Source organism: Ranitomeya imitator, chromosome 2 (genome assembly GCF_032444005.1).
Source record: "Ranitomeya imitator isolate aRanImi1 chromosome 2, aRanImi1.pri, whole genome shotgun sequence".
Classification (NCBI taxonomy): domain Eukaryota; kingdom Metazoa; phylum Chordata; class Amphibia; order Anura; family Dendrobatidae; genus Ranitomeya; species Ranitomeya imitator.
Genome location: NC_091283.1, coordinates 384,620,727 through 384,692,815, shown reverse-complemented (window position 1 = coordinate 384,692,815; position 72,089 = coordinate 384,620,727). Strand labels below are relative to the sequence as shown.

Below are 72,089 nucleotides of genomic sequence, written 5' to 3'. Positions count from 1 at the left end.
CACTGCACAGTACCACTTCTCCTGTCCTGTATATATACACTGCACAGTACCACTCCTCCTGTCCTGTATATATACACTGCACAGTACCACTCCTCCTGTCCTGAATATATACACTGCAGAGTATCACTCCTCCTATCCTGTATATACACTGCACAGTACCACTCCCTCTGTCCTGTATATACAATGCACAGTACCACTCCTCATATCCTGTATATACACTGCACAGTACCACTCCCTCTGTCCTGTATATGAACTGCACAGTACCACTCCTCCTGTCCTTTATATACACACTGCACAGTACCACTCCTCCTGTCCTGTATATATACACTGCACAGTACCACTCCTCCTGTCCTTTATATACACACTGCACAGTACCACTCCTCCTGTCCTGTATATATACACTGCACAGTACCACTTCTCCTGTCCTGTATATATATACACTGCACAGTACCTCTCCTCCTGTCCTGTATATATACACTGCACAGTATCACTCCTCCTATCCTGTATATACACTGCACAGTACCACTCCCTCTGTCCTGTATATACACTGCACAGTACCACTACTCCTGTCCTGTGTACATATACACTGCACAGTACCACTTTTCCTGTCCTCTATACATACCCTGCACAGTACCACTCCTCCTGTCCTGTATATATACACTGCACAGTACCACTCCTCCTGTCCTGTATATATACACTGCACAGTACCACTCCTCCTGTCCTGAATATATATACTGCACAGTACCACTCCTCCTGCCCTGTAAATATATACACTGCACAGTACCACTTCTCCTGTCCTGTATATATACACTGCACAGTACCACTCCTCCTGTCCTGTATATATACACTGCACAGTACCACTCCTCCTGTCCTGAATATATACACTGCAGAGTATCACTCCTCCTATCCTGTATATACACTGCACAGTACCACTCCCTCTGTCCTGTATATACAATGCACAGTACCACTCCTCCTGTCCTGTATATATACACTGCACAGTACCGCTCCTCCTGTCCTGTATATATACATTGCACAGTACCACTGCTCCTGTCCTGTATATATACACTGCACAGTACCACTCCTCCTGTCCTGTATATATACACTGCACAGTACCACTCCTCCTGTCCTGTATATATACACTGCACAGTACCACTCCTCCTGTCCTGTATATATACCCTGCACAGTACCACTCCTCCTGTCCTGTATATATACACTGCACAGTACCACTCCTCCTGTCCTGTATTTATATACACTGAACAGTACCACTCCTCCTGTCCTGTATATATACACTGCACAGTATCACTTCTCCTGTCCTGTATATATACACTGCACAGTATCACTCCTCCTATCCTGTATATACACTGCACAGTACCACTCCCTCTGTCCTGTATATACACTGCACAGTACCACTCCCTCTGTCCTGTATATACACTGCACAGTACCACTCCTCCTGTCCTGTATATATACACTGCACAGTACCACTCCTCCTGTCCTGTATATATACACTGCACAGTATCACTCCTCCTATCCTGTATATACACTGCACAGTACCACTCCCTCTGTCCTGTATATACACTGCACAGTACCACTCCTCCTGTCCTGTATATATACACTGCACAGTACCACTCCTCCTGTCCTGTATATATACACTGCACAGTACCACTCTTCCAGTCCTGTATATATACACTGCACAGTACCACTCCTCCTGTCCTGTATATATACACTGCACAGTACCACTCCTCCTGTCCTGTATATATACACTGCACAGTACCACTCCTCCTGTCCTGTATATATACACTGCACAGTACCACTCCTCCTGTCCTGTATATATACACTGCACAGTACCACTCCTCCTGTCCTGTATTTATATACACTGAACAGTACCACTCCTCCTGTCCTGTATATATACACTGCACAGTATCACTTCTCCTGTCCTGTATATATACACTGCACAGTATCACTCCTCCTATCCTGTATATACACTGCACAGTACCACTCCCTCTGTCCTGTATTTACACTGCACAGTACCACTCCCTCTGTCCTGTATATACACTGCACAGTACCACTCCTCCTGTCCTGTATATATACACTGCACAGTACCACTCCTCCTGTCCTGTATATATACACTGCACAGTATCACTCCTCCTATCCTGTATATACACTGCACAGTACCACTCCCTCTGTCCTGTATATACACTGCACAGTACCACTCCTCCTGTCCTGTATATATACACTGCACAGTACCACTCCTCCTGTCCTGTATATATACACTGCACAGTACCACTCTTCCAGTCCTGTATATATACACTGCACAGTACCACTCCTCCTGTCCTGTATATATACACTGCACAGTACCACTCCTCCTGTCCTTTATATACACACTGCACAGTACCACTCCTCCTGTCCTGTATATATACACTGCACAGTACCACTCCTCCTGTCCTGTATATATACACTGCACAGTACCATTTCTCCTATCCTGTACACACTGCACAGTACCATTTCTCCTATCCTGTATACACTGCACAGTACCACTCCTCCTGTCCTGTATATATACACTGCACAGTACCGCTCCTCCTGTCCTGTATATATACACTGCACAGTACCACTGCTCCTGTCCTGTATATATACACTGCACAGTACCACTCCTCCTGTCCTATATATACACTGCACAGTACCACTGCTCCTGTCCTGTATATATACACTGCACAGTACACCTCCTCCTGTCCTGTATATATACCCTGCACAGTACCACTCCTCCTGTCCTGTATATATACACTGCACAGTACCACTCCTCCTGTCCTGTATTTATATACACTGAACAGTACCACTCCTCCTGTCCTGTATATATACACTGCACAGTATTACTTCTCCTGTCCTGTATATATACACTGCACAATACCACTCCTCCTGTCCTGTATATACACACTGCACATTATCACTCCTCCTATCCTGTATATACACTGCACAGTACCACTCCTCCTGTCCTGTATATACACTGCATAGTACCACTCCTCCTGTCCTGTGTATATATACACTGCACAGTACCACTCCTCCTGTCCTGTATATATACACTGCACAGTATCACTCCTCCTATCCTGTATATACACTGCACAGTACCACTCCCTCTGTCCTGTATATACACTGCACAGTACCACTCCTCCTGTCCTGTGTATGTATACACTGCACAGTACCACTCCTCCTGTCCTGTATATATACACTGCACAGTATCACTCCTCCTATCCTGTATATACACTGCACAGTACCACTCCCGCTGTCCTGTATATACACTGCATAGTACCACTCCTCCTGTCCTGTGTATATATACACTGCACAGTACCACTCCTCCTGTCCTGTATATATACACTGCACAGTATCACTCCTCCTATCCTGTATATACACTGCACAGTACCACTCCCTCTGTCCTGTATATACACTGCACAGTACCACTCCTCCTGTCCTGTATATATACACTGCACAGTACCACTCCTCCTGTCCTGTATATATACACTGCACAGTACCACTCTTCCAGTCCTGTATATATACACTGCACAGTACCACTCCTCCTGTCCTGTATATATACACTGCACAGTACCACTCCTCCTGTCCTGTATATATACACTGCACAGTACCATTTCTCCTATCCTGTATACACTGCACAGTACCATTTCTCCTATCCTGCATACACTGCACAGTACCACTCCTCCTGTCCTGTATATATACACTGCACAGTACCACTCCTCCTGTCCTGTATATATACACTGCACAGTACCATTTCTCCTATCCTGTACACACTGCACAGTACCACTCCTCCTGTCCTGTATATATACACTGCACAGTACCACTCCTCCTGTCCTGTATATATACACTGCACAGTACCACTCCTCCTGTCCTGTATATATACACTGCACAGTACCACTGCTCCTGTCCTGTATATATACACTGCACAGTACCACTCCTCCTGTCCTGTATATATACACTGCACAGTACCACTCCTCCTGTCCTGTATATATACACTGCACAGTACCACTCCTCCTGTCCTGTATATATACACTGCACAGTACCACTCCTCCTGTCCTGTATTTATATACACTGAACAGTACCACTCCTCCTGCCCTGTATATATACACTGCACAGTATCACTTCTCCTGTCCTGTATATATACACTGCACAGTACCACTCCTCCTGTCCTGTATATACACACTGCACAGTATCACTCCTCCTATCCTGTATATACACTGCACAGTACCACTCCTCCTGTCCTGTATATACACTGCATAGTACCACTCCTCCTGTCCTGTGTATATATACACTGCACAGTACCACTCCTCCTGTCCTGTATATATACACTGCACAGTATCACTCCTCCTATCCTGTATATACACTGCACAGTACCACTCCCTCTGTCCTGTATATACACTGCACAGTACCACTCCTCCTGTCCTGTGTATGTATACACTGCACAGTACCACTCCTCCTGTCCTGTATATATACACTGCACAGTATCACTCCTCCTATGCTGTATATACACTGCACAGTCACTCCCGCTGTCCTGTATATACACTGCATAGTACCACTCCTCCTGTCCTGTGTATATATACACTGCACAGTACCACTCCTCCTGTCCTGTATATATACACTGCACAGTATCACTCCTCCTATCCTGTATATACACTGCACAGTACCACTCCCTCTGTCCTGTATATACACTGCACAGTACCACTCCTCCTGTCCTGTATATATACACTGCACAGTACCACTCCTCCTGTCCTGTATATATACACTGCACAGTACCACTCTTCCAGTCCTGTATATATACACTGCACAGTACCACTCCTCCTGTCCTGTATATATACACTGCACAGTACCACTCCTCCTGTCCTGTATATATACACTGCACAGTACCACTCCTCCTGTCCTGTATATATACACTGCACAGTACCACTCCTCCTGTCCTGTATATATACACTGCACAGTACCACTCCTCCTGTCCTGTATATATACACTGCACAGTACCACTCCTCCTGTCCTGTATATATACACTGCACAGTACCATTTCTCCTATCCTGTACACACTGCACAGTACCACTCCTCCTGTCCTGTATATATACACTGCACAGTACCACTCCTCCTGTCCTGTATATATACACTGCACAGTACCACTCCTCCTGTCCTGTATATATACACTGCACAGTACCACTCCTCCTGTCCTGTATATATACACTGCACAGTACCACTCCTCCTGTCCTGTATATATACACTGCACAGTACCACTCCTCCTGTCCTGTATTTATATACACTGAACAGTACCACTCCTCCTGCCCTGTATATATACACTGCACAGTATCACTTCTCCTGTCCTGTATATATACACTGCACAGTACCACTCCTCCTGTCCTGTATATACACACTGCACAGTATCACTCCTCCTATCCTGTATATACACTGCACAGTACCACTCCTCCTGTCCTGTATATACACTGCATAGTACCACTCCTCCTGTCCTGTGTATATATACACTGCACAGTACCACTCCTCCTGTCCTGTATATATACACTGCACAGTATCACTCCTCCTATCCTGTATATACACTGCACAGTACCACTCCTCCTGTCCTGTATATATACACTGCACAGTATCACTCCTCCTATCCTGTATATACACTGCACAGTACCACTCCTCCTGTCCTGTGTATGTATACACTGCACAGTACCACTCCTCCTGTCCTGTATATATACATTGCACAGTATCACTCCTCCTATCCTGTATATACACTGCACAGTCACTCCCGCTGTCCTGTATATACACTGCATAGTACCACTCCTCCTGTCCTGTGTATATATACACTGCACAGTACCACTCCTCCTGTCCTGTATATATACACTGCACAGTATCACTCCTCCTATCCTGTATATACACTGCACAGTACCACTCCCTCTGTCCTGTATATACACTGCACAGTACCACTCCTCCTGTCCTGTATATATACACTGCACAGTACCACTCCTCCTGTCCTGTATATATACACTGCACAGTACCACTCTTCCAGTCCTGTATATATACACTGCACAGTACCACTCCTCCTGTCCTGTATATATACACTTCACAGTACCACTCCTCCTGTCCTGTATATATACACTGCACAGTACCACTCCTCCTGTCCTGTATATATACACTGCACAGTACCACTCCTCCTGTCCTGTATATACTGTAGTGTGGCTAAAGGTCGTATAGTCGACAGAAGGTATGTGTTGCAGAGATGGCTTGCCTCAGTGATGTAACCTGGAGTGTTTTCTTTAATGTGCATAAGCACTAAGGGATCATTTAGTACACTTGTGTCCAGGTTACGGGTAGCTGTGAGACATGGGAGGGCCTGGCTACCCATATATTTTACCCCTGGGTAGGGGCATCACCATACCTCTATATGTGTTTTAACCCCTTTAAGTCGCGGCCCTTTTTCATTTTTGCGTTTTCGTTTTTCACTTCCCTCCTTCCCTGAGCCATAACTTTTTTATTTTTCCGTCAATATGGTCATGTGAGGGCTTATTTTTTGCGGGACAAGTTGTACTTTTGAACGTCACCATTGGTTTTACCATGTCTTTTTCTAGAAAACGGGAAAAAAATTCCAAGTGCGGTGAAATTGCAAAAAAAGTGCAATCCCACACTTGTTTTTTGTTTGGCTTTTTTGCTAGGTTCACCAAATGCTAAAACTGACCTGCCATTATGATTCTCTAGGTCATTACGAGTTCATAGACACCTAACATGTCTAATTTATTTTTTATCCAAGTGGTGAAAAAAATTTCCAAACTTTGCTTAAAAAAAAAAAAGTGCCATTTTCCGATACCCGTAGCGTCTCCATTTTTCGTGATCTTGGGTCGGGTGAGGGCTTATGTTTTGCGTGCCGAGCTGATGTTTTTAATGATACCATTTTTGCGCAGATACGTTCTTTTGATCGCCCGTTATTGCATTTTAATGCAATGTCGCGGCGACCAAAAAAAGTAACTCTGGCGTTTCGGATTTTTTTCTCGCTACGCTATTTAGCGATCAGGTTAATGCTTTTTTTTAATTGATAGATCGGGCGATTCTGAACGCGGCGATACCAAATATGTGTATGTTTGATTTTTTTTTATTGTTTTATTTAGGATAGGGTGAAAGGGGGGTGATTTAAACTTTTATATTTTTTATATTTTTTTCATATTTTTAAAAACATTTTTTTTTTACTTGTGCCATGCTTCAATAGCCTCCATGGGAGGCTAGAAGCTGGCATAGCCTGATCGGCTCTGCTATATAGCAGCGATCATCAGATCGCTGCTATGTAGCTGAAATGCAGGTGTGCTGTGAGCGCTGACCACAGGGGGGCGCTCACAGCAGGCCTGCATCAGTAACCATAGAGGTCTCGAGGACCTCTATGGTTACCTTCCTGATGCATCGCCGACCCCCGATCATGTGACAGGGGTCAGCGATGACGTCATTTCCGGCCGCCCGGCCGGATGCGGTAGTTAAATGCCGCTGTCTGTGTTTGACAGCGGCATTTAACAGGTTAATAGCGGCGGGTGAATAGCGATTTCACCCGCCGCTATTGCGCGCACATCTCAGCTGTATAAAACAGCTGACATGTCGCGACTTTGATGCGGGCTCACCGCCGGAGCCCACATCAAAGGGGGATTCACGGCATGCGCAGTACATGTACGGCGCATGTCATGAACCTTCGGTGATGTCACTACCACATAACTAATCATGTGATGGGTTCCTGGGTGTGGTTAAAGCTATATAATGTAGGCTAATGCTTAAGCCTCCAATGTGTATTGAGGCCCCAAAACTGAGCCTGAAGTACTGGACTTTTTGTATTTTCTTTTGCCTGAGCTAAAGGCTATTTGTTTTTGGCTTTGGAATGTGGATTTATGGAGCAAAAACCCTTTTAACCTTTAAAGGAACGTGCCTCCTGATTGCCACCTGCTGCACCTGAGCGAGTACAACCTCTACAACTGGTTTTAGACGTGCAGGCAGCGTTCCCAGCAGAGAAGTGAGACTGTTACTGCATGTCCTGGGTCAAGTCTGTAGTAAGTCAGCAAGCATTGCCAGAAAAAATGGAGGACCTGCTGAAACACTTGGTCCAGTTGCAGTCACAGTAGCAAGAGACCAATAGGCTGTTGTTGCAGCAGATACAACAGAGCCAGCAGGAGCAACAGCAGTAGATACAGCTTCTGGCAACTGCCATCCAGGCATCCAAGAAAAAAAATAATAAAAGAAGGGAAAATCAAAAAGTTGTGAAACATATATACTCCCTTAAAAAAACGATTTATTTTAGAAATAGTCTAAAAAACCACTTCCCAGTGAGTACAAAAAAAAAAAAGGAATACAATATCGAATCCAATAGTGCACCTCACCTCACAAATACCCTACACTGACCTGCTATCCCTTCCTAAACAGTGGAGGTTGGCACCCTGATAGATGTTTTGGCGCCCCCACTCCGCGACGGCTGACACCTGCTATCCCTATTAATAAAACTGGTCAGCTAAAGGAGGGAAAACAATGAGCAATCAAAAGGGATGAAGGAAGGTATAAGGCAAAGAAAAAACAAAGGTGCACTACAGATAGATATATGTATAACGTCATCCCTCAATGATGTCCCATATTGTACAGCGAAGAACTGAGACAAAAAACATATAAAGCCGGTGATATGCTCACAGCGTCTCAGTACCACAGTCCATCCGTATATACACACAGGACACGGTTCTATGCATGTACAGTGGGTCAATAGTGGGAGGACAGATATACACCTATCAAAAAAGACCCGGTTCAGTCTAAATTGACATAATGCACAATGGTAACCCCTTGATAGAACTATCGGTGTATTCTCAGAGTATAAAGCAATACACTTCAACTCAGTAGACCCTATAGCATAATACTATATCGGTGAAGGAGATCAAAAAAGAATATGATAGGCTACACATTGGATGCAACATATACCATATACTGTGCTTACGCAACCGATAGTGGGTATCCATATAAATGCATAGTCAAAAACGACACAAAGAATAGATAATGTCTGCAGCAATACGTGAAGGGGGTATTGACCCAACATTTGTCACTTAGCTGTCCATCAAAACGCCCCACTGTACATGCATAGAACCGTGTCCTGTGTGTATATACGGATGGACTGTGGTACTGAGACGCTGTGAGCATATCACCGGCTTTATATGTTTTTTGTCTCAGTTCTTCGCTGTACAATATGGGACATCATTGAGGGATGACGTTATACATATATCTATCTGTAGTGCACCTTTGTTTTTTCTTTGCCTTATACCTTCCTTCATCCCTTTTGATTGCTCATTGTTTTCCCTCCTTTAGCTGACCAGTTTTATTAATAGGGATAGCAGGTGTCAGCCGTCGCGGAGTGGGGGCGCCAAAACATCTATCAGGGTGCCAACCTCCACTGTTTAGGAAGGGATAGCAGGTCAGTGTAGGGTATTTGTGAGGTGAGGTGCACTATTGGATTCGATATTGTATTCCTTTTTTTTTGTACTCACTGGGAAGTGGTTTTTTAGACTATTTCTAAAATAAATCGTTTTTTTAAGGGAGTATATATGTTTCACAACTGCCATCCAGGGCAGGACGAGCGCCCCAACCCCAGGTCTGGCTGATGACGCCCACGTCCGGAAGGCGGTAAGATGCACATTGCAGAAAATGACCCCTAGGGATGATGTTGAGGCCTTCCTGATGGTGTTTGAGAGGGTTGCTGAAAGGGAAAAACTCCTGCCAGAGCAGTGGGCAGAGGTACTGGCGCCATACCTGATAGGGGAACCCCAGAAGGCATATTATGACTTGACCTGAGTATCATAAACTGAAATCTGAGATTCTCGCACGTTTAGGGGTGACACTGCCAGGGCACAGCGAGTTCACTGCTGGGCCTATCACCAGGGCAAACCGCCTCGCTCCCCAATGTTCGACCTGTTGCACCTGGTCCAGAAATGGCTGCAGTCAGAGTCCTCTACGCCTGCACAGATGGTAGAAAGAGTGGTGATGAATCAGTTTGTGCATTCCCTGCCGAGGCCCATACACACTAGGGTTGCTCAGGGTGATCCCCAGAATGAACTGGTCGAGAGATACCAGGGGATGGAAGGCTCCTTGGGGAGGCAGCCCATGCCGTACTGGGCATCCCAGAAGGGGGCTGAGTCCCAAAAACGGGTGGGGCGTCCAAGTTCAAAAGGGGCTGGGAAGGTGGTGCCCAAGTTCCCTACGGGTGATATTATTTGCTGGAGGTGCCACAGGCCAGGACATATAGCTGCCCGCTGTCCCATGACCACCGAACAGGTGGACTGCAGCATGTGATGTGTTATGTTTGCTAATGACAGGTGTTATGAAGGCAATCCAGAAACACAGTGTGCTTAGCGATCAGAGCGTACACAGTGATCTGACAAATACCCAAAAATACAAGAACGAGCTCTGAGACGTGGAAACTCTGTAGACTGCACACCTGATCCTATCCTAAACACAACTAAAAGCGGCTGTGGATTGCGCCTAACAACTACCTAGGCAACTCGGCACAGCCTAAGAAACTAGCTAGCCTGAAGATAGAAAAATAGGCCTGACTTGCCCCAGAGAAATTCCCCAAAGGAAAAGGCAGCCCCCCACATATAATGACTGTGAGTAAGATGAAAAGACAAAACGTAGGGATGAAATAGATTCAGCAAAGTGGGACCCGATATTCTAGGACAGAGCGAGGACAGTAAAGCGAACTTTGCAGTCTACAAAAAACCCTAAAGCAAAACCACGCAAAGGGGGCAAAAAAAAACCCACCGTGCCGAACTAACGGCACGGCGGTACACCCTTTGCGTCTCAGAGCTTCCAGCAAAACAAAAGACAAGCTGGACAGGAAAAAAGCAACAAAAAAGCAAAAAGCACTTAGCTATTCAGAGCAGCAGGTCACAGGAACAATCAGGAGGAGCTCAGATCCAACACTGAAACATTGACAAGGAGCAAGGATAGCAGCATCAGGCGGAGTTAAGTAATGAAGCAGTTAACGAGCTCACCAGAACACCTGAGGGAGGAAGCTCAGAAGCTGCAGTACCACTTGTGACCACAGGAGTGAATTCAGCCACAGAATTCACAACAGTACCCCCCCCTTGAGGAGGGGTCACCGAACCCTCACCAGAGCCCCCAGGCCGACCAGGATGAGCCGCATGAAAGGCACGAACAAGATCGGAAGCATGAACATCAGAGGCAAAAACCCAGGAATTATCTTCCTGAGCATAACCCTTCCATTTAACCAGATACTGGAGTTTCCGTCTAGAAACACGAGAATCCAAAATCTTCTCCACAATATACTCCAATTCCCCCTCCACCAAAACCGGGGCAGGAGGCTCAACAGATGGAACCATAGGTGCCACGTATCTCCGCAACAACGACCTATGGAATACATTATGCATGGAAAAGGAGTCTGGGAGGGTCAAACGAAAAGACACAGGATTGAGAACCTCAGAAATCCTATACGGACCAATAAAACGAGGTTTAAATTTAGGAGAGGAAACCTTCATAGGAATATGACGAGAAGATAACCAAACCAGATCCCCAACACGAAGTCGGGGACCCACACGGCGTCTGCGATTAGCGAAAAGTTGAGCTTTTTCCTGGGACAAGATCAAATTGTCCACTACCTGAGTCCAGATCTGCTGCAACCTATCCACCACAGAATCCACACCAGGACAGTCCGAAGACTCAACCTGTCCTGAAGAGAAACGAGGATGGAACCCAGAATTGCAAAAAAAATGGAGAAACCAAGGTAGCCGAGCTGGCCCGATTATTAAGGGCGAACTCAGCCAACGGCAAAAAGGACACCCAATCATCCTGGTCTGCAGAAACAAAACATCTCAGATATGTTTCCAAGGTCTGATTGGTTCGTTCGGTCTGGCCATTAGTCTGAGGATGGAAAGCCGAGGAAAAGGATAGGTCAATGCCCATCCTACCACAAAAGGCTCGCCAAAACCTTGAAACAAACTGGGAACCTCTGTCAGAAACAATATTCTCAGGAATGCCATGCAACCGAACCACATGCTGAAAGAACAAAGGTACCAAATCAGAGGAGGAAGGCAATTTAGCCAAGGGCACCAGATGGACCATTTTAGAAAAGCGATCACAGACCACCCAAATGACTGACATCTTTTGAGAAACGGGAAGGTCAGAAATGAAATCCATCGAAATATGTGTCCAAGGCCTCTTTGGGACCGGCAAGGGCAAAAGCAACCCACTGGCACGAGAACAGCAGGGCTTAGCCCTAGCACAAATCCCACAGGACTGCACAAAAGTACGTACATCCCGTGACAGAGATGGCCACCAGAAGGATCTAGCCACTAACTCTCTGGTACCAAAGATTCCAGGATGACCAGCCAACACCGAACAATGAAGTTCAGAGATAAGTTTTAGTCCACCTATCAGGGACGAACAGTTTCTCTGCTGGACAACGATCAGGTTTATTCGCCTGAAATTTTTGCAGCACCCGCCGCAAATCAGGGGAGATGGCAGACACAATGACTCCTTCCTTGAGGATACCCGCTGGCTCAGATAAACCCGGAGAGTCGGGCACAAAACTCCTAGACAGAGCATCCGCCTTCACATTTTTAGAGCCCGGAAGGTACGAAATCACAAAGTCGAAGCGGGCAAAAAATAACGACCAACGGGCCTGTCTAGGATTCAAGCGCTTGGCAGACTCGAGATAAGTCAAGTTCTTATGATCAGTCAATACCACCACGCGATGCTTAGCTCCTTCAAGCCAATGACGCCACTCCTCGAATGCCCACTTCATGGCCAGCAACTCTCGATTGCCCACATCATAATTACGCTCAGCGGGCGAAAACTTCCTGGAAAAGAAAGCACATGGTTTCATCACTGAGCAATCAGAACCTCTCTGTGACAAAACCGCCCCTGCTCCAATCTCAGAAGCATCAACCTCGACCTGGAACGGAAGAGAAACATCTGGCTGACACAACACAGGGGCAGAACAAAAACGACGCTTCAACTCCTGAAAAGCTTCCACAGCAGCAGAAGACCAATTAACCAAATCAGCACCCTTCTTGGTCAAATCAGTCAATGGTTTGGCAATGCTAGAAAAATTACAGATGAAGCGACGATAAAAATTAGCAAAGCCCAGGAACTTTTGCAGACTTTTCAGAGATGTCGGCTGAATCCAATCCTGGATGGCTTGGACCTTAACTGGATCCATCTCGATAGTAGAAGGGGTAAAGATGAACCCCAAAAATGAAACTTTCTGCACACCGAAGAGACACTTTGATCCCTTCACAAACAAAGAGTTAGCACGCAGGACCTGAAAAACCATTCTGACCTGCTTCACATGAGACTCCCAATCATCTGAGAAGATCAAAATGTCATCCAAGTAAACAATCAGGAATTTATCCAGATACTCACGGAAGATGTCATGCATAAAAGACTGAAACACAGATGGAGCATTGGCAAGTCCGAACGGCATCACTAGATACTCAAAATGACCCTCGGCGTATTGAATGCAGTTTTCCATTCATCTCCTTGCCTGATTCTCACCAGATTATACGCACCACGAAGATCTATCTTAGTGAACCAACTAACCCCCTTAATCCGAGCAAACAAGTCAGATAACAATGGCAAGGGATACTGAAATTTAACAGTGATCTTATTAAGAAGGCGGTAATCAATACACGGTCTCAGCGAACCATCCTTCTTGGCTACAAAGAAGAACCCTGCTCCCAGTGGTGATGACGATGGGCGAATATGTCCCTTCTCCAGGGATTCCTTCACATAACTGCGCATAGCGGCGTGTTCGGGCACGGATAAATTAAATAATCGACCTTTAGGGAATTTACTACCAGGAATCAAATTGATAGCACAATCACAATCCCTATGCGGAGGTAGAGCATCGGACTTGGGCTCTTCAAATACATCCTGATAATCAGACAAGAACTCTGGGACCTCAGAAGGGGTGGATGACGAAATCGACAAAAATGGAACATCACCATGTACCCCCTGACAACCCCAGCTGGATACCGACATGGAATTCCAATCCAATACTGGATTATGGGTTTGTAGCCATGGCAACCCCAACACGACCACATCATGCAGATTATGCAACACCAGAAAGCGAATAACTTCCTGATGTGCAGGAGCCATGCACATGGTCAGCTGGGCCCAGTATTGAGGTTTATTCTTGGCCAAAGGTGTAGCATCAATTCCTCTCAATGGAATAGGACACCGCAAAGGCTCCAAGAAAAACCCACAACGTTTAGCATAATCCAAATCCATCAGATTCAGGGCAGCGCCCGAATCCACAAACGCCATGACAGAAAACGACGACAAAGAGCATATCAAGGTAATGGACAGAAGGAATTTGGACTGTACAGTACCAATGACGGCAGACCTAGCGGACCGCTTAGTGCGCTTAGGACAATCAGAAATAGCATGAGTGGAATCACCACAGTAGAAACACAGACCATTCAGACGTCTGTATTCCTGCCGTTCAACTCTAGTCATAGTCCTATCGCACTGCATAGGCTCAGGTTTAACCTCAGGCAGTACCGCCAAATGGTGCACAGATTTACGCTTGCGCAAGCGTCGATCGATCTGAATGGCCAAAGACAAAGACTCATTCAAACCAGCAGGCATAGGAAATCCCACCATGACATCCTTAAGAGCCTCAGAGAGACCCTTTCTGAACAAAGCTGCCAGCGCAGATTCATTCCACTGAGTGAGTACTGACCATTTCCTAAATTTCTGACAATATACTTCTATCTCATCCTGACCCTGACACAAAGCCAGCAAATTTTTCTCAGCCTGATCCACTGAATTAGGCTCATCGTACAGCAATCCGAGCGCCAGGAAAAACGCATCGACACTACTCAATGCAGGGTCTCCTGGCGCAAGAGAAAATGCCCAGTCTTGAGGGTCGCCGCGCAAAAAAGAAATAATAATCAAAACCTGTTGAATAGGATTACCAGAAGAATGAGGTTTCAAGGCCAGAAATAGCTTACAATTATTTTTGAAACTTAGAAACTTAGTTCTATCTCCAAAAAACAAATCAGGAATAGGAATTCTTGGTTCTAACATAGATTTCTGATCAATAGTATCTTGAATTTTTTGTACATTTATAACGAGATTATCCATTGAAGAGCACAGACCCTGAATATCCATGTCCACACCTGTGTCCAGAATCACCCAAATGTCTAGGGGAAAAAAAAAAGTGAACACAGAGCAGAAGAAAAAAAAAAAAAAATGATGTCAGAACTTTTTCTTTCCCTCTATTGAGAATCATTAGTTAGGCTCCTTGTACTGTTATGTTTGCTAATGACAGGTGTTATGAAGGCAATCCAGAAACACAGTGTGCTTAGCGATCAGAGCGCACACAGTGATCTGACAAATACCCAAAAATACAAGAACGAGCTCTGAGACGTGGAAACTCTGTAGACTGCACACCTGATCCTATCCTAAACACAACTAAAAGCGGCTGTGGATTGCGCCTAACAACTACCTAGGCAACTCGGCACAGCCTAAGAAACTAGCTAGCCTGAAGATAGAAAAATAGGCCTGACTTGCCCCAGAGAAATTCCCCAAAGGAAAAGGCAGCCCCCCACATATAATGACTGTGAGTAAGATGAAAAGACAAAACGTAGGGATGAAATAGATTCAGCAAAGTGGGGCCCGATATTCTAGGACAGAGCGAGGACAGTAAAGCGAACTTTGCAGTCTACAAAAAACCCTAAAGCAAAACCACGCAAAGGGGGCAAAAAAAAACCCACCGTGCCGAACTAACGGCACGGCGGTACACCCTTTGCGTCTCAGAGCTTCCAGCAAAACAAAAGACAAGCTGGACAGGAAAAAAGCAACAAAAAAGCAAAAAGCACTTAGCTATTCAGAGCAGCAGGTCACAGGAACAATCAGGAGGAGCTCAGATCCAACACTGAAACATTGACAAGGAGCAAGGATAGCAGCATCAGGCGGAGTTAAGTAATGAAGCAGTTAACGAGCTCACCAGAACACCTGAGGGAGGAAGCTCAGAAGCTGCAGTACCACTTGTGACCACAGGAGTGAATTCAGCCACAGAATTCACAACAGGGATGCCGTAGTTCATACTATGCATATCCGGTCTGCAGTGTGAACTCTCTGCCCAACGAGGGGCCTGAAGCGTGTCTTGTGAAGGTGAATGGTCGAGCAGTAACGGCGCTGCTACTCTGGGAGCTTAGTGACCCTGGTGAGGGCCATTTTTCCTCTTAACCTACTCCCAGGGAGGAAGGTCGATGTTCGATGCATACGTGGTGATGCAAAGGACTACTCTATGGCAAGAGTGGACATTGAAACGGCGCATGGAACTGAGTCCCATGAAGTCGGCGTCGTTCAGGACTTATTGCACCCTATAATTATAGGCCAGGATTTCTGTTTGTTTTGGGATATGTGGGGAAAGGGTTCTGAGGTCGCTAGCAAGAGTGTTGTGAATTCCGCTCTTGGGCTCCCTCCGGTGGTTGTAAGTGGCACTTTTGTGAGTTCTGCTCTTGGGCTCCCTCCGGTGGTTTTAAGTGGTATGGCTGCTCCTTGGATTTAGCAGTCTGCAGCTGCTTCCACTGATTGTCTTTCTGCTCGGCTATTTATGCCTGGCTCCTCCCTTCAGTTAGTGCCACTTGGCAATGGTTCCTGGTTGGATTCACATCTCTCTTGGATTTCCCTGATATCCTGACCAGTTCAGCAAAGTTAAGTCCTTGCTTGCTCTTTTCTGTCCACAGGTTGTGGACTTATTCGTTCTGTACTTTCTATGTTTTGTCCAGCTTGTCAGTATGGATAAATTCAGTTAGGCTGGAAGCTCTGGGAAGCAGATTTACCCTCCACACCTTTAGTCAGGTGTGGAGATTTTTGCAAACTCTGTGTGGATTTTTGTAGTTTTTAATACCGACCGCACAGTATTCTATCCTGTCATATCTATCTAGCTAGACTGGCCTCCTGTGCCACATCCTGGTTTCATTCTGTGTATGTCTTTTCCCTCTCCACTCACAGTCATTACTTGTGGGGGGCTATCTATCCTTTGGGGATTTTCTCTGAGGCAAGATAGTTTTCCTGTTTCTATCTTTAGGGGTAGTTAGTTTTCAGGCTGTGACGAGGTGCCTAGGGAGTGACAGGAGCATCCCACGGCTACTTCTAGTGTTGTGTTGAGTTTAGGGACTGCGGTCAGTACAGGTACCACCTCCTTCAGAGATCGTCCCATGTTGCTCCTAAACCACCAGATCATAACACAAGAGTAGGGAACCAATGAACCCTAATAAGATATCGCCACGCACAGGGGCAGACGGATTTCCTTTTTGTGTCCTTATAGGGGATGAGGAGGAAGTGTCTCCTGTATCTGACATTCCGGAGTTAGGGGTGGCCGGTGATAATTTTGGGAATGCCCAACATAGGGATCCAACTCTGAGGGAAGCATTTAACAATGTCACTTGATATGTTTGCTAATGACAGGTGTTATGAAGGCAATCCAGAAACACAGTGTGCTTAGCGATCAGAGCGCACACAGTGATCTGACAAATACCCAAAAATACAAGAACGAGCTCTGAGACGTGGAAACTCTGTAGACTGCACACCTGATCCTATCCTAAACACAACTAAAAGCGGCTGTGGATTGCGCCTAACAACTACCTAGGCAACTCGGCACAGCCTAAGAAACTAGCTAGCCTGAAGATAGAAAAATAGGCCTGACTTGCCCCAGAGAAATTCCCCAAAGGAAAAGGCAGCCCCCCACATATAATGACTGTGAGTAAGATGAAAAGACAAAACGAAGGGATGAAATAGATTCAGCAAAGTGGGGCCCGATATTCTAGGACAGAGCGAGGACAGTAAAGCGAACTTTGCAGTCTACAAAAAACCCTAAAGCAAAACCACGCAAAGGGGGCAAAAAAAAACCACCGTGCCGAACTAATGGCACGGCGGTACACCCTTTGCGTCTCAGAGCTTCCAGCAAAACAAAAGACAAGCTGGACAGAAAAAAAAACAACAAAAAAAACAAAAAGCACTTAGCTATACAGAGCAGCAGGTCACAGGAACAATCAGGAGAAGCTCAGATCCAACACTGAAACATTGACAAGGAGCAAGGATAGCAGCATCAGGCGGAGTTAAGTAATGAAGCAGTTAACGAGCTCACCAGAACACCTGAGGGAGGAAGCTCAGAAGCTGCAGTACCACTTGTGACCACAGGAGTGAATTCAGCCACAGAATTCACAACAGTACCCCCCCCTTGAGGAGGGGTCACCGAACCCTCACCAGAGCCCCCAGGCCGACCAGGATGAGCCGCATGAAAGGCACGAACAAGATCGGAAGCATGAACATCAGAGGCAAAAACCCAGGAATTATCTTCCTGAGCATAACCCTTCCATTTAACCAGATACTGGAGTTTCCGTCTAGAAACACGAGAATCCAAAATCTTCTCCACAATATACTCCAATTCCCCCTCCACCAAAACCGGGGCAGGAGGCTCAACAGATGGAACCATAGGTGCCACGTATCTCCGCAACAACGACCTATGGAATACATTATGTATGGAAAAGGAGTCTGGGAGGGTCAAACGAAAAGACACAGGATTGAGAACCTCAGAAATCCTATACGGACCAATAAAACGAGGTTTAAATTTAGGAGAGGAAACCTTCATAGGAATATGACGAGAAGATAACCAAACCAGATCCCCAACACGAAGCCGGGGACCCACACGGCGCCCGCGATTAGCGAAAAGTTGAGCTCTCTCCTGGGACAAGATCAAATTGTCCACTACCTGAGTCCAGATCTGCTGCAACCTATCCACCACAGAATCCACACCAGGACAGTCCGAAGACTCAACCTGTCCTGAAGAGAAACGAGGATGGAACCCAGAATTGCAAAAAAAATGGAGAAACCAAGGTAGCCGAGCTGGCCCGATTATTAAGGGCGAACTCAGCCAACGGCAAAAAGGACACCCAATCATCCTGGTCTGCAGAAACAAAACATCTCAGATATGTTTCCAAGGTCTGATTGGTTCGTTCGGTCTGGCCATTAGTCTGAGGATGGAAAGCCGAGGAAAAGGATAGGTCAATGCCCATCCTACCACAAAAGGCTCGCCAAAACCTTGAAACAAACTGGGAACCTCTGTCAGAAACAATATTCTCAGGAATGCCATGCAACCGAACCACATGCTGAAAGAACAAAGGTACCAAATCAGAGGAGGAAGGCAATTTAGCCAAGGGCACCAGATGGACCATTTTAGAAAAGCGATCACAGACCACCCAAATGACTGACATCTTTTGAGAAACGGGAAGGTCAGAAATGAAATCCATCGAAATATGTGTCCAAGGCCTCTTTGGGACCGGCAAGGGCAAAAGCAACCCACTGGCACGAGAACAGCAGGGCTTAGCCCTAGCACAAATCCCACAGGACTGCACAAAAGTACGTACATCCCGTGACAGAGATGGCCACCAGAAGGATCTAGCCACTAACTCTCTGGTACCAAAGATTCCAGGATGACCAGCCAACACCGAACAATGAAGTTCAGAGATAAGTTTATTAGTCCACCTATCAGGGACGAACAGTTTCTCTGCTGGACAACGATCAGGTTTATTCGCCTGAAATTTTTGCAGCACCCGCCGCAAATCAGGGGAGATGGCAGACACAATGACTCCTTCCTTGAGGATACCCGCTGGCTCAGATAAACCCGGAGAGTCGGGCACAAAACTCCTAGACAGAGCATCCGCCTTCACATTTTTAGAGCCCGGAAGGTACGAAATCACAAAGTCGAAGCGGGCAAAAAATAACGACCAACGGGCCTGTCTAGGATTCAAGCGCTTGGCAGACTCGAGATAAGTCAAGTTCTTATGATCAGTCAATACCACCACGCGATGCTTAGCTCCTTCAAGCCAATGACGCCACTCCTCGAATGCCCACTTCATGGCCAGCAACTCTCGATTGCCCACATCATAATTACGCTCAGCAGGCGAAAACTTCCTGGAAAAGAAAGCACATGGTTTCATCACTGAGCAATCAGAACCTCTCTGTGACAAAACTGCCCCTGCTCCAATCTCAGAAGCATCAACCTCGACCTGGAACGGAAGAGAAACATCTGGCTGACACAACACAGGGGCAGAACAAAAACGACGCTTCAACTCCTGAAAAGCTTCCACAGCAGCAGAAGACCAATTAACCAAATCAGCACCCTTCTTGGTCAAATCGGTCAATGGTTTGGCAATGCTAGAAAAATTACAGATGAAGCGACGATAAAAAATTAGCAAAGCCCAGGAACTTTTGCAGACTTTTCAGAGATGTCGGCTGAATCCAATCCTGGATGGCTTGGACCTTAACTGGATCCATCTCGATAGTAGAAGGGGTAAAGATGAACCCCAAAAATGAAACTTTCTGCACACCGAAGAGACACTTTGATCCCTTCACAAACAAAGAGTTAGCACGCAGGACCTGAAAAACCATTCTGACCTGCTTCACATGAGACTCCCAATCATCTGAGAAGATCAAAATGTCATCCAAGTAAACAATCAGGAATTTATCCAGATACTCACGGAAGATGTCATGCATAAAAGACTTAAACACAGATGGAGCATTGGCAAGTCCGAACGGCATCACTAGATACTCAAAATGACCCTCGGGCGTATTGAATGCAGTTTTCCATTCATCTCCTTGCCTGATTCTCACCAGATTATACGCACCACGAAGATCTATCTTAGTGAACCAACTAGCCCCCTTAATCCGAGCAAACAAGTCAGATAACAATGGCAAGGGATACTGAAATTTAACAGTGATCTTATTAAGAAGGCGGTAATCAATACACGGTCTCAGCGAACCATCCTTCTTGGCTACAAAGAAGAACCCTGCTCCCAGTGGTGATGACGATGGGCGAATATGTCCCTTCTCCAGGGATTCCTTCACATAACTGCGCATAGCGGCGTGTTCGGGCACGGATAAATTAAATAATCGACCTTTAGGGAATTTACTACCAGGAATCAAATTGATAGCACAATCACAATCCCTATGCGGAGGTAGAGCATCGGACTTGGGCTCTTCAAATACATCCTGATAATCAGACAAGAACTCTGGGACCTCAGAAGGGGTGGATGACGAAATCGACAAAAATGGAACATCACCATGTACCCCCTGACAACCCCAGCTGGATACCGACATGGAATTCCAATCCAATACTGGATTATGGGTTTGTAGCCATGGCAACCCCAACACGACCACATCATGCAGATTATGCAACACCAGAAAGCGAATAACTTCCTGATGTGCAGGAGCCATGCACATGGTCAGCTGGGCCCAGTATTGAGGTTTATTCTTGGCCAAAGGTGTAGCATCAATTCCTCTCAATGGAATAGGACACCGCAAAGGCTCCAAGAAAAACCCACAACGTTTAGCATAATCCAAATCCATCAGATTCAGGGCAGCGCCCGAATCCACAAACGCCATGACAGAAAACGACGACAAAGAGCATATCAAGGTAATGGACAGAAGGAATTTGGACTGTACAGTACCAATGACGGCAGACCTAGCGGACCGCTTAGTGCGCTTAGGACAATCAGAAATAGCATGAGTGGAATCACCACAGTAGAAACACAGACCATTCAGACGTCTGTATTCCTGCCGTTCAACTCTAGTCATAGTCCTATCGCACTGCATAGGCTCAGGTTTAACCTCAGGCAGTACCGCCAAATGGTGCACAGATTTACGCTCGGGCAAGCGTCGACCGATCTGAATGGCCAAAGACAAAGACTCATTCAAACCAGCAGGCATAGGAAATCCCACCATGACATCCTTAAGAGCCTCAGAGAGACCCTTTCTGAACAAAGCTGCCAGCGCAGATTCATTCCACTGAGTGAGTACTGACCATTTCCTAAATTTCTGACAATATACTTCTATATCATCCTGACCCTGGCACAAAGCCAGCAAATTTTTCTCAGCCTGATCCACTGAATTAGGCTCATCGTACAGCAATCCGAGCGCCAGGAAAAACGCATCAACACTACTCAATGCAGGGTCTCCTGGCGCAAGAGAAAATGCCCAGTCTTGAGGGTCGCCGCGCAAAAAAGAAATAATAATCAAAACCTGTTGAATAGGATTACCAGAAGAATGAGGTTTCAAGGCCAGAAATAGCTTACAATTATTTTTGAAACTTAGAAACTTAGTTCTATCTCCAAAAAACAAATCAGGAATAGGAATTCTTGGTTCTAACATAGATTTCTGATCAATAGTATCTTGAATTTTTTGTACATTTATAACGAGATTATCCATTGAAGAGCACAGACCCTGAATATCCATGTCCACACCTGTGTCCAGAATCACCCAAATGTCTAGGGGAAAAAAAAAAATGAACACAGAGCAGAAAAAAAAAAAAATGATGTCAGAACTTTTTCTTTCCCTCTATTGAGAATCATTAGTTTGGCTCCTTGTACTGTTATGTTTGCTAATGACAGGTGTTATGAAGGCAATCCAGAAACACAGTGTGCTTAGCGATCAGAGCGCACACAGTGATCTGACAAATACCCAAAAATACAAGAACGAGCTCTGAGACGTGGAAACTCTGTAGACTGCACACTTGATCCTATCCTAAACACAACTAAAAGCGGCTGTGGATTGCGCCTAACAACTACCTAGGCAACTCGGCACAGCCTAAGAAACTAGCTAGCCTGAAGATAGAAAAATAGGCCTGACTTGCCCCAGAGAAATTCCCCAAAGGAAAAGGCAGCCCCCCACATATAATGACTGTGAGTAAGATGAAAAGACAAAACGAAGGGATGAAATAGATTCAGCAAAGTGGGGCCCGATATTCTAGGACAGAGCGAGGACAGTAAAGCGAACTTTGCAGTCTACAAAAAACCCTAAAGCAAAACCACGCAAAGGGGGCAAAAAAAAACCCACCGTGCCGAACTAACGGCACGGCGGTACACCCTTTGCGTCTCAGAGCTTCCAGCAAAACAAAAGACAAGCTGGACAGAAAAAAAAACAACAAAAAAAAACAAAAAGCACTTAGCTATACAGAGCAGCAGGTCACAGGAACAATCAGGAGAAGCTCAGATCCAACACTGAAACATTGACAAGGAGCAAGGATAGCAGCATCAGGCGGAGTTAAGTAATGAAGCAGTTAACGAGCTCACCAGAACACCTGAGGGAGGAAGCTCAGAAGCTGCAGTACCACTTGTGACCACAGGAGTGAATTCAGCCACAGAATTCACAACAGTCACTGTCATTAATGGGGTTGCACAGGAGCTGGGGGGCAGACACAAGATTTCCCTATTTTATGATGAGTGGGGAGTTGTTGTACCGGGTCACGAAAATAAGGGAGGAGTTGGTAGAGCAGTTGATAGTGCCGGGTCCCTATAGACGGAAGGTGTTGGACATGGCCCATTCACACATCTTGGGGGGGACACCTTGGGGTGGAAAAAAACACAGGAACGGGTTGTGCAGAGGTTCTATTGGCCTGGGTGTCACCGGGAAATAGTGAACTAATGCAGGTACTGCCCTACATGTCAGTTAACTGCCCCCACTCATTTACGGAGCCACCTTATGCCATTACCCATTATTGAGGTGCCATTCAAGAGAATTGTCATGGACTTGGTCTGTCCTTTAGTTAAATCAGCCGGGGCCATCAGTATATATTAGTCATCCTAGACTATGCCACACGCTATCCTAAGGCAATTCCCCTGAGAAATTATTTCTCAAAGAATATAGCCCTCAATTTGGTCCATGTGTTTTCCCGAACAGGATTGCCAAAGGAGATCCTGACTGACCAGGGGACACCTTTTATGAGCAAAGTGATGAGGGAGTTGTGCATAGTCCTTAACCCCTTTCTGACATCAGACGTACTATCCCGTCGAGGTGGGGTGGGCCCCTATGACCACCGACGGGATAGTATGTCCAGCGCGATCGGCGGCGCTCACGGGGGGAGCGCGGCCGATCGCGGCCAGGTGTCAGCTGCCTATTGCAGCTGACATCCGGCACTATGTGCCAGGAGTGGTCACGGACCGCCCCCGGCACATTAACCCCTGGCACACCGCAATCAAACATGATCACGATGTGCCGGCGGTGCAGGGAAGCATCGCGCAGGGAGGGGGCTCCCTGCGGGCTTCCCTGAGCCCCCCGCAGCAACGCGATGTGATCGCGTTGCTGCGAGGGTCTTACATCCCTCCCTGCCTGCTCCCGACCCGGATCCAAGATGGCCGCGGATCCGGGTCCTGCAGGGAGGGAGGTGGCTTCACAGAGCCTGCTCAGAGCAGGCACTGTGAAGCCTGCAGCACTGTAAGTCAGATCAGTGATCTGACAGAGTGCTATGCAAACTGTCAGATCATTGATCTGTGATGTCCCCCCCTGGGACAAAGTAAAAAAGTTAAAAAAAAAATTCCAAATGTGTAAACAAAAAAAAAAAAAAAATATTCCTAAATAATGAAAAAAAAAAAAAAGTATTATTCCCATAAATACATTTCTTTATCTAAATAAAAAAAAAAACAATAAAAGTACATATACTTAGTATCGCCGCGTCCGTAATGGCCCGACCTATAAAACTGGCCCACTAGTTAACCCCTTCAGTAAACACCGTAAGAAAAAAAAAAAAAACGAGGCAAAAAACAACGCTTTATTATCATACCGCCGAACAAAAAGTGGAATAACACGCGATCAAAAAGACAGATATAAATAACCATGGTACCGCTGAAAACGTCATCTTGTCCCGCAAATAACGAGCCGCCATCCAGCATCATCAGCAAAACAATAAAATAGTTATAGTCCTGAGAATAAAGCGATGCAAAAATAATTATTTTTTCTATAAAATAGTTTTTATCGTATAAAAGCGCCAAAACATAAAAAAATGATATAAATGAGGTGTCGCTGTAATCGTACTGACCCGAAGAATAAAACTGCTTCATCCATTTTACCAAACGCGGAACGGTATAAACGCCTCCCCCAAAAGAAATTCATGAATAGCTGGTTTTTGATCATTCTGCCTCACAAAAATCGGAATAAAAAGCGAGCAAAAAATGTCACGTGCCCGAAAATGTTACCAATAAAAACGTCAACTCGTCCCGCAAAAAACAAGACCTCACATGACTCTGTGGACCAACATATGGAAAAATTATAGCTCTCAAAATGTGGTAACGCAAAAAATATTTTTTGCAATAAAAAGTGTCTTTCAGTGTGTGACGGCTGCCAATCATAAAAATCCGCTAAAACCCCCACTATAAAAGTAAATCAAATCCCCCTTCATCACCCCATTAGTTAGGGAAAAATTAAAAAAATGTATTTATTTCCATTTTCCCATTAGGGCTAGGGCTAGGGTTAGGGTTAGGGCTAGGATTAGGGCTAGAGTTAGGGCTAGGGTTAGGGTTTGGGTTAGGGCTACAGTTTGGGTTGGGGCTAAAGTTAGGGTTAGGGTTGGGGCTAAAGTTACAGTTAGGGTTTAGATTACATTTACAGTTGGGAATAGGGTTGGGATTAGGGTTAGGGGTGTGTCAGGGTTAGAGGTGTGGTTAGGGTTACTGTTGGGATTAGGGTTAGGGGTGTGTTTGGATTAGGGTTTCAGTTATAATTGGGGGGTTTCCACTGTTTAGGCACATCAGGGGCTCTCCAAACGCGACATGGCGTCCGATCTCAATTCCAGCCAATTCTGCGTTGAAAAAGTAAAACAGTGCTTCTTCCCTTCAGAGCTCTCCCGTGTGCCCAAACAGGGGTTTACCCCAACATATGGGGTATCAGCGTACTCAGGACAAATAGGACAACAACTTTTGGGGTCCAATTTCTCCTGTTACCCTTGGGAAAATACAAAACTGGGGGCTAAAAAATAATTTTTGTGGGAAAAAAAAGATTTTTTATTTTCACGGCTCTGCGTTATAAACTGTAGTGAAACACTTGGGGGTTCAAAGTTCTCACAACACATCTAGATAAGTTCCCTGGGGGGTCTAGTTTCCAATATGGGGTCACTTGTGGGGGGTTTCTACTGTTTAGGTACATTAGGGGTTCTGCAAACGCAATGTGACGCCTGCAGACCATTCCATCTAAGTCTGCATTCCAAATGGCACTCCTTTCCTTCCGAGCCCTCCCATGCGCCCAAACGGTGGTTCCCCCCAACATATGGGGTATCAGCGTACTCAGGACAAATTGGACAACAACTTTTGGGGTCGAATTTCTCCTCTTACCCTCGGGAAAATACAAAACTGGGGGCTAAAAAATAATTTTTTGGGGAAAGATTTTTTTTTAATTTTCACGGCTCTGCGTTACAAACTGTAGTAAAACACTTGGGGGTTCAAAGCTCTCACAACACATCTAGATGAGTTCCTTAGGGGGTCTAGTTTCCAAAATGGTGTCACTTGTGGGGGGTTTCTACTGTTTAGGTACATTAGGGGCTCTGCAAATGCAATGTGACACCTGCAGACCATTCCATCTCAGTCTGCATTCCAAATGGAGCTCCTTCCCTTCCGAGCCCTCCCATGCACCCAAACAGTGGTTCCCCCCACCACATATGGGGTATCATTGCATTCAGGACAAATTGAACAACAAATTTTGGGGTCCCATTTCTCCTGTTACCCTCCGGAAAATACAAAACTGGGGGCTAAAAAAATAATTTTTGTGGGAAAAAATTTTTGTTTTATTTTTACGGCTCTGCATTATAAACTTCTGTGAAGCACTTGGTGGGTCAAAGTGCTCACCACACCTCTAGATAAGTTCCTTAGGTGGTCTACTTTCCAAAATGGTGTCACTTGTGGTGGGTTTCAATGTTTAGGCACATCAGTGGCTCTCCAAACGCAACATGGCGTACCATCTCAATTCCTGTCAATTTTGCATTGAAAAGTCAAACGGTGCTCCTTCCCTTCCGAGCTCTCCCATCCGCCCAAACAGTGGTTTACCCCCACATATGGGGTATCAGCGTACTCAGGACAAATTGTACAACAACTTTTGGGGTCCAATTTCTTCTCTTACCCTTGGGAAAATAAAAAATTGGGGACGAAAAGATAATTTTTGTGAAAAAATATGATTTTTTATTTTTATGGTTCTACATTATAAACTTCTGTGAAGCACTTGGTGGGTTAAAGTGCTCACCACACTTCTAGATAAGTTCCTTAGGGGGTCTACTTTCCAAAATGGTGTCACTTGTGGGGGGTTTCAATGTTTAGGCACATCAGGGGCTCTCCAAACGAAACATGGCGTCCCATCTCAATTCCAGTCAATTTTGCATTGAAAAGTCAAATGGCGCTCCTTCGCTTCCGAACTCTGCCATGCGCCCAAACAGTGGTTTACCCTCACATGTGGGGTATTGGCGTACTCAGGACAAATTGTACAACAATGTTTGGGGTCCATTTTCTCCTGTTACCCTTGGTAAAATAAAACAAATTGGAGCTGAATTAAATTTTTTGTGAAAAAAAGTTAAATGTTCATTTTTATTTAAACATTCAAAAAATTCCTGTGAAGCACCAGAAGGGTTAATAAACTTCTTGAATATGGTTTTGAGCACTATGAGGGGTGCAGTTTTTAGAATGGTGTCACACTTGGGTATTTTCTATCATATAGACCCCTCAAAATGACTTCAAATGAGATGTGGTCCCTAAAAAAAAAATGGTGTTGTAGAAATGAGAAATTGCTGGTCAATTTTTCACCCTTATAACTCCCTAACAAAAAAAAATTTTGGTTCCAAAATTGTGCTGATGTAAAGTAGACATGTGGGAAATGTTACTTATTAAGTATTTTGTGTGACATATCTCTGTGATTTAATTGCATAAAAATTCAAAGTTGGAAAATTGCAAAATTTTCATAATTTTCGCCAAATTTCCATTTTTTTCACAAATAAATGCAGGTACTATCAAAGAATTTTTACCATTGTCATGAAGTACAATATGTCACGAGAAAACAATGTCAGAATCACTGGGATCCGTTGAAGCGTTCCAGAGTTATAACCTCATAAAGGGACAGTGGTCAGAATTGTAAAAATTGGCCTGTTCATTAACGTGCAAACCACCCTTGGGGGTAAAGGGGTTAAAATCTCCCAGTTGAGGACTTCGGTGTACCATCCTCAGTCAGATGGCCTTGTTGAGAGATTTAACAAGACACTGAAGAGCATGCTGAGAAAAGCCATAGAGAAAGGCGGTAGAGACTGGGACTGTCTCTTACCATATCTGATGTTTTCCATTCCTGAAGTTCCCCAGGCTTCAACGGGTTTCTCACCATTTGAGCTTCTGTATGGCCGACATCCGCGAGGTCTCCTGGATATAGCCAAGGAAACCTGGGAAGCCGAAGTCATGCCACACAGAAGAGTCATTGAGCATGTGGCCCTGATGCAGCAGAGGATTGCAAAGGTGATGCCTATTGTGAAAGAACACCTCCACCAGGTACAAGAAGCTCAGGCCGGGGTCTACAACCGGTCTGCAAGAGCTAGGCAGTTCAATCCGGGAGACCGAGTTCTTGTGTTAGTTCAGACGGTGGAGAGCAAGTTCTTGGCCAAATGGCAAGGGCCATATGAGGTGGTGGAGAAACTTGGTGAGGTAAACTAAAGGATTCACCAACCAGGAAGACTGAAACCAATCCAACTTTACCATATCAAACTCATCAAGCCATGGCAAGATAGAGAGCCAGCGGTAACTCTGTGCTTGCTGGGCAAACCAGAAGGTGAGGTTGGAAGGGTTATTATTGCAGAGACGCTATCCAAGGCCCAGAAACAACAGTGGTGGGAGTTACTCCTGAAGAACAGGGACCTGTTTTCAGAGTTGCCGGGGTGCACAAAGATCATAGAGCAGGAGGTCCTGACAGAGCCACATGTGCAGGTGAACGTGAAGCCTGAGGCCCGTTGAGAAGTAATCTCCAAGGAGGTGGAGTATCACGATTCACACCGTGCTGCCAACAATATGTCACGGATCGGGGTTACCTTTGGCCAGCACATGGCTATCACATGTGCAAGTGGGCTTATCTTAGTTATCCCTCCACTGGTACACTGTGATGAAAACACAAACAAGGCTATTGACCTATCAATTTACCGCAGGGGCTTATTTTAGTTATCCCACTGCTGCTACAGTATCACAAACTGCAGGGATTTACTTATATCCCGCTTTTCCAGTTCTGCATTGGAACTTGCAGCTCTTCGGCACCCCCCTTACCCTCAGGTCAGTCAGGGAACTACACCTAGGATAATTGGTCGCCGGATGGCTAGCAGGTGTGGACTGGCTAGCAGGTACGCTGCAGCGAGGGAATTATAAATGCTCAGGCTGCAGCCAGACAATAGCTTATATAACCCCGTTCCGTCCCTGCCAGCTCACCTGCCTAGCCCAGAACACACTTCGCTGCAATCCAGCTCAGATTTTTCACAGAGGGGTTGAAGTCAACCCAAATTAGTAGTGTAATTACTTCAGGTACGTGAAAAATCGCACAGAGCATGGAGAAGACGAAACTAGTAAATTTTATATTTTCCTCCGAAAAGGTAGGCAGTGTTTACAAAAGGTCTATTAAGATTTTACAATACGAGTCCAAGTCTGTACAGCATTTATAAAATAAACAGGGATTAAATAAAGATAAAACTCACACTTTGCTTAAGTCATTTCAGGCTAACCAGGCTGGTAGGCGAAGCCAAATGTCCCAATTCATGAGACAAGACCTGCTGTAACAGCTCCTCAGGCAAGACTGAAGGCTGGGATGAGTGCAGTAACTTATACCTGCAGGCTTGTGACCTCACTAAAGGGGCTGAGTTAGGGTGGTTTCACACTTGCGCTTTTGTCTGCAGCGTTTTTTGCACAAAAAAAGCATGCGTTTTTTCCCCCTATATTTAACATTGAAAACGCATGCGTTTTTTGTTGTACGCGTTTGGCCGCGTTTTGAAACGCATGTGTTTTTTTGCTGCATGCGTTCTTTTTCAGAAATGCAACTTGTATTTTTGAGAGGCTTTTTTTGACACATAAAAACGCATGCGTTTTTTTATGTGAAAAAATACATTGGAGTCAATGGAAACGCATGCGTTTTTAAGCACATGCGTTTGTTTGCTTTAAAAACGCATGCGTTTTTATTAAAAAAAACAGAAAACACACTGATATGCCACCCCCCACCATAAAGGTGATAAAGGGATCCTAACCCTAAAGGGATCCTAACCCTAACCCTAATCCTAACCCTAATGGGATCCTAACCCTAACCCTAAAGGGATCCTAACCCTAACCCTACCCCTAACCCTAATCCCTTTAGGGTTAGGATCCTTTTAGGCTTAGGGGTAGGGTTAGGGTTAGGATCCCTTTAGGGTTAGGGTTATGATCCCTATATTCCATCATAAATCCCCAGATCTACGTCCTTCTACAGAACCTAATTGTATGATACAATATTGTTCTGCTCCAGGAAGACATCCAGGCCTCTCTTGAACCCCTCGACTGAGTTCGCCATCACCACCTCCTAAGGCAAGCAATTCCAGATTCTCACTGCCCTAACAGTAAAGAATCCTCTTCTATGTTGGTGGAAAAACCTTCTCTCCTCCAGACGCAAAGAATGCCCCCTTGTGCCCGTCACCTTCCTTGGTATAAACAGATCCTCAGCGAGATATTTGTATTGTCCCCTTATATACTTATACATGGTTATTAGATCGCCCTTCAGTCGTCTTTTTTCTAGACTAAATAATCCTAATTTCGCTAATCTTGCTGGAAAAGCATGTTAAAAGCCGCGGTCAGAATTTAACAGTAGCATTTAATGGGTTAAAAGCTGTATGAGGATCACGATTTCTCCCGCAGCTGTTAGCTTCACATGTCAGCTGCTCAAAATAGCTGACATGTGCCGGAAAAGGTGCAGACTCCCAGCCGGAGCCCACACCAAACAGGGGTAGGTGTCCAATGACAGATAAATCCGTCATTGGTACTTAAAGGGCTAAATTAGGCTATTGGGCCATGTGCTTTTTACTGCTCTTACATAAAGTAACAAATTGGAATATTATGTTAAGATGTATTAATTAAAATGTACTTTGTTCGTGGAACAGCCCCTTTAAAGGGCCACTGTCACCCCCCTCCAGCCGTTATAAACTGAAAGAGCCAACTTGTGCAGCAGTAATGCTGCATTCTAACAAGGTGGCTCTTTTAGTTTTGTATTCATGTATTACTAAAATAAAGCGTTTTGAAACTTTTCAAAAATACCTGTCTTTGTCCATGGAGGCGGGTCTGAAGCCTCCTCTGTGAAGCGCCCAACTGCCGTCACTCATCTCTTCTGGGGCGATGGTCGCCGCCCCCTGCGGCCCCCAAAAAAGGTCTTTCGCCCCTAATAATTTGTCAGGAAAGGCCATTACTGACTAGGGAGAAACCAATTGCATATTAGAGGATACTGACATCACAGCCACAGTCACTAGTGGAGAGCAATGGGAAGTTTTCATCAAACTAATTATCTGACACTGCAACGGATATTGCGACGTTTCAATACTCTGGTATTACTTGGCCAGATCCTGCATCATCTGTGTCAGGTTTGCCACTTGGTCATAGAGCATGTGAACACATTCCATACACTGTAATGTGATGCTAGTCACTACTCAAGGACAAGCCCTTAGGCTGGGTAGTCAAGAGGTTCAAGGTCAAAAGTCAGGGGGGTACAACAGACAGAGGGGTGAAACAAAGGCATAGTCATGTCACAGTCCAGAGTACTGGATCAGAATTCCAAGAAGGTAGCGGATTATGAAAAATGGGCAAGGTAAACGCAAGGTCAGAAGCAAATCGAAGGTCGAGTAACAAAGATCAGAATACAAGACTAGGAGCCCAGAGCACACACACATGTTGAGCAAAGCTACAATTGGCATTAATTTAAGGAACAGAGCTGACTAAATAGCCAGATAATTATTCATAACAGGGGGCACATGGATGAAGCTTTGGCACGCCATGGACCGATTGGATGGCTAAATTGTCACTCAAGACACTGACAGTCATAACGCTCTGTCCTAGATTGGATGGCAGAACTCTCATTGACTGCATCCAGACACACTTGCAGGCAGAATCATGACAGTACCTCCTCTTTTAGAGGGCCACCAGACCCCCCCAGATTTCCCAGTAAACCTACGATGGAAGGCTCTGACCAGATCAAATGAGCCTGAACCCAAGATCCCTCCTCGGATCCATATCTCCTCCAATCAACGAGATATTGGAGTTTCTGACCCTCCGAGAATCCACGATCCTCTGCACCTCATACTCCAAACCTCCATTGACATAAAGTAGCGGAGGCGAAGAAGCGGCAGACAACACTGATGGGAAAAACTCCTTCAACAGGGACACTGATAGACAGAATCATGACAAATATATTATCAAACTGTTCCTTAGAAGTTATGACCCTTATTATCTAACAGGAGAAAATCAAATTGCACAAGTAACATTTCAATGGCGACGAAGAAACGGCTTGTACATAGTTTTCTTTTTTTGTGGTGACATACTGATATCTAACATGGACAACAATAAAACAAGACAGAAGAAGAATTGAAGCCTTTGAATTGTGGTGCTGGAGAAGGATGTTATGGATTTTTTATATAAATCCCGCAACACTTTTTCCATTTTTATATTCACTTGCCGAAGCTAACAAGTTTTCGCTGCAGATTTCAGGACTGCTCAACATATATATGGAACTGGTAATGGTGAGAATATTTTTTAAAGTTTTGCACTTTAATAACCTTCAGTTAGTCGTGTCAAAATATTTACCCTATTGCGTTGGGTTCATGGGAACTCAGTTTTCATACTGAAAAATAACCAAAAAATTAAGAGTTTTTACTTTATTTAGGAACTTAAGGTACAGCATCTTAGCTAAACGAAAAATATAACAGCTTTAGTAATCAACAAAATGTACACAGATACTTATAGAGTATGAAAAAAGTAAGTATTTATTTGGCACAAGAATCACATATCTTCTTATGGTGCTCATTGCACATAAATTTCTTGCAATTATCACATCTGATTTTTTTTTTTTTCGGTCACTAGATTTCACATACAATTGACATCGACTTACTTCCAGAAAAGAAGGCTCGGTATCATCATTGAGTCGTATTTTCAGGAAACATGGTCATTTCTAAATGAATGCTTTCATACTTTTATGAGCTCCTACAAATTACTTTAAAAAAATAGATTCAGAAATTCATTTGGAGTAATTTTAGTCTTATTACTCATGTTATAAATAAATAATATAAGCATTTATAGCTGATATATTGAAGAGATAAGAAAATATGACCATTGGTCATCTCTTATCGTTTTGTACAACGTTTTAAGTTTCTCACAGTTTCACATTTGTATCAATGCCACCCTGGGCTTTATTGCAAAAGTCTATTATTTCGAGCTTCTTCTTATCACCGTCAGGGTGCAGTTGGGCCCAGATTGCTCTGTAAACTGTGGCCTCTGTTCACATGGGATGCATTAGTCAGCACTGGTTAAGCCCGCCATATGGCGTCATTAATAGGCTTTGAGCCATATGCTCTGCATTCCTGTGTGAACATGCCACATACAGATTATTTGTTTGCACAGGTGCACCAAGCGGCCAATCCCTGATTGTAGGCTGGCTGCCGTATCGGTATTATTGCACCTGTGTATTTGCCATCGTAATTTGGGTCCGCTGCACCTTGGATAGTGCATTTGTTTGGAGGCTAGATAGATGAAAGCATCTTTGGCTGTTTACTGGGTTTTTTTTTACTTCCATACTTGCAGAAATATGACCAAAACAAATTTGATTGGGGTCCAATGGACTCCACGCAACTAAAGGTTACCGTAAATAGTACACAGAAATATTCAATATTTTATAGAAATTAGGATTGTACTTACTTTATAGAACAAATGGTCATTGGTAATTATATACATTTTCTATTAATTATTTAGTGTTTTAAGTTGCTTTCCCTTCCTCTTGTAGAAAACTGACATCACTTGATAATAACTTGTAATTTTTCTGTTACATGGTAACAATGTAATGATTTAAAACAAAATAGGCTTCTCTCCTGTGTGAGTTATTTCATGTATAACAAGATCGAATTTCTGGGTAAAACATTACCCACATTCTGAATATGAAAATGGCTTCTCTCCTTAGTGAGTTTTTTTTTCAAACTCTTTTTATTAGTTTAAAACAGTACACATCAAACCAGTAACAGGTGATAGAATCCATGTCAAGTTGTCTTTTCCATTCTGTTCAATATGACATTATCAAAACAATAAACTTATCCAAACTCTACCTATTCTGTAATCCCTCCAGTTAATCCCCCACTTTTCTTTGTGCATACATAAAAATCTAGAGTCTATGGAATCGGGGTATGTCCATCAATACATTTAAGGAGATACCAATTGGGCTCTCAGTCTATCTTTGATAGCTGGTGATAAGGTAGGAATAAGAAAAGACCAAGTCTTGAGAAACTTCCCCATTAGTCTCTCTCTGTTGGTAAATGTTTCCAACCAATCCATTTTGAATAGGAACATTATTTTTGTCTGTATTAGTGATTGGGATGGTATATTAGGGTTCAACCAATGGTGTAATATGTTCTTCCTAACGATTGCTGAGATTCCCCCAACATATTGAAGATTGCCCATTGCGGTGTAAGTGGGAATGTAATATGACAGGTAGTCTCTAGTTCTACATATATCTAGTGATCAGCCAGTGTGCTCGTTACTCAAGATTTCGGAGCATGCTCGGGTGATCTCCGAGTATTTTGGGCATGCTCAGAGATTTAGTTTGTGTTGCCGCAGCTGCATGATTTGCCTGAACACATGTGGAGATTCCCTAACAAACAGGCAATCCCCACATGTATTCATGCTGTCTAGCAACAGCAAATCATTGTAACATCCCTGCTGGAATAACTGCATGGCTTCCCATCTCCCCTCTTAGTCACCACTCTGGGCCATGCTGTGAGTTCTGTGTTCTGCCGGCTCCATGCTCTGGGCCTCATGTCCTTTCTTGCTGCATGCTTCCTGGCTGTAGGCTTAGGGCGGCCCGGCACTTCCTGTTTCTTGTACAGACTGTGTGCACCTTCCTAAGGTGTCCCCAGTCAATTGACAAAAAGCATTAGGTACTTAAGGCATCTCCACCCCTAGGGGGATGCCTGAGCAATGTACTTTCTCAGTTATTGTTTTGCTGCTGACTTGCCAGGTCCTGTCTTGCTGTGCCTCTCGTTTCAGCCACCCAGGGGGGCTTTGTACCCTTGGCTGCACCTGTGTCCAGTGTCTCTTGTTTCAGCCACCTGGGGGACTTTATACCCTGGTCTGATTCCTTGTTTCTGTGCCTTGTCCCGTACCTGACCCTGTCTGAACTAAGTCCTATAACTGTGTCCATATGTATCCCTGTCTGTAGCCTTTTCTATCCAGCTGCGTTTCCTTGTGTTGACTCCTTCTGCTCTTTGCTCCGTAATCTGTGGCTCTGCTCTGTGCTCCGCAACCTGTGGCTCTGCTCTTTGCTCCGCAACCTGCAGCTCTGCTCTCTGCTGCGCCTCCTGCGGTTCTACTCTGCTCCGCCTCCTGTGGTTCTGCACTGCTCCGCCTACTGCGGTTCTGCTTTGCTCTGCCTCCTTTGGTTTTGCTTTGCTCCACCTACTGTGGTTCTGCTCTGCTCTGCCTCCTGCGGTTCTGCTCTGTTCTGCCTCCCACGGTTCTGCTTCTTTAGTCTGTACTGGTTCCTGCCTGCTTCCTTATCCTACTCACTAGATGGTGGCCCTATTCTAACGCATCAGGTATTCTAGAATATGTATTTATGTATGTATATAGCAGCCACATAATAATAATCTTTATTTTTATAGAGCGCTAACATATTCCACAGCGCTTTACAGTTTTTTGCACACATTATCATCACTGTCCCCGATGGGGCTCACAATCTAGAAACAATTATAAGATCAAATTGATACTCGAACAGAATTATTGTCCAAATCGCGCCAAGATATAAAAAAGTCTTCTGTTGTTACAGGATCAAACCAACATGAAGACAATGCCGCCACATCATTTATACCAGACACACGAGATCAAGATGTTTCAGTAGATTTACAAGCAGATGAATTACAACAGAAAAAATTCTATGACAGAGCAGCACGCATTAATCTGAAAATACACGATCAGTTAATGAAAACTGTAAAAGACATTCCAAACTTCAATGACAAGATGGATGCCTTTTATAATGCAGACATTTTTTAATCAAACACAGATAAATTCAATCTTAATTATGAACAAAAAATAAGATATTCAAATGAGATATTAAATGAGGATGAATTGATTCATAGTACAAAAGAAGACAGACTTAGGCAATTAAATTTGTTCTTTACAGGCGAATCCACTCCCACAGCTGATGTTCTGGAACAGTTGCGAACCAATATTAATGATGAGTGATGACCCATTTGCATTTTTGGTAAAATTTGAGCAGGCCTATAGAATGTTGATGGATCTTAGGCCTCATCAGGAACCAGCATCCATGATCAGATTTTTTGTAAAAAAGTTCAAATATTTAGATTTGGCTAGTTCTCAGCCATTATTGCAAGAAGCAACAGTTCTTATCGACAGAGTAAGGAGATCCATGAAACAAAATCAGGTCGAGGCTAAAATAGCTGTAGTTCATGAGAAAGAAGACGTTCAGCTGAAACCTAGAGCCACAGTAACATCCAAAAACAGAGATTTTGTCCACAGTAGATCCTTCGGCTCCATTTGCTTTGCAAGTACACACATCAGAGACATCTGTGTCTGCTGTAATGCTACATTTGCAAGGAGAAGAGTGGAGAATTTTGGGCTATTTTTCTAAGCTTCTCTCACCTGTTGAAAGAGGGTTTGAGACATGTGCAAGACACCTGGCAGGTGTTTACTTTGCAGTCAAAGCAACTGAATGTATTGTTGGGTTCAACAAAATCACTTTGCAACTCCTCATTCTACACTAAAACTTATCTTTGAAAATAATATCCCAGGTGTGTCACATCAGAGATTTGCTCATTGGTTGTTGTCATTGTCTCCCAAACAAATTGAGGTAGATTATAAGGCCAAATATGTTCTTCCTCAATTGATACAATATGAAAGAGAAACTCATGATTGTTTACAGTCTTTTCAGGATCCTAGTCCATCGCTTTTCAGAAGGAAGGCAGAGGGAACAGATGAACCAATTTTAGTAGATGGTTCCAGATTCTATTCTGATGGGCACTACTATTCAGGATATGCCATTTTTTTATCCCAAAAGAGGACAGGTTGTAAAACACAAATTACCAAGTCATTTTGCAGCTCAAAGGGCAGAGCTAGAAGCGGTAAAATATGGTACTACAGCTGAACGAAGCTGATGATCTGTGTCCCATTGTAATCTACAGTGATAGCTCCTATGTTGTTAGATCACTGACAGAATATTTGCCAGTTTGGGAAAAAAAGAGGCTATGTAGATTCTTCTAAGACTCTTGTACATAATGACACACTGAAAACAATTTTTGAAATAGCATAAAAAACCCCTAAAGGTGTTGCTATTGTCATAGTCCCTACCCATAAAAAATCTGATGATGAATTATCTGTTGCAAATGCCACCGCAGATAGGTTAGCCAAAGAGGCAGCCCTGACAGGAGAAGAAGTGTTTCAACCTGAAACTTTTGAGATTTTAGCAGTTCAAAGAACAGACATGCATATCCTTTCTTTTGCGGAAGGACAAGAAAAAGACACATCTCTTTTTGCTCTCTGGGTTGATCCAAAACCTCCCTTTGTTTGTGAAAAGGGGGTTTTGTGTCATGACTTAAACGGGGAGCTGCGTCCTGTTGTACCAAATCATCTACAGGTTGAGTTCACAAAATATAATCATGAAAGTTTCGGTCATTTGGGCCAACAGAAATTGTTAGGCTTTCTCTGAGATAAATTTTACTGGGAAAACATGGAAGAGACAGTACAAAATATTGTTCAATCATGTCTCATTTGTGCCCAAATTAATCCAAGACCAAAAGGACAGAAACCGCCACTACTCCGACCGCACCTGCAGATGGTCCATGGTCTACTCTACAAATCGACTACATTGGTCCATTACCATCAGGCAAAAATGGTCTCATGTATGCATTGGTTGTAGTAGATGTTTTTCTAAATTGGTTGAAACTTTACCTGACAGGAAAGATTACGCTTTGTCTACAGCTAGAGCATTAGTTAATCATGTCTTTTGTACTTGGGGATCCCAAGAATGATCACCTCTGATAGAGGAAGTCACTTTACAGGAAAAATCATGCAAGCAGTTTGTACTATTCTAGGGGTACAACAACAGTTCCATGTACCTTACCATCCACAGTCTGCTGGTAATGTGGAAAGGATGAATAGAACAATAAGATCCAAAATTGCCAAGATGTTATTGGACAAAGGCAATACTTGGGTTGATGCTGCACCTTTTGTACTGTTGAGTGTGAGAGGAACAACTTCTTCCACAACCCAGTATACTCCTTTTGGACTTATGACAGGAAGAAAAATGCCATTGATTTTTCCACATGAACCATTTTTGTCCACACCGCAAAACGATGCTGTTGCAAGATCCAAATGGTTGCAATTGTTGCAGGAAAACTTGAAAACGATTCTTCCACGTGCTGCATCAAGAATGCAGAGAATGGAGCCACCATATGAATCCAAATTCAAGAAAGGGGCTCTAGTGATGATTAAAACTTTCAGGAAGAATGGACCTTGGGAAAGTAACTGGGAAGGTCCATTTGAGATCATTGAAACCATGGGACAAGTCATGATTCTTGTGCAACGAGCATCTAATGTGGTTAAAAATACCCGCAGACAACAAAGAGTGTGGGTACATGTCGATCAATGCAAATTGTATGTTGCAAAATAATGATACTGCATTTCTTTTAGGAAGAAATGGATTCCAATAAGAGCTAGAATATGAAACACCATGTCCTTGATAGAAGGGATTCAACACCACTCCTTCAGGGGAAGAAGACATTTCCCAGGCAAAGTTTCTATCTGATGGGAATCACATTTCTGCTACTTTGTACTATTTCAACTCTGATCTACGCAGGAGATATTTTACATTGTGGAACAAATACTAGTGAAGTGAATGAACCTTTCAAAACAACTCTACATTCACGAAAACCAAGAGGATCAAGTCTACAAAGCCTAAGGCTAGGTTCACATTGCGTTAGGGCAATCCGTTAAGCGCATAGCGCTAGCGGATTGCGCTAACGCAATGTCTTTAGAGGGCTCGCGTTAGCCGATCCCGCTAGCGCAGATCCCTGATCTGTGCTAGCGAGGAACGGACCTCAGATGCACCTCGGACGCTGCTTGCAGCGTCCGAGGTCCGTCACAAAATAACGGCACATCGCTAGCGCGTGCCGAAAATGGCATGCGCTAGTGATGCGCTACAGATAAAAATCACATTGCCGTCAATGGGTGCGCTAACGGACCCGTTGCATGGCGTGAATTGCGACAATTTTGCCATGCAACGGAGTCCGTTATCGTTACCCCATTAACGCAATGTGAACCTAGCCTAATAGATGAAGACATACCGGACGATTCAGTAGATATTACCGGAAACATTTGCATGGGTTATGGTGCAAAATGCTGTATTGAGTTACACTTCATACATGACACTGACATAATATTACATGCTACCACAGGACCTAAGACTGGGTTTATACAGTTACAAGGAGATTATGTACACAATAATAAGACAGGCACATGGGAATGTAATCCTACAGATGTGTTATACTGGAATATGGAGATAAGAGGTGAAGAAAAAGCTGTGTGGTCAGGTGATATTACAAATGATATGATCACAAAAGAGAAAGTTGGAACATCCATAACAGATATTTGGTTAGGGATACAACTTTTTGGAAAAATGTTGGATCCTTCCTTACTTTATATTACAGAAGGAGATGAAGATTGGATAAAAACATGGAACTTCCAGATAACTAGAGAACCAGTTCAAGCACAAGTATCTGTAATTTTTACAGTAACAAATACTATAGCTCCAGAAGTAAGGGTCACCCCACAAGCAGTACATAGTCAGGAAAATATGTCTCCTTTGTTATTAAAATGCAACACAAGGTTAGAGTTACCTTCAGAATCTCTGTTAACATGGACCAACAATAGATTATTTTGGGGTAGTTTTTCAAATGGTCCAACAAATGTTATACACAGAGGTCAATTATGTGAGAAGGTTGAAAAAGAATTTTATTTTTTCAGTAGATAATCCATCTCCTAAGGATTCTGAACTTTACCAATGTTGTGTTTTAACGAAAAATAATTACAAATAATGTAAAGATGTAAATGTATGGTCAGCAGTAGATAATGCATGCACACAGACAAGATTTCAACCGGCTACTCCTTTCCAAATTAACCAATTCCAGTCTAAACCTCTATTACGAGATGGAATGTTTATGACTATGATATGGACTTTTAACATATCTAATTGGAAAATCTCTTCTAGATATCACCAGTGTCAATCACATCTTATTAACATGGAAATGGGAATAGAACAATGGTTTGAGAAAAGAACCTCAGCACAAGTTAGAAGTAACATAGTAACATAGTAACATAACATAGTTATTAAGGTTGAAGGAAGACTTTAAGTCCATCTAGTTCAACCCATAGCCTAACCTAACATGCCCTAACATGTAAGAGGGGAGTGTTGGAAGGTGTTTTTGGGGGGGGGGATTAAGAACAGTGGAAAGTTTAATTAACACTATGGATATACATACACTTAGATCTGGAAAATATTGGGTATATTGGAGGTAAAGGGGTAAAGATTCAGAAAAGTTTGAATCAAGTCCTTGAAAACATGGTTTTGAACACTGCTGCTGTATTGGGATCTTCTGTATCAAATCTACAAGATGCTACTTTAGCTTTAATAGAAAGTGAACAGGAATCTCAAGTGGCCAAGACATGGATTTTTGCTTGCTTATCGTAAAATCTGTTTCTCAGAGCCTTCATTGGGGGACACAGGAACCATGGGTGTATGCTGCTGCCACTAGGAGGCTGACACTATGCACAAAAAAGTTAGCTCCTCCTTCTGCAGTGTACACCCCACTGACTGGCATTATGAACTTCAGTTAGTGAGAAAGCAGTAGGAGAAAAAAAACAATAAGGTTGAAAGAACATAACCACAAATATGAGAACTGTAAACATAAGAACAGTCATAGACCATAGAACAGAAACTGAATAATATGGGAGGGTGCTGTGTCCCCCAATTAAGGTTCCGAGAAACAGATTTTACGGTAAGCAACCAAAAATCCTATTTTCTCTATCGCCTCATTGGGGGACACAGGAACCATGGGACGTCCCAAAGCAGTCCCTCGGGAGGGAAAAAAACAGACTTCCATCAGGTCAGAGGACTCACCACTGTCACCTGCAAGATCCTTCCGAACGGCAGGGAGACAAATTGAAAATGCTCCTGAAGTACTGCAAAACGCAGGAATCGGTGATGTCCCGGGAATATCGGAACATGGAGGTAGACATCCTGGATGTCTATGGAGCACAGAAACACCGGAGCCTCCATGGAAGCAATTACTGAAAAGGGGATTCCATCCTGAAGTGTCTCAGACGAACCCTCTTGTTCAGCAATTTGAAATCCAGAATGGGACGAACCTTGCCGTCTTTTTTTGGTACTACAAAAAGATTCGAAGAGAACCCTGTGAACCGTTCTTTTTCTGGAATGGGAACGATTACCCCAGATTTTAGGAGAGAAGCGATGGCTGCACAGAAACCCGGAACTAGTGCGGGGTCTCTTGGAGGTTGGGATTCGAAAAAACGATCCCGGGGCCGTGAAATGAACTCTATTTTGTATCCCGAGGGTACAACTTCCCTGACCCATGCTTCCTCTACTGGGGAGATCCAGACATCTCTGAAGAAGAGGAGACGGCCGCCCAGCCTGGTAAGTGGGCTGGGGTCTTGTCGAGAGTCATGCTACGGTGGACCTTCCGGTCCTAAACCTGGAGGATCTACCTTTGGAGTAGCGGGAACGCCAGGAAGGAGTGGGTCTAAAGGATACCTTCTTCTTCTGTTGACGCGCCTGTGGTCTCGACTGTTGGGAGAAGGAATCTGACGCCGCAAAATGACGAAAGGGTTGAAAGGACCGAAATTGCCACCTAGGAGGAGGACGGCAAGATATAGACTGGGGAAGAAGGGAACGCCCCTGGTGGCGTCCTTAATGATTTGGTCCAGTTTAGAACCAAATAGATGTGAACTCTGAAAAGGCAGGCTGGTAAGGGACTTCTTAGAAGACAAATCCGCCTGCCAGGCCTTGAGCCAAACAGTCCGACGGATGGCAACAGCATTACTGGACGCCTGAGCCGCACAATGCAAAGAAAGAAAAAAGAACCAGTCCAAAGTAATGCACACCACTACTCAGTATATAAATATAAAAAGGTAAACTTTTATTAACACTATAAATTAAAAACATCTAAAAACAATGACATCACCCCCACGGTGATCCCGCCAATCAAAAGGTCAAGAGACATAAATTCCACATGAGTTCAATACAAAGTAGGAAATATCATGGAATATGCGGAATGCCCCCGTCCCTTTTGTGCACAGATAACACTACAACACCCCCACCCCCCCCCCCCGAGTTGAAAAGTAAACAATGAATGTATGTACCAAGAGCGAACACGGAATAGCAGGTAAACCAATGGTTATAGCGAGCACAATGAACGGTAACTGATAACACAAAAATACCCACATGTGCCTGTAATAGAAATTGTATGCAATATGTACCTGTATGCCAGAGAATTGCTAATGTGCCTCCAGTATATGGAATACATGTGAACCTAAATAAGCACTATGCCAAGGTGGGCTGCCCACAGCCAAATTAAGACGATATCAATGATAGTCCACATGTCCAGCCCAATAAGGAACACAAAATCAAAATGCTGAAGCCGGGGGAGGAAAAGAAGCAGGAATCAGCGTGGGGGAGAACCCAACGCATGTCGCCGTTACATGGACGGCTTCGTTAGGGGAAAGTGTGGAATAAGTGATCAACGTCAGTTTAAATACCTCTTGGTGCTGGCCGGTCAGTGAGCACAGGTACACGAAAGGCCGGAAGCGGAAATGACCTGGGTCGGGCAGGGAATACAGGCAGACATCTCTGCCAATAGTACCCAATGTGCACGGGCCAACTTTGTTCAGCGCGGCGCATCGGGACCTTATATGGAAATATAGAGCTCAAGCGTAGTCTGAGGGCAACAAACGTAGAGGCAAGAACATTGCAGCATGTAATTAAACCACAACAGGCCATGGTAAGGAGTGTGTAAAACGCAATCATAGTGTGGCAGCACCAGAATAAGGGGTATGAACCTTCGAACATATGCAGCATGCAGCATGTAATTAAACCACAACAGGCCATGGTAGGGAATGTGTAAAACACAAGCATAGTGTGACAGCACCAGAATAAGGTGCATGTACCTTCGAACATATAGAAGAATGAACAAACACAAATTAAAAACAATGGGGACAAATGAACATGTATTGAAAAATGGAGAAGAAGAAATATGGCTGAAAGCGACCAAAATAAATGAAATAATAGAATAAAAAAACAAATGAAAATAATAATTCTGAGCTGAAAAAAATATATGTGAAAAAAATGAAAAATAGCTGCAAAAAAAATAAATAAAAAAAGATATAAGATGAACAATTCAATAAATAGTGAATAATAAAAATTAAAATTAAAAATAAGTGGACCACAAAAAAAATTGTCTGTAAAGGTAAAAAGGCTGAATTAGTAATATTACCAAGGAAAAAGTAAAAGTAAACCCCATGGTTTAGAATAAAGGTTTTGTTTTTTTGTTTTTTTACAAAAAAACTGTATTTTATTGTGTTTATACATGGACAGTACATGAACAATAACAACATACAAAAATATGACACATAAGGGTATGTGTCAAAATAAGTGTGAGGATACATGAAGGCACGCATTAAATGTGTATTTGGAGAGAACTTGAATGCCGAAGGAAGGAAATCCACAGCACACAAAAAGGCCCACGTAGTTGATAAATAGGTGTAACCGTAGCAAAGAGCTTGCAAATAACCATAAGGCCAAAGGCCCCTGCAGTACAAAAAGAGGACTAAAAATACCCCAATGCCTGTTGTAACCAAAATATTGGCATAAACAAACTGATCATAGGAATGGAAAAGAGCCTTCTACCGGAACACAGCCACAGTTCGTATTAAACTAAGGCCTAGAGAAAGAAAAATCCACAAGGGACTTTAAGATGTGAAAACCCCAATGAACGGGTATATTCCTGTGCAAGAGTGAACACTGCATGGCCCATCAATGACGAAGTGGAAATCTTCACAATCAGTACATTAGCATACAGGTACTACCATATTTGAAAGTTCAAAGGACAAATATAGACAATCCTATTCTACTCCAACCTGGAGTTAATTTGAGGTCCCCGCCAAGACACCAAATACAAAGTTCAGACCCAGTTAAGAAAATCGACATAGTTATTGATGCGCTGTTTTCCAAGATTCCACATATATAGTGCTAAAAGCCATATGTTGGTCCTCAATCATAATGTTCTCAATCAGAAGAAAGATCCAACGCTGCTCAAGGATCGAATGGTCCAACGATAAATCTTCAGGACAGCCTTGAGGGGATGTATAAGAGGACACATTCAATCGGTAGGTCAACCCAAGAAGCCTGTAAATAAAAGATCCTCGTTTATTCCCAGTGGTACTGGCACAAGACGCGGCATCCAGGGATGCGGAGACCAAGTATTCACCAGCATGAGAAATCTGGTTGGCAAGCTCCACCAGCTGTCCAGGTGGGGCCCCGTCCAGGATGCCCCAACGGAGTTGTTTGGCCCATTTGGATATGGATTTTGAAACCCAAATGGAAGCAAAGGCCGGGCAAAGAGTAGACGCAGCCGCTTCGAAGGCTGACTTCGCAAAGGATTCTATGACTATCGCTAGAATCTTTCAGAGATGCTCTGCTGGATAGCGGAAGGACCGTGTTGGTGGACAGCCTGGAAACTGGAGGATCCACAGAGAGAGAAACAGTTCAATTAGCGATGATATCCGGAGAAAAAGGATAGAAAACGCCAAGGAGCTTTCCTCTCTGAAAGCGTCTGGTCGGATTCTCTCTTTCTCTGGTCAGGATCTAATTGAATTGAGGGTGAGGAGCGAAAAACTTGGAAGGTGGTTTAGACCGTCTAAACGAAATGCCTGATCTGCGGGTTCCGTAGAGGAACCTTTGATGCCACAGGCCTGATTTATCGCGCCAATGAGGTTCTGAACCGTATCCCTCATGCTAGACATTTGGTTCGGGTCCAACTCCAAAATATCCTCCGAAGGCGCATCTGAGAATGCCTCGCCTGACTCAGGGGAGGGGACCGGGGAAGCTGACTGCAGAGAAGGTCCGTGGGGCGATGTGGAACGGGAAGAGGACTCAGACCGGCGTTCCTGTCTGGACCTTTTGTAGCCTATATTGGAAGTCTCGGACGGAGCTTCCTGCGACCCGCTGGCTACTGTGGAAGTCTGCAGGGGCAGCCGATCGAGCACGGACACAAGGGTCTGGGACACCTGTGTGAGATCCGCTACCAATTGTGACAGAGAGGAGGCCCAGCCTGGGGTAGGGACTTCGCTCCCAGACAGAACAGCAGGGGGTCCTGGGCGGTGGACATGATGGGGTTGCTGCAGGCCTGACAGAGGGGAGAGGACTGAACTGAGGGAAATTTGCGGTTACAAGATGAACACGCAAAGTGTTTGACTAAGGCAGATGAAGTAGAGGAAGAAGTAGGCGGGCGAGAGCGCCCTCCCTTAGAATTAGACATGACGAATGGGTCCCTGACAAATGCCAGAAAGTTAGGGGACAGGAGGGCAGAAGAGAGTATCAGTCTGCAGTGCAGAGCTACTCATGGCAGACGAAGCGGTTCCAGACAGAAGAAGCTGCCCAGCTTGTAAATGATCCCCCAGGGAAAATAATCCTTCAGGCAGGAAGGTAATGCGACTCCTGCAGTGATCCAGTGAAGGAGACCTGGGATACGTTGTCATCCGGGTTGCAGGTGAAGATGGCGACTGTAGGTGAGGACGTCAGACGTAGCACCGAAAAACACTCTTCAGCGACACAGGGAGAGGGGCGGAGCTAGCCACGCGGGTCGGGAGCACCAAGATGGTGCCGGTGGGTGGAGCTCGCCAGGGGAATGATGGTCGAGAGGGAGAAAAGCCCGCCCCAGGAGACAGGAAATGGGAGGAGTCGCGGCACCGGAAGTAGGCCCCAGGAGAAGCCGGGGACTAAATTAGAGGCCGGCAATCGCCAGAGAGGGCCGCAGAGTCAGAGAACGTGCGGTCACCGGACAGAAAAGAGCGTGGCCACAGGAAAAGCGGCGCGGCTGCCTGTAGGGCTGCCGCACCGGCTGAGAGAAAAGGTGCGGCCGCAGGGAAAACAGCGCGGCTGCCTATAAGGCAACCACACAGGGTGCAGAAAACAGTGCAGACCACCAAGAGGAGTAGCACGGCCGCCTGCAAAGGCCATCGCGTGAACAGAGCTATGACCCCCGCCCTCTCCCGAGTCTCCCTTCTGTGGACAAGAAATGAGGGGAACACGCCGACCAGTCCAAAGGCAGCCCGGAACTCTGCGCACCTCAGCGAATGGAGAGGAAATCCCAAGTGACCCCCATGACTACCCTGGAATTGAGGAGGGATACAGAGGTACCTGAGGGTAGGGGTGGGAATACTCACCTAAAACATTCCACGCTGTCCGTTACTAACCTCAAAACCGGGGAAGGTATCAGACTTCAGGGAGCTGGTGATGGACATCCTCGTCTCCTCCGACCGACAGGCTCTGGTGGGCGAGTGGTTGAGGGACGGAACTAGGACCGGACTTCTAAGCACGGTTGTGTGCTAGGATCTTGGTCCTGCTGCCAGATCTATGGGGATACGGGGTGGCAGTACACGACGTACTCATAGTCCGTAATGTGGGATTACAGTTGTGACTGTTCACACTGTATCCCTCTGGAAAAACCTGCAAGAAAACGACGCACATTGAGATAGATATGGGTCTAATGAAAGACCCGTGTCCACCTCCTACTGACACTAAGCTAAACTGAAGCTCATAATGCCAGTCAGTGGGGTGTACACTCCAGAGGAGGAGCTAACTTTTTTGTGCATAGTGTCAGATTCCTAGTGGCAGCAGCATACACCCTGTGTCCCCCAAAGAGGCGATAGAGAAATTCAGATTGAATATTCCACCATTCTGAAAATGATTGCACAAGGATTACAAAGAAGAATTACACCTTTAGGATTAATGAGAAATTTGCCTACAGAATATACTTTGTGTTAAATCATACAGATAGGTAAATAAGTGGTTAGGATGTGGACAGAATATTTGTGTAGGAACATTACTGATTCCAGTGTCGGGAAGAGAAGAAACCATGTTTCCTATGACTGTCCTGGGAATTCTTGTTAGTCATACACAATTGCTATATTATCAATTACAGTACACAGATTTTGCATTTGATGGTACAAACACTGAACAATTAGACATTTCCTCATGCTTACATTTTGTTTCTAAGGTAATGTGTCTCCCTGGACAGGATAAAGTCATTTATCATTCATGTTTCCATAATCATACCTCATGTCATGCCAGAGTTGAGAGTGTACACACGATGCATCACTTGGTGACACCAATAAGAGCTAATAAGATTTGCTTCCAAGTTATGTCAGAAAAAGAAGTTGTTTCTCCATTCTTTTCATCCTCTGTACATGCTGAAAATCTGACAATAGGTTTATATTGTATTGAGGGAAATGTTAAAATTCTCACAAAGAAGGAAGGAAGTATTAATATTACATCAATAGGTTCAAGAAATCTAAAAATCCTTCCAATACAGTTCAATTTGTCCCAAATAAATAGTTTTCCTTGGAATATGTGGACAAATGAGATAAAAAAAAGACAAGGGTTTGTTACATTTGTTAACAAAACAACTAAAAGAAGCTGAAATAGTAGCAGACATGAGCAAGGGAATTTAAATAATATTGAACATGAATGGACAAGTATGTCAGGTGCATCTTGGTGGAGAAATTTAGGAAAATCAGTAACTAGTTTGTCACAGTCTTCAGCGAAAATGGCAGCAGGACATGTATTATCTAATCCGATTGTTATTATATTTATTATAGTTTTGCTGTGTATAATGTATCAAATAGTTGTGTAAAATTAAGAACATTTATAAAAAGATAAAGACAAATGATAAAGGAAGATTATATTTTAAGAGAGATGTTAAAACGGAAAATTAAAACTCTCTGATTAAATATTTATTTTTGTTTTCAAAATTCAGATGACATTCAAAACAGATGGTGATACAAGGTTTTCAGAATAAAGAATGAATGTGATACGAAAGGTGAGAGAATGAGTTTAGGATTCATTATAATATTTCTCAAATCAAAATCAGGGGGGACTGTAAAATATTAATATATCAATAATAAAAATCTAGAACATTACTTAACAGATACAGAGTCCAACTACAGAGAGACTAGCAGAGACTCTGGGTAATTTGTGACTGAGTTTTTCTGAGGATTTCGGCCGATACATCTGTGCTCTGTATGTCATAGTTAAAGGACACTTGTCAGAACTGCCAAAATGTGGCTATATGGAGATAACAAATGGTTCTTTTAAAGGTCACACAAGCAATATGCTTAAGCATTTTAAAATGAGGTAATGTACAGAACTAATATGCATAATCTGCAAGTTACTAGTGTTCTTATAATATGGTAGGAGTTACGAACATAGCAATAGGTCACAATATGTGGTTATGAAATAGAAAAATAAAAACCAATGTAAGTGGGTCAAAATGGTATATAAAGCAGACCCGACTCTGTTCAGGACATGCTCATACCTTGAGAATCTCCACACGGACCACATCATATGTACGATCAATGAATGCTTGATTTCTCTTCTATAATTTAATACTTAATATTGTGTGATATGAACTTACTTTTCTTCATTTTTGTAATCACTTTTTGAATGGACATTAAACAAGATTTGTTTTATCCACACAATTCAATATTGCTTTCCTTTCTATCGTCACTGTGCTCTCACTTGAAAAAGTAAGGAAGTGTTATTTTTCTTTTGGGTTAGGCTACGTGCCTAAAGGAAGAGGAATGGCCGGTGTCTAAGAAAAGGAAAGCGCTGTATTATTGTTTCAAAAGATAGTAGGGAGAAATTCTGATCTAACATGTCAGCCCTCACAGCCTGATGAAGAGACATAAGCAAATTAGTTCTTCCCTTTTTTGCCAAGGTTACATAATGTACAGTTAGGCAATTATTCATAAATTTAGGATTGCTTTGAAATGGCTGAAAGGGAGACAGATCACCTGTCCCTCCATAGATTTTTCTCCCGCTCCTCCATGTCAAAATAGTTTGCAACAAAACCGAGTGCTCTCTAATGTCATCAGGGAGCTCATCGTTACCCAGATAGATCAGAGCGGTTAGTGACATTCGAGGGCTCAACTGTTGCTCCAATTGTACGTTGGCAAAATTGGAGACCCTGCAAATCCAATCCAAAATGTACCTAAAGTTAGCTGCCAGATTGTATCTTCCAATATCCAGAAAATTAATTCCTCCCTCTCTCATGGGCAATTGTAGCTTGAATGCTGCATTTAATTGTTTAATATATGGTTGTGACAATAGCAGCGGAATAGCTTGGAATAAGTATAGCAACTTTGGAAAGATGACCATTTTAATCAAATAGCATCTACCTGAACTTTGTGAGCTTTTTGATGCGAAACAAGATCTGATTTCCTTTTAAAATATTTCTCATTTAAAACGTGAAAATGGCTTCTCCAATATATGAGTTTTCTGATGTTTAGCTAGATTTGATTTATGTATAAAACATTTCCCACATTCTGAACATGAAAATGGCTTTTCCCCCATGTGAGTTCTCTGATGTTTAACAAGATTTGATTTATCTATAAAACATTTCCCACATTCTGAACATGAAAATGGCTTTTCCCCTGTGTGAGTTCTCTGATGTGTAACAAGATGTGATTTATCTCTATAACATTTCCCACATTCTGAACATGAAAATGGCTTTTCCCCCGTGTGAGCTCTCTGATGCTTAACAAGATGTGATTTCTTTATAAAACATTTCCCACATTCTGAACATGAAAATGGTTTTTCCCCTGTGTGACTTCTCTGATGTATAACAAGATCGAATTTACGTCTAAAACATTTCCCACATTCCGAACATGGAAATGGCTTTTCACCAGTGTGAGTTCTCTGATGTCTAACAAGATTTGATTTCTGATTAAAACAATCTCCACATTCGGAACATAAAAACGGTTTCTCCCCTGTGTGAGTTTTTTGATGTGTCACAAGAGCTTTTTTCTCATTAAAACGTTTCCCACATTCTGAGCATGAAAATGGCTTTTCACCAGTGTGAGTTCTTTGATGTGTAACAAGATGTGTTTTATCCATAAAACATTTACCACATTCTGAACATGAAAATGGCTTTTGCCCCGTGTGAGTTCTCTGATGTACAACAAGATGTGATTTATCTATAAAACATTTCCCACATTCTGAACATGAAAATGGCTTTTGCCCTGTGTGAGTTCTCTGATGTGTAACAAGATGGCATTTATGTAAAAAACATTTTCCACATTTTGAACATGAAAATGGCTTTTCCCCAGTGTGAGTTCTCTGATGTGTAACAAGATGTGATTTATCTCTAAAACATTTCCCACATTCTGAACATAAAAATTTTTTTTCCCCTGTGTGAGTTCTCTGGTGTTTAACAAGAATTTTTTTCTCACTAAAACATTTCCCACATTCTGAGCATAAGAATGGCTTCTCCCATGTGTGAGGTTTTTGATGTGAAACAAGATCTGCTTTCCTTTCAAAATATTTCCCACATTTTAAACATGAAAATAGCTTCTTCCCTGAGTGACGCATCTGATGTGAGAGAAATCCTGATTTAGTATTGTAACATTTCCCAGATTGTGAACATGAAAATGGTTTCTCCCCTGTGTGAGCTACTTCATGTTCATCAGTACTTTTGCGTTTTTTGTTTTTCATATTTTCCTTTAATGAAGTAGAAGAAAGGACCCGTTTAAAAGGATCAGATGATAGATTTTTCCTAAGAAGGGCTTGAGGTATATCTGTGATAACTACATGGTCTTCATATGTATCTGATGTGATACCTTGATCCCCTGCTGCAAAATCTGAAAATATCAGATGTCCCTCTGAGCTCCTGGTACCGTCACCTGCCAAGAATAAAATTATTATTTGCCAATAACAATGCATTGAAATTATATTAATATTTATATTATCTATATAGACTGACTGAGACAGGAGACTACTACCCAAGGACTAGTAGATTATGATGTTAGGCCACCAGGTTGTGCTTTTTCAGTATCTTCACATCTCTGTTGAAGCCACATTCTCTGTAGGTTCTGATTTCACTTCACCTGTCACCAATCATTTGCAGTTTCATGTTCAGTGGACCCTCATAAATGTAACTGCAAGTCAGTGCTACTGTGCCACTCCCTGACAGGTATATACTTTCATGTAGCATAGAGGATAGCAGTATGGTCATGTAAAAATAAGCAATGGCTTTTATGCAAGTGTAGGTGTTCTATGTTTTTTTTATAAAAAGAAACTAAGCGATAGTTACAAGATATGAGAAAAAGTTTTTTATACTATTTTATATGTATTGGAACTCAACAGAAAGCATTGGATTCCATCATGAATATGGGAGCACTGGGGATCTGAAAATGAATTTGCAGCAGTGTCCTCTGTTATCGATGGTAAACATATTTTCTTAGGTATGACATTAATTCATTTTTATACCTGTGCCCTTGGTTTCCATCTAACGGTTTATATGTCTTAGTATTCGAAAGCTGTCTGGTGGCTTCTGTTATATATTGGGGTCTGGGGAGCAAGACCACCTTGCCCCCTTTATCGGCCGGTCTAACCTTCGTATCCCCCCACCCTTTTATCTCTGTTAGTGCCTTCATTTCCAAATCCGTTAGATGGAAACCCATGGCATAGGTATAAAAATGAATTAATGTCATACCTAAGAAAATATGTTTACTTGGGGGGTTATATCACAAAAGAAGGCGGAGAGACTGCTGCCGGAGTTCCCGTCGAGACCGCATTGGTACCACATTCCTAAGATTCACAAATCGATCATTTCCCCTCCGGGGAGGCCCATCGTGTCTGGGATAGGGTCGCTCACTGAGCCCCTGTCCCAGTACATTGATTGGCTTTTACGTCCACTATTGAAAGATATGCCATTTTATTTGAGAGACACCAACAAATTTTTAGATAATGTGCAGCGGTTTACATGGCAACCCAGACATCTATTGATGTCGAAAGCTTGTACACGAGAATTCCTCAAGCCATAGGGGTCCAAGCCGTCCGCCAAATACTAAGCACAGTAGGAAAAAATTGTTCATTCATAGATTTTGTATGTGAGGTATTATCATTTGTTTTATCCCACAACGCATTTACTTTCATGGACAGGTGGTACCGCCAAGAGGTCGGGACAGCGATGGGGACTCCGGCAGCATGCATGTTCGCTAACTTATATCTGGGACTCTTTGAGGAGAGGTACATATATTCCGTAGAAAATGGGTATCTGAGACATATCAAGTTATATTTAAGGTATGTCGACGACATATTCATTGTGTGGGATGGGTCTGTGGAAACCTTTCAGGAATTTGTAACGCACCTCAACACACAAAACACGATGAATATGACGTTTACTGCTGCGTTTGGAGGGCAGCGGTTGGAGTTTTTGGATATACTTGTAGAGACTAAGGAGGGGTCACTGTACACATCGGTCCATCGAAGACCTACGGCGACGAACATGATGATGCACTATGATAGCTTCCACCCCGTACACGTAAAGCGTTCACTACCTTATAGTCATTTCCTGAGGATCAGGAGGGTCAGCAACATGGAGGAAGGTTTTTTGAGACAGTCAGGGAAGCTGTATGATAGATTTCGACAAAGAGGCTACCCAGAGGATTTATTGAACACAGCATTTGAGAAGGTAAAAAGTGGTATAGTGAGAGGTACAAAGGCCCAGGAGGGTAGTATGTCAGTTGTAAATAAGAAGAAGAAAAGAGAAAATAGATTAAATTTTTGTTTTGGATATAGTGTTATGGACCAGCAGAATCAGGCTTCTATAAGAAATAATTGGCACATCTTAGAGAGAGATAAGGATTTAGCGGAGGTGGTAGCCAGGGGCCCTTCAATAGTGAACAGACGCAGTAACAGATTGGGGGACAAGTTGGTGAGGAACCGTATTGAGAAAGAGGAGAACAAAAATTGGTTGGATAAGAGGGGGGGCCCCAAGGGCAACCACAAATGTGGACATTGTTCCTTCTGTGAATTTCATGTCACCAGTCGGGTCCTACATATAGGGGCAAGTGAGCACCCGGTGATGGATTTCATTACCTGTAAAACGGACCATGTTGTATATGTCCTCTTCTGTCCATGTACGTTTTACTACGTGGGGAAAACCATACGTACCATGTATGTGCATTTCCGGGAGCATTACAGGTCAATTAGAAAGGGCAAAGGAGTGCCAAGATTGATTACGCACGTAAGAGAGGTACATGGGGGAAATCCCCGGAGTCCTCTCCTTTGCAGGTATTGAATGGGTTCGCTTACCAGCGCGGGGCGGAGATTGGAATGAGCTCCTCCTCAGACGCGAGTCTAAGTGGATAATGATCACTAATGCAATGGGACCGACGGGGTTCAACGATAAGTTGGACATGTCGGTTTTCCTGTAATTACCATAAGGGGTATTAGTAGCGGCATCGCCGGACATTGGTAACGAAGGAGCATTTTTTTTTTTTTATTCTAATGACCAGTGTTGAGCGATACCGTCCGATATTTGAAAGTACAATACAAGTCAATGGGACACAAATATCGAAAGGTATCCTCTATGGTTCCCAGGGTCTGAAGGAGAGGAAACTCTCCTTCAGGCCCTGGGATCCATATTCATGTGTAAAATAAAGAATAAAAATAAAAAATATTGATATACTTACCCTCGGACACGCCCTGGTTGTCACTGCTGCAACCGCCATGCTTACCTTTCTAAGAATGAGCGCGTTAAGGACCTTCGATGACGTCGTGGCTTGTGATTGGTCGCTGAGCGGTCATGTGACCGCTCACGCGACCAATCACAAGCCGTGACGTCATCGAAGGTCCTTAACGCGCTCATTCTTAGGAACGGAAGCATGGCTGTTGCAGCGGTGACAACCAGGGCGCGTCCGAGGGTAAGTATATCAATATTTTTTTTTTATTCTTTATTATACACATGAATCTTAATCCCGATACCGATTCCCGATATCACAAAAATATCGGAACTTAGTATTGGAATTCGAATACCGCAATCATCGGCCGATACCCGATACTTGCGGTATCGGAATGCTCAACACTACTAATGACTCATTCGCAGGATTGCTAGTGGGGTAGATAGAAAATGAATAATTGTTGTTCTCGTTATTTGTGCTGGTTACATTATTTAATGTACAAGATTTATGGGTGCTTTACACAGTTTTAATCGTGTTTTAATGTTTTGTTCTGATTTGTATCTTATAGCCAAGTGGGAGGAACCGGGAATGGGAGGAGTAGGACGTGGCCGGAGCATATGATAATAATAATAATAATCTTTATTTTTATATAGCGCTAACATATTCCGCAGCGCTTTACAGTTTTGCACACATTATCATCACTGTCCCCAATGGGGCTCACAATCTAAATTCCCTATCAGTATGTCTTTGGAATGTGGGAGGAAACCGGAGAACCCGGAGGAAACCCACGCAAACACGGGGAGAACATGCAAACTCCTTGCATATGATCTTCCCTCCCGGCATCCTTCCACATACAGGCCCGTGGAAGCGTAGTAAGAGCGCGAAACGGCCGTTGTCTCCACACTGCTCACAGGAGCTCCTTGTTTACTCTCCCGGCCATGATGTTTTTATGAACATTCAATAAAGTCAAGTCAAGCTTCAGATCGATGAGTGCCCTCCTTCTTTTCTTATGCAAGATACCAAATATGTGTAGGTTTGAGGTTTTTTTATGTTTTATTTTGAATGGGACGAAAGGGGGGTGATTTAAACTTTTTATATTTTTTTTTAATTTTTTTCATATTTTCTTTACTTTTGCCATGCTTCAACAGCAGGCCGGCATCAGTAAACATAACGGTCTCAAGGACCTCTATGGTTACCATCCAGATGCATTGCCGCACCCCGATCAAGTGACGGGGTCGGCGATGCGATCATTTCCGGCCACGTGGCCGGAAGTGCCAATTAAATGCCGCTGTCAGCATTTGACAGCGGCATTTAACTGGTTAATAGCGGCGGGTGAATCACGATTTCACCCGCCGCTATTGAGGGCACATGTCAGCTGTTCAAAACAGCTGACATGTCCCGGCTTTGAGGTGGGCTCAGTGCCAGGGCCCACATCAAAGGAGGGGACCCGACCTCCGCTATAATAGTACGGCGGAGGTCAGGAAGGGTTTAATTGCGGTCCGTCTGGGTTCCTTTATTATTATTTATTATGTGTTCTTTTTTAGAATGGAAATCAAAGTTCTGAGTGCTAAGCTTTTTTTGCTGTTAAAAAAATATATATTTATATAATATAAAATGTAAACAAAGGTGTCATTTTCATTCACACTATTTACCGATCACCATAAATCACTATATTGTACATGTTGTTACAATTACAGGGACACAACATATGTCCATGTTTACTGTGATGATTTTGTATAGTTTTTGAAAATAATTCTATAGTTAGAAATCTCTGGTGATTACTTTTCAGCACTTATAATGTTCTGGCGAGATATCTGTATATAACGTTATATTATGCATGTAAAGAAGAATGCTTTTGAGGTTTTTAGGCTGAGAAAATTCTCCAGAACAGTACAGCCTGTGGCTCCCTAGTAATGTTTCTACCTTCCATATCAGGGGTCTTGAGTTCGGATCCCCGGCGCTGACAAACTTCAAAAGCATATTAATTGACATCCACTGAGTGTCCTGTATTAAACAGGACTGTGAATACAGAAGTATCTCTTCTGCTTCAAAAGTGGCAAAAACAAAAGGCCCTAAAAAAGGTTAAGTGCCTGACATTTCATGGTACCAAAAGAGGGCCATGAGTATAGAGCTATAACTGAAAAAAATCACTACTAGAAGTAAAAGAGTGAATTAAAAACCATCAATATCTTTTATCACATATGTAAAATATAAAGTAAAAAAAAATGGATCAAATGTAATGTAAAAAAAAAAAAATCACTAGATGCAAGAGGGAAGATGTCAGAATGTAAGAACATGATTGTACAAAAATGAGGAAGGGAACCAAAATCTGTTTAACCCCTTAGCGACCGCCGATACGCCTTTTAACGGCGGCCGCTAAGGGTACTTAAACCACAGCGCCGTTACTTAAAAAGTCAATAGCGCCCCCCAGAGGCCGATTTTCTCCGGGGTCTCGGCTGCCAGGGGTAGCCGAGACCCCAGAGAACATGATTCGGGGGTTTTTTAACCCACCCCGCATTTGCGATCGCCGGTAATTAACCGTTTACCGGCGATCGCAAAAAAAAAAAAGAAAAAAAAAAGCGATCTCCTTTTCATTTCTCTGTCCTCCGATGTGATCGCACATCGGAGGACAGAGAAAAGGGGTCCCAGGTGGCCCCCCAATACTCACCTAGCTCCCCCGATGCTCCTCGTGTCTCCCGGTGGGCGCCGCCATCTTCAAAATGGCGGGCGCATGCGCAGTGCGCCCGCCGGCCGGCACCGGGAGAATCTTTGGGGTCTCGGCTGCCGGGGGTAGCCCAGACCCCAAAGAGCATGATCGGGGTCGGTTTTACCGACCCCTGTTTTGCGATCGCCGGTAATTAACTGTTTACCGGCGACCGCAAAAAAAAAAAGTGTAATTCTCTGTCCTCTGATGTGATCGCACATCAGAGGACAGAGAAATAGGGGGATTCGGGCACCCTACAATACTCACCTGTGTCCCTGGATCCTCTTGCTGCTCCTCCTGGCCGCCGGCAGAAGAACATGGCGGACGCATGCCCAGTGCGCCCGCCATCTGTCTCTATCTGCTGGCCAGCAGGAGAAGAGCAGTTGGGGCTAAAATTAGGGTTAGGGTTAGGGGTAGGGGTAGGGTTAGGGTTAGGGGTAGGGTTAGGTTAGGGTTAGGGGTAGGGTTAGGGGTAGGGTTAGGGGTACGGGTAGGGTTAGGTTAGGGGTAGGGTTAGGTTAGGGGTAGGGTTAGGGCTAGGGTTGGGGCTAAATTTAGGGTTAGGGTTGGGGCTAAATTTAGGGTTAGGCTTCTTTCACACTTACGTCGGTACGGGGCCGTCGCAATGCGTCGGCCCGACATACCGACGCACGTTGTGAAAATTGTGCACAAGGTGGGCAGCAGCTGTAGTTTTTCAACGCATCCGCTGCCCAATCTATGTCCTGGGGAGGAGGGGGCGGAGTTACGGCCACGCATGCGCGGTCAGAAATGGCGGATGCGACGTACAAAAGAACGTTTCATTGAACGTTTTTTTGTGTCGACGGTCCGCCAAAACACAACTGATCCAGTGCACGACGGACGCGTCGTGTGGCCATCCGTCACGATCCGTCGGCAATACAAGTCTATGGGCAAAAAACGCATACTGCGGGCACATTTGCAGGATCCGTTTCTTGTCCAAAACGACGGATTGCGACGGAATGCCAAACGACGCAAGTGTGAAAGTAGCCTTAGGGTTAGGGTTGGGGCTAAAGTTAGGGCTAGGGTTGGGGCTAAAGTTAGGGTTAGAGCTGGGATTAGGGTTAGGGTTTGGATTAGGGTTGGTATTAGGGTTAGGGTTGGCATTAGGGTTACGCTTGGGATTAGGGTTAGGTTTGGGATTAGGGTTAAGGTTAGGGTTGTGATTAGGGGTATATTGGGATTAGGGTTAGGTTTGAGGTTAGGGTTGAGATTAGGATTAGGGGTGTGTTGGATTTAGGGTTTTGATTAGGGTTATGGTTAGGGTTGACATTAGGGTTGTTTTGGGGTAAGGGTTGTGATTATGGTTAGGGTTAGTGATTAGGATTATGGATCAGGTTGGGATTAGGGTTAGGGGTGTGTTGGGGTTAGGGTTGGAGCAAGAATAGGTACATCAGGGGGTCTCCAAACACGACAGCCAATTTTGCGCTCAAAAAGTCAAATGGTGCTCCCTCCCTTCTGAGCTCTGCCGTGCGCCCAAACAGTGGGTTACCCCCACATATGGGGCATCAGAGTTCTCAGGATAAATTGGACAACAACTTCTGGGGTCCAATTTCTCTTGTTACCCTTGTGAAAAAAAAACTTGGGGGCTACAATATCTTTTTTGTGGAAAAAAAAAATATTTTTTATTTTCACGACTCTGCATTCTAAACTTCTGTGAAGCACTTGGGCATTCAAAGTTCTCACCACACATCTAGATAAGTTCCTTGGGGGGTCTAGTTTCCAAAATGGGGTCACTTGTGGGGGGCTACTACAGTTTAGGTACATCAGGGGCTCTGCAATCGCAACATAATACCCGCAGACCATTCTATCAAAGTCTGCATTCCAAAAAGGAGCTCCTTCCCTTCCGAGCTCTGACATGCGCCCAAACAGTGGTTTACCCCCACATATGGGGTACCAGCATACTCAGGACAAATTGGACAACAACTTTTGGGGTCCAATTTCTCTTGTTACCCTTGTGAAAATAAAAACTTGGGGGCTACAATATCTTTTTTGTGGAAAAAAAAATATTTTTTATTTTCACGGCTCTGCATTATAAACTTCTGTGAAGCACTTGGGCATTCAAGGTTCTCACCACACATCTAGATAAGTTCCATGGGGGGTCTAGTTTCCAAAATGGGGTCACTTGTGGGGGATTTCTACTGTTTAGGCACATCAGGGGCTCTCCAAACGCGACATGGCGTCCGATCTCAATTCCAGCGAATTCTACATTGAAAAAGTAAAACGGCACTCTTTCTCTTCCAAGCTCTGCGGTGCGCCCAAACAGTGGTTTACCCCCACATATTGGGTATCGACGTACTCAGGAGAAATTGCACAACAACCTTAGTGGTCTAATTTCTCCTGTTACCCTTGTGAAAATAAAAATTTGTGGGCAAAAAGATCATTTTTGTAGAAAAAATGCAATTTTTTTTTTCATGGCTCTACGTTATAAACTTCTGTGAAGCACATGGGGGTTCAAAGTGCTCGCCACACATCTAGATAAGTTCCTTAAGGGGTCTAGTTTCCAAAATGGGGTCACTTGTGGGGGGTTTCCACTGTTTAGGCACATCAGGGGCTCTCCAAACGCGACATGGCGTCCAATCTCAATTCCAGCCAATTCTACATTGAAAAAGTAAAACGGCGCTCCTTCAATTCCAAGCTCTGCGGTGCGCCCAAACAGTGGTTTACCCTCACATATGGGGTATCGACGTATTCAGGAGAAATCGCAAACAACTTTTGTGGTCTAATTTCTCCTGTTACCCTTGTGAAAATAAGAATTTGTGGGCGAAAAGATCATTTTTGTGTAAACAAAAGCAATTTTTTATTTTCACGGCTCTACGTTATAAACTTCTGTGAAGCACTTGGGGGTTCAAAGTGCTCACCACACATCTAGATAAGTTCCGTAAGGGGTCTAGTTTCCAAAATGGTGTCACTTGAGGGGTTTCCACTGTTTAGGCACATCAGGGGCTCTCTAAACGTGACATGGCGTCCGATCTCAATTCCAGCCAATTCTGCATTGAAAAAGTCAAACGGCGCTCCTTCACTTCTAAGTTCTGCGGTGCGCCCAAAAAGTGGTTTACCCCCACATATGGGGTATTGGCGTATTCAGGAGAAATTGCATAACAAAATTTATGGTTACATTTCTGTTTTTACACTTGTGAAAATAAAAAAAATGGTTCTGAATTAAGATGTTTGCAAAAAAAAGTTAAATGTTCATTTTTTCCTTCCACATTGTTTCAGTTCCTGTGAATCACGTAAAGGGTTAATAAACTTCTTGAATGTGGTTTTGAGAACCTTGAGGGGTGTAGTTTTTAGAATGGTGTCACACTTGGGTATTTTCTATCATATAGACCCCTCAAAATGACTTCAAATGTGATGTGGTCCCTAAAAAAAAATGGTGTTGTAAAAATGAGAAATTGCTGGTCAACTTTTAACCCTTATAACTCCCTAACAAAAAAAAATTTTGTTTCCAAAATTGTGCTGATGTAAAGTAGACATGTGGGAAATGTTATTTATTAACTATTTTTCGTGACATATCTCTCTGATTTAAGGGCATAAAAATACAAAGTTTGAAAATTGCAAAATTTTAAAAATTTTCGCCATATTTCCGTTTTTTTCATAAATAATCGCAAGTAATATCGAAGAAATGTTACCACTAACATGAAGTACAATATGTCACGAAAAAACAATCTCAGAATCAGCGGGATCGGTTGAAGCGTTCCAGAGTTATAACCTCATAAAGTGACAGTGGTCAGAATTGCAAAAATTGGCTCGGTCATTAAGTACCAAATTGGCTCTGTCACTAAGGGATTAAGATTTAGGAATACAGACACATAAACAACGTGTTTAATTAGGGGAAAAATATACTATGTAATGATCAGAGTGGATGGTAGTAGGTTTACAAAAAACAGGGTTATACCAGACATTGCAGAAGTCTGCAGCAGATCACCATATAATCTACTATATAATTGTCTAAGTGACACTTCTGTCTGTCTGTCATGGAAATACAAGTCGCTGATTGGTCGTGGAAAAATTCCCACGACCATTGCCACAACCAATCAGCGACGGGCACAGTCCGGCGGTAAAATGGCCACTCCTTCCTCCCCGCAGTCAGTGCCGCTCCATACTCCCCTCCAGTCAGCCCTCACACAGGGTTAATGGCAGCGTTAATGGACCACATTATGCCACGGTGTAACGCACTCCATTAACGCAGCTATTAACCCTGTGTGACAAACTTTTTACTATTGATGATGCGTATGCAGCATCAATAGTAAAACGATCTAATGTTACAAATAATAATAATAATAAAAAAAAACAAAACGTTATTCTCACCCTCAGACGTGCGCGGTGACCCGGTGCCAAGGATGCTATGCGAGAAGGACCTTCCATGACGTCACGGTCATGTGACTGTGACGTCATCACAGGTCCTGCGCTCATACCAACCCTGGGACCGGAAGCTACCGCGTGCACCGCACACAGGCGCCAGGGCTACAAGGGGCCCATCGGAAGGTGAGTATATGTTTATTTTTTATTTTAAGTCTTTTTTAACCTGTTACATACGTGTCTGGGCAATATACTACATGGCTGGGCAATATACTACGTCGCTGGGCAATATACTACGTCGCTGGGCAATATACTATGTGACTGGCCAATATACTACGTGGCTCTGTGCTGTATACTACGTCGCTGTGCAATATACTATATCACTGGGCAATATACTACGTGACTGGCCAATATACTACGCGGTTGGGCAATATCCTACGTGGCTGGGCAGTATACTACGTGACTGGCCAATATACTACGTGGTTGGGCAATATACTACGTGACTGGCCAATATACTACATGGCTGGGCAATATACTACGTGGCTGGGCAGTATACTACGTGACTGGGCAATATACTACGTGGCTGGGCAATGTACTACGTGGCTGGGCAATATACTACGTGACTGGGCAATATACTACGTGGCTGGGCAATGTACTACGTGGCTGGGCAATATACTACGTGGCTGGGCAATATACTACGTGGCTGGGCAATATACTACGTGGGCTGTGCAATTTACTACGTGGACATGCATATTCTAGAATACCCCATGAGTTAGAATCGGGCTACCATCTAGTGTAATATAATAATAATTATCATGTGCTGCAAGACAGATAATGTAAACTGACCAGATATGTGCAAGAGATGAGATATCCGAACATGTCACGAAATAATCATATATTATTATAAGCACAATCATGGAGCATAAATAAATACCCACAATGGATTTGTGTTCCCTCTGGGATGGAGCCAACCCAATGTGCGCTCCTGGCACTGATTGTTTTTTAGGTTATACTCACCCATGCGGTTATCTGTGGGAATCTCCTCTTTACACCGCTCATCACCTCTCATATATGTCTCTGTAGTATTAATATGGTGCAGATATTTACCCTGAAACAAAAATTTTAAGAGTCAGAGAAAGATGAGAAAATCATAACCACAAAACGGGGGGGAAGATCCAGACAACATTTAATGTCTATGATCAGCTTTACCCTGTCATCTCCACCAGGTATAAAACACACACTGAATGGCCACATTATTAGAGACACCCGCGATGTCTATTCAGATCCTCAGCAATTCAGACTGTAATAGATTCCACTAGATGAAGAAGTAATTCTGTGGGATAATTGGCCCATCCACAAATAATATGGAGATACTGATATGTTGTGAATAGTCTCTTTCATCTCATCCTGAAGATGCGCTATAGGATTAAAACATGAGGACTATGAAGTCCAGGGAAGCAACAAAAACTCTCTAATATTCCTGGAATCAGTCCTTGACTAGTGGATCATTGTGTCATGGTGTATTGTCCTTCTACCGTACTCATACGAGTCTCGCATGTGAATACCCGGAACTAACCGGCACTCACCGACACTCGCACAGGAGCGTGCAACTGCATGTATTTCTATGCAGAAGCACGCTTTGGGCCCTAGTGCCAGCGGCAGTGCCGGGTATTGAAATTCGAGACTCGGGAGAGTTTCTCGCATGTCTGACCCAGGCCTAACTCTGACCCTGACACACCCAAACCCTTTACCGCAGGGCTTTTAACCAAAGAAAGGAAACGGACTGCCACACTACCATTCTGTAGTCCGTTTCAAAACAAAAGTCCAGCAGGTTTTCTTAAATCTGCCCTGGACAAATAGCTTGTCCAAGACTAACACTCACTTTTATTTTTCATTGCAATCACAGCTACGCCTGTGACTTCAATGCACTCCCATGGCCTCAATTATCCTCCAAACGCATCCTGGGGGGAACATACAGTGACCCTCACATGTAACACTGGTCACTGCCTCACATACCGGTATCTTCCTCAAAAAATCATGTATGTCCTATGGATCCCCTTTCATTGTATTTTTTCCCTCAATGATAATGTTCTCAGTACTAATACTTTTGAGACGAAAAACTAAAGAGGTTAAGAGTTTTTCAAAATTTCCCTGACAACCATGCCTAGGTGACGTGCTCAAAATTACCATTCTAATGTGGTTTCAGACTGAAAAATGATCACTTTATTTTATATTACACTAGTTATTAGTATTCTCTATACAGGAAAGTTTGGATAAAGAAAGTGTCTATGTTTCTAATAAATTGGCCATTCAGTGTATAATACTGGGAGATAAAAAACAGTCTGAGCACAAGACCTTCATAGCCTTCTACACATCATAGGGAAGATCTCATGGCACCTTCTCTCCATCTACTTGATGATCCTGAGGAACATCGAGATCTTCTTGTTTACAGTCCTGTGGAAGAAGAGGACGGGGACATCTCTCTGGTGTTGTCTTCTCACTGGATAGAACTGGAGGAAACACATACAGGGACTGAATTCATTATTTACATACAGATAATTATAGGCCGTGTGTATTTAGTCCTGTCTGTTACCTGGTGATGTGAGGGGCTGGGGAACTTCCATCATGACGTCCTTGTACAGATCTTTGTGTTCTTCTAAATACTCCCACTCCTCCATGGAGAAATAGACGGTGACATCCTGACACTTTATAGGAACCTGACACATACAATGATACCGTCATCCCCCGATCCCTCCATAGCGTTACTGTATAAAGTCCCAGCATTCCCAGCAGTGTCACCTCTCCAGTCAGCAGCTCAATCATCTTGTAGATGAGTTCTAGGATCTTCTGGTCATTGATGTCTTCATGGATCAGGGGGTTAGGTGGAGGCCCCGTGATTGGACTCAGGGGTGTTCCCCATCCATCAGACACAGGGTCCTGACAGCGCTCACTAGAGGTCTTCTTCACTACTGTGTAATCCTGGTTATGGAGAGACACATTAATAAATCTCACTACAGACATTTCCAGAGTCCTCACCTCTCCAGTTCTGTCCATCTGTTATTCCATAGATAAGAATGATGTAATGTGACGTCATCAGAATCTCTCACCTCTCCAGTAAGCCGGAAGAGGATCTCTAGGGTGAGGTGTAATATCCTCTCCGCCATCTTGTCCCTGTCCCTATCCATCCTTGTAGGGTCACTCAGGAGAATTCTCTTATATAGAAGATCTCCACTGAGAGGATCCGATATTGTAGGGACCTGAATGGGGAGAAGATGACGATGTAACATCATAAAGATCCCATGTAAGAAATCTCCGGAGCGGTTACCGGCGTCACATGATCACTACATCCAGTCATGGCCCCGTCCTGCCCCCGGTATAACACACAGTCCCATTATAGTCACATACAGAGATTTATCACAGGCTTAGCACGGAGGAGGTTAATGTCCTCTGCGCCCAGTAATGGGGAATCTCCAGCACCTACCTCCACCTGCAGAGCTGCACACCACATATATGGCTGTTCTGTGCGCACAGGACCTGAGATGAGGGCACAGGAGGGGATGATTCAGGGGTCACATGATCAGGGTCCTCTATGACTAGTGACCATTGTGTCATGGTGCATTGTTTTTCTACAGTAGGGGAAACAGCTGCCATGAAGTGATGATCTTGATTGGCCAACATGCTTATGTAAGCCGTAATGTCCAAACATCTATCCACGGATAACAAATGATCCAGGATGAGCCAAGAAAAAATCCTCCGCCCTTACTCTACCTCCGCCAGCCTGAAATGATGACACCTGATAGATGGTGGCACAGGAACTGTTCATCTGATGTTATAGCCCATCTGTGCCAAGGAAAAATTAGGGATTTCAAACAGATTAGATGGACAACAGTCCTGTAGTCAGTTAAAATTTACAACACTGTGCACTACCTACAATCATGGCCGCCATCAGGGCATTACTGCCCTGACTGGCATATGGGGCCCGCATCGGGCTCCGTCTCATCTGCCCATCGAGCGCGGCCCTGGGCCCGGAGACGCAGGTTCTATTGTTTTGAGGGCCCGCAAGGCAACAGTTAAAGCCGCCAGCCAATCGGAGGCTGGCAGCTGACGTCAGCGCGCATGTCGCCGACGTATGACGTCATTGTCATTCGCCGGCGAGTCCGTGCTGAAATGTCTGGGATGGACATCGGTGCTGGAGCGCGGCCAGGTAAGAAGAAATTGGGATTTCTTTACACTGAATGCGGCAAGCCCGGGGCAGATTCAAGACACAGGGGGCAGAATGAAAACACGGGGCAGAATGAAGAAAACACAGGGGGCAGAATGAAGAAAACACAGGGGGCAGAATGAAGAAAACACAGGGGGCAGAATGAAGAAAACACGGGGCAGAATGAAGAAAACTCAGGGGGCAGCATGAAAACACAGGGGGCAGAATGAAAACAACACAGGGGGCAGAATGAAAACAACACAGGGGGGCAGAATGAAGAAAACACAGAGGGCAGAATGAAGAAAACACAGAGGGCAGAATGAAGAAAACACAGGGGGCAGAATGAAAAAAACACAGGGCAGAATGAAGACAACATAGGGGGTAGAATGAAGACAACACAGGGGGCAGAATGAAAAAAACACAGAGGGCAGAATGAAGAAAACACAGGGCAGAATGAAGACAACACGGGGCAGAATGAAAACAACACAGGGAGCAGAATGAAAACAACATAGGGGACAGAATGAAAATAACACAGGGGGCAGAATGAAAACAACACAGGGGGCAGAATGAAGACAACATGGGGCAGAATGAAAACAACACAGGGGCAGAATGAAGACAACACGGGGCAGAATGAAGAAACCTCAGGGGGGCAGAATGAAGAAAACACAGGGGGCAGAATGAAGAAAACACGGGGCAGCATGAAGATAACATACGGGGCAGCATGAAGATAACACAGGGGGCAGAATGAAGACAACATGGGGCAGAATGAAAACAACACAGGGGCAGAATGAAGACAACACGGGGCAGAATGAAAACAACACAGGAGGCAGAATGAAGAAAACACAGGGGGCAGAGTGAAGAAAACACAGGGGGCAGAGTGAAGAAAACACAGGGGGCAGAGTGAAGAAAACACAGGGGGCAGAGTGAAGAAAACACAGAGGGCAGAGTGAAGAAAACACAGGGGGCAGATTGAAGAAAACACAGGGGGCAGAATGAAGAAAACACAGGGAGCAGAATATAGAAAACACGGGGTAGAATGTTGAAAACACAGGGGGTAGAATGAAGAAAACACGCGGCAGCATGAAGACAACATAGGGGGCAGACTGAAGACAACACAGGGGGCAGAATGAAAACAACACGAGGCAGAATGAAAACAATACAGGGGGCAGAATGAAAACACAGGGGGCAGAATGAAAACACAGGGGGCAGAATGAAGAAAACATGGGGCAGAATGAAGAAAACACAGGAAGCAGAATGAAGAAACCACAGGGGGGCAGAATGAAAACAACACGGGGCAGAATGAAGAAACCACGGGGCCAGAATGAAAACACGGGGCTTTATGGAGAAAACACAGGGGGCAGAATTAAAACACGGGGCAGAATGCAGAAAACACAGGGGGCAGAATGAAAACAACATGGGGCAGAATGAAGACAACACAGGGGGCAGAATGAAAATACAGGGGGCAGAATGAAAACAACACAGGGGGCAGAATGAAAACAACACAGGGGGCAGAATGAAGAAAACACAGGGGGCAGAATGAAAACAACACAGGGGGCAGAATGAAAACAACACAGGGGGCAGAATGAAGACAACACAGGGGGCAGAATGAAAACACAGGAGGCAGAATGAAAACAACACAGGGGGCAGAATGAAAACACAGGGAGAAGGAATGGAAACAACACAGGGGAAGAATGTGAGACACGGGGGCAGGATGGGAGACACGGGGGCAGGATGATACGATGGAGACAGATGGGGCAGGATCATGGGGACAGATGGAGAAGAATCATGGGGACAGATGGAGAAGAATCATGGCGACAGATGGAGAAGAATCATGGCGACAGATGGAGAAGAATCATGGCGACAGATGGGGCAGGATCATGGGGACAGATGGAGAACAATCATGGCGACAGATGGGGCAGGATCATGGGGACAGATGGAGCAGGATCATAGGGACAGGTGGGGCAGGATCATGGGGACAGATGAGGCAGGATCATGGGGACAGATGGAGCAGGAACATGGGGACAGAAGGGGCAGGATCATGGGGACAGATGGGGCAGGATTATGGGACAGATGAGGTAGGACGGATACTCATGAGGGCAGAATGGGAAAATATATAGCTGGAGCCAGGAATGAGATACACGGGGCCAGGCTGGGGGATATAATTAGCATGAGGGCTAATTAAGGGATATTATTACTGCAGTGATGTATTTATTTTATTTGTTGAGGATACTGTTTTAAATGGGGGGGAGGCGGTCCTGTTACTGTGCAGAGCGACACTATGTTAAGTAAAATTAAGTAATGTGGTCTGCAAGCGGAACTCTAGATAACTGTGTTATTTCCTGCAGAGATGACTCCTGGCTGGAAGAAGTGATGCGATCTATGCCGGATTAAGATGAAAAGCGAAGCTGAAGGAATACACCTAGAGTTGTCACTGGTGAGTCAGTGTGCTACTTGTACACTGACACTATACACTGTATACTATATACAGCGGTCCTGTGTACAATGTCACCAGTGATCACTGTATTACTTTTACACTGACACTATATACAGAGGTCCTGTGTATAATGTCACCGGTGATCACTGTATTACCTGTACACAGACACTGCATACTTAGTACAGATCTCCTGTGTATAATGGCACTTTTGGTGATAGTATTGTGTTTTTTTAAATTAATGATCAGTATTTTAATATTCAGTCACTATGTGTTATGACCTGGTGGTTAAGAGGCCACACTGAAATGACCTGGTGGCTAAAACGCAACATGGAACGAGCTCTGAGAAGGTGGTATCTCTACTGACCGCAGTCCCTAATCCTAACAACACAACTGGAAATAGCCGTGGGATGTTCCTGACACTCCCTAGACACCTCGTCACAGCCTAAGATATAACTACCCCTAAAGAAGGAAATAGAAAGCTATCTTGCCTCAGAGAAACCCCCAAAAGGAAAGATAGCCCCCCACAAATATTGACTGTGAAAGGAGAGGGAAATGACGAACACAGAAATGAAATTAGAATTCAGCAAAGGGGAGGCCAATACTAAACTAGATAGACAGAGAGCAAAGGATACTGTGCGGTCAGTATTAAAAACTACAAAATCCACGCAGAGTTCACAAAAATGAACTCCACACCGACTCACGGTGTGGAGGGGCAAATCTGCTTTCCCAGAGCTTCCAGCTAGCCTAAATAAGATATAGTGACAAGCTGGACAAAAGAGACAAAATGCAAAGCAATAGAGTCCAAACAAATGGACAAACAAACTAGCAAAACTTATCTTTTGCAGACAAGGACTGGCCATATGAGAAATCCAAGGGAAGAATCAAATCCAACCAAGAACATTGACAGCAGGCATGGACTAAAGCCCAGAGCAGGTTTAAATAACAAACCCAGGCAAGGCGATTAGTGAAGGCAGCTGCTACAGCTACCTAACGGAGCAGCAGTTCCACTCGAAACCACCAGAGGGAGCCCAATGGCAGAACTCGCAAACATACCATTAGCAACCACAGAAGGGAGCTCCAGAACGGAACTCACAACACTATGTGGTGGTAATATGTTGTCCGGCCATGGTGTAGCGGTATTTGTTCCTTGTATGTGGTATTATTCGTCACCATGTAGTGGTAATATGTGGTCTTGTCATGGTGCGGCGGTATTTGTTCCCTGTATGTGCTATTCTTCGGTCACTGTTGTGGTAATATATGATCTGGACATGGTGTGGCAGTATTTGTTCCTTGTATGTGGTATTACAGGTCACTATGTGGTGGTAATATGTGATCTGGTCATGGTTCAGTGTATTTGTCCCTTGTATATGATATTATTGGTCATATTAAAAATTGAAAAATAAAAAATACCTAAATTGTATTGCATATTTTAACAAATTTTTAATAGGTTGGCGTAGAGTAGAGCTCGGCCAAAAGAGTCTGCCTTATTGTGGTGGCAGATTAGAAAAATCTTTTGGCTAAAACAAAAGCTGCTGTCTATATGTGTGATCTGGTGATAGGAACTGTTAATGTGTGATTGGTGAGAAGTGAAGTTTTTTTCAAGAGAGAGCGGTGGGACTGTGGACAGTTTGAGGGGGTGGAGGTGGGACTGGGGTGGAGCCTGGGTGGAGTCTCAAGGGGCCCCGAAATTCCTAGTAGCAGCCCTGCCTACAATTTGTAGTGCAGTAGTATCCACACTATGCAGTGATGAGGCAGTGACCCAGCAACATTCCAGACAAAAGACTTTTAATGTGTTTACTTGACAGCATTAGTGTCCACCTCACAGCATTACACAATACATGATATCCCCCGGATCGCAGCCAAGAACTATACCCTCCAGTTTGCGGTCAATAAACATGCCAGTCCAACTCCAAGACCAGTTGCCGTGGGCGACTGCACAGCTATGCTATCTATGCTGTGAGTGCCTGGCATCACAGATCCCCTGGCTGTTTGAGTCTGCTTGCCTATGTTGCCTCACACAGGTGGAGCTCTGCAGAGCTGACTGCTCTGCACTCTAGCAAACACCAGACTGACACTAACTCTGACCTTGACACACCCAAATCTTTTACTGCAGGGCTTTTAACCAAAGAACCTGTAGCCTTCGGCCACATAGAAAACCAGGCCAGGAAGGAAACGGACTGCCACACTACCATCCTGTAGTTAGTTTCAAAACAAAAGTCCATCTGCCCTGGACAAATAGCTTGTCCAAGACTAATACTCAGTTTTATTTTTCATTGCAATCACAGCTACGCCTGTGACTGCAATGCACTCCCATGGCCTCAATGTACCTCCTTGCACATCCTGGTGGAAACCAACAGCAACCCTCACATGTAACACCGGTCACTGCCTCACATATTATTAATATCTTCCTCAACAAATCACAATATTCTCAGAACTAATACTTTTGACAAGAAAAACTGAAGAGGTTAGGAGTTTTTCAAAATTTCCCTGACAACCATGCCTAGGTGAAGTGCTCAAAATTCACATTCTAATGTTGTTTCAGAATGAAAAATGATCACTTTATTTTATATTACATTAGTTATTAGTATTCTCTATACAGGAAAGTTTCAATAAAGAAATTGTCAGTGTTTCTAATAAATTGTCAGTTCAGTGTATAATACTGGGGGATAAAACAAATCTGATGACAAGACCTTCATAGCCTTATACACATCATAAGGGAGATCTCATGACACCTTCTCTCCATCTACCTGATGATCCTGAGGAACATCGAGATCTTCTTGTTTACATTCCTGTGGGAGAAGAGGACGGGGACATCTCTCTGGTGTTGTCCTTTCACTGGATAGAACTGGAGGAAACATATAGAGGGACTGAATTCATTCTTTACATACAGATAATTATAGGCCGTGTGTATTTAGTGCTGTCTATTACCTGGTGATGTGAGGGGCTGGGGAACCTCCATCATGACGTACTTGTACAGATCTTTGTGTCCTTCTAAATACTCCCACTCCTCCATGGAGAAATAGACGGTGACATCCTGACACCTTATAGGAACCTGACACATACAATGATACCGTCATCCCCGATCCCTCCATAGCGTTACTGTATAATGTCCCAGCATTCCCAGCAGTGTCACCTCTCCAGTCAGCAGCTCAATCATCTTGTAGGTGAGTTCTAGGATCTTCTGGTCATTGATGTCCTCATGTATCAGGGGGTGAGGTGGAGGCCCGGTGATTGGGCTCAGGGGTCTTCCCCATCCCTCAGACACAGGGTCCTGACAGCGCTCACTAGAGGTCTTCTTCACTGCTGTGTAATCCTGGTTATGGAGAGACACATTAATAAACCTCACTACAGACATTTCCAGAGTCCTCACCTCTCCAGTTCTGTCCGTTATTCCCATAGATAAGAATGATGTAATGTGACGTCATCAGAATCTCTCACCTCTCCAGTAAGCCGGAAGAGGATCTCTAGGGTGAGGGGTAATATCCTCTCCGCCATCTTGTCCCTGTCCCTATCCATCCTTGTAGGGTCACTCAGGAGAATTCTCTTATATAGAAGATCTCCACTGAGAGGATCCGATATTGTAGGGACCTGAATGGGGAGAAGATGATGATGTAACATCATAAAGATCCCATGTAAGAAATCTCCGGAGCTGTTACCGGCGTCACATGATCACTACATCCAGTCATGGCCCCGTCCTGCCCCCGGTATAACACACAGTCCATTATAGTCACATAGAGAGATTTATCACAGGCTCAGCACTGAGGGGGTTAATGTCCCCTGCGCCCAGTAATGGGGAATCTCCAGCACCTACCTCCACCTGCAGAGCCGCACACCACATATATGGCTGTTCTGTGCGCACAGGACCTGTGATGAGGTCACAGGAGGGGAGGAGTCAGGGGTCACATGATCAGGGGCCTCTATGACTAGTGGCCATTGTGACAAGGTGCATTGCCCTTTTACTGTAGGGAAACAGCTGCCATGAGGTGATGATCTTGATTGGCCAAAATGCTTATGTAAGCCGTAATGTCCAAACATCTATCCCGAGATAATAAAGGGCCCAGGATGAGCCAAGAACACATTCCGCCATTACTGCCCCTGACAGGAAGGAGACATGGATTCCTGCTGCTTGTAGGAGATTCTGACCCACTAATCAGCGCAACAGAAATCTGGAGTCATCTGACTGCACAATGTTTCCACTGCTCAGTGAGGTCATTTTTGTTCAATTAAGTTTTTACTTTCCATTTCCCTCAGATAATGGCGGCGCTGGAACTGGTCATCTGGTGTTATAGTTCATCTGTGCTAAGGACCAATGACTGTATTCTAACACGTTAGTTGGACTCCAGTTCTGTATTCAGTTGAAATTTCCATCACTGCACTACCTGCTCCTCTGCACAATTATTAATAACTTCCTCGATGAGTTGTTTACATCGACATTATCTTTTTTATTGTATTTTTTCCTCACAACATTCTCCGTAATTTTGACAAAAACCCTCTTGACGTTTGGAGTTTTTAAAATGTAGGCCTTAGCTGTTGAAGCGCTCAATATTCCCAGTC

The 72,089-nt window shown here is 44.1% G+C and overlaps 1 protein-coding gene across 1 annotated transcript; it reads right to left on the bottom strand.

The window, feature by feature from the left end:
• Positions 1-48,136: 48,136 nt before the first annotated feature.
• LOC138664061 (zinc finger protein 182-like) lies at positions 48,137-71,400 on the bottom strand. Its single transcript, XM_069750478.1, has 11 exons — positions 71,347-71,400; positions 70,974-71,123; positions 70,669-70,848; positions 70,464-70,587; positions 70,283-70,380; positions 64,008-64,157; positions 63,700-63,879; positions 63,494-63,617; positions 63,298-63,410; positions 61,918-62,008; positions 48,137-51,095 (listed from the first exon to the last, which is right to left on the bottom strand). The coding sequence occupies exons 1-11, from the start codon at positions 71,371-71,373 to the stop codon at positions 49,651-49,653; spliced, it is 2,682 nt and encodes an 893-aa protein (XP_069606579.1). The 5' UTR covers positions 71,374-71,400; the 3' UTR covers positions 48,137-49,650.
• Between the last annotated feature and the right edge of the window lie 689 nt (positions 71,401-72,089).

Bases quoted from the DNA above. Each gene is read 5' to 3' on its own strand.
- LOC138664061 (XM_069750478.1), bottom strand. From the start codon at position 71,373: ATGTGGTGTGCGGCTCTGCAGGTGGAG. The intron at 71,124-71,346 runs GTAGGTGCTGGA...CTCCCCATTCAG, and splicing joins GTGCGGCTCTGCAGGTGGAG to GTCCCTACAATATCGGATCC. The intron at 51,096-61,917 runs GTGAGTATAACC...TATTCTTGGCAG, and splicing joins TCCCACAGATAACCGCATGG to GTGACGGTACCAGGAGCTCA.